This window comes from Hyla sarda, chromosome 8 (genome assembly GCF_029499605.1).
Source record: "Hyla sarda isolate aHylSar1 chromosome 8, aHylSar1.hap1, whole genome shotgun sequence".
NCBI lineage: Eukaryota > Metazoa > Chordata > Amphibia > Anura > Hylidae > Hyla > Hyla sarda.
The window spans coordinates 28669630-28741718 of record NC_079196.1 but is presented as its reverse complement, the minus strand read 5'-3'; the positions used below and the strand labels follow the sequence as shown (position 1 = coordinate 28741718).

Genomic DNA, 72089 nt, shown 5'->3' with positions numbered 1-72089 from the left:
TCCAAAGTTTAACTGTTCTGATGGTTTCAAATGGGAGTTTGGAAGCTGCGCGAGTTACTGCGCCCTTGATGGACGTCGCCGAGATAAAATGTTATTAACATGTATGTATTTGTTTAGTTGTGTATTTGGCATCATTAGGAGCAGATAATGACTTTGCGTTCCTGGGTTCTGTCACATTGAACATACACAAACACATTCCATTACATTGACAGAGGATTACAGATTCAGCATTGTGCATCTGCCAATTAATGTAATATTATTGAGGCGTTTTCTAAATCTGGATTTCTATTAATTTTTTTTTGTCTTTGTCAAGCTGAGCAGTAAAGACTTGAAATGAGCCCTGAAATGAAAAAAGGGTCCTTGACATGGCTGAAAAGCCCCCGCTCCTGAAATAACAGGGCACGATCGTAAGCTGTTTAGATAAATTATAACACAAAAAACACTAAACATGCTCCCTGGGCCCCAGTAATCGAATCTTGTAAGAAGGGTCCTCTGAGGATAACATAAATACAGATTGTTCTGCTACTGAGACCAGAGTGATCAGCAGTGATCTGCTGAAGGAATGGGATGAAAATGTAAAATTCCCCTACAGTGCCTCCGCAGGGAAATGAAGCATTACATGGTTACCACCGAAATCAGTAAGCCAGCTATGTAACGCACTGTGCCCTTTAGGAACTTCTGCATGTATACTGTACATTTAATTGTCCTGCAAAGGCTGCACCAAGGCATACATTGGAGTGATGTCATCCCCTCCCCTACCTTTTTTGTTTAGGTGGGTTGGGGATGCTGCCTCAGTGCAACCTCTTATATATTTTTTATAACATGAATCTTTTTGGAATAATAGAATTCATGACAATTTATTACATTCAGTCAAGTGTCTCAATTTTTGCAATAATTTTTAGTACTTAATTATCCTGTAAATTTTCATCAAAAAAGGACCAAAACACACTGCATCAAGACCTTCAGCACTGGGATCCTGTATTCTGATACAGCCAAGATCTTCATGAAGTATGTATACTGAACGATCACTGCATTAGGAACCCCTGCTCAGTAATGGGATGGCCCACCTTTCTAAATGATCGCGTCTCAAAGATGTCCGGGAACAGATTCCTCAAAGTAAGGAACATCTTCCATACTCAACTTGACCCAAGCCCACTGCAGCAGCTCTGTCAGTAGGTGCTAAGTGTATGGAGTGGGAGCAGATCCCACAGCCCCTCATAGCATATACAAAACATGTTCAATGTGGTTACAGTCCAAGGAGTTTGAAGAAATAATTGCCTTGTTCCTCGGACCACTACCTACTGATCTGACCCCAATGACACAGAGCATTGTCCTGTTCAAAGATGGCATTGGGGTCTAGGAAGACCACCAGAAGATGGGGGTTCAGATTGTCCAATCTTCCTAGGCAATGCCAGAAAAATGCTTTCCAGACCATGGTACTACAACCACAAGCCTGTTGAACCTTAATGGTGCACCACCTTCATTAGGCTTCATGTGTTTTGTGCCAGATGCAGACCAAGCCATCTCCAAGCCATCTATAATGCTAAGCAGGAAATAGGACTTGTCACTCCAGATGACCTTCTGCCGGGTGTCCATAGTCCATTTACACTGCTCAAAAAAATAAAGGGAACACTAAGATAACACATCCTAGAGCTGAATGAATGAACTAATCGTGTGAAATACTTTCGTCTTTACATAGTTAAATGTGCTGACAACAAAATCACACAAAAATTATCAATGGAAATCAAATGTATCAACCCATAAAGGTCTGGATATGGAGTCACACTCAAAATCAAAGTGGAAGTCCACACTACACAACTTTAATATAATGTCCTTAAAACAAGTCACAATGAGGTACAGTAGTGTGTGTGGCCTCCACGTGCCCGTATGACCTTCCTACAATGCCTGGGCATGCTCCTGATGAGGACAGTCTGTGGTGCAACTTGGCATTGGTGGATGGAGTGAGACATGATGTCCCAGATGTGCTCAATCGGATTCAGGTCTGGTGAACTGGCGGGCCAGTCCATAGCATCAATGCCTTCCTCTTACAGGAACTGCTGACACACTCCAACCACATGAGGTCTAACATTGTCTTGCATTAGGAGGAATCCAGGGCCAACCGCACCGGCATATGGTCTCACAAGGGGTCTGAGGATCTCATCTCGGTACCTAATGGCAGTCAGGCTACCTCTGGCAAGCACATGGAGGGCTGTGCGGCCCCCCAAAGAAATGACACCCCACACCATTACTAACCCACCGCCAAACCGGTCATGCTGGAGGATGTTGCAGGCAGCAGAATGTTCTCCATGGCATCTCCAGACATGCTCAGTGTGAACCTGCTTTCATCTGTGAAGAGCACAGGGCACCAGTGGCGAATTTGCCAATTTTGGTTTTCTCTGGCAAATGCCAAACGTCCTGCACGGTGTTGGGCTGTAAGCACAACCCCCATCTGTGGATGTCGGGCCCTCATACCACCCTCATGGAGTCTGTTTCTGACCATTTGAGTGGACACATGCACATTTGTGGCCTGCTGGAGGTCATTTTGCAGGGCTCTGGCAGTGCTACTCCTGCTCCACCTTGCCCAAAGGAGGAGGTAGCAGTCCTGCTGCTGGGTTGTTGCCCTCCTATGGCCTCCTCCACGTCTCCTGATGTACTGGCCTGTTTCCTGGTAGCGCCTCCATGCTCTGGACACTACGCTGACAGACACAGCAAACCTTCTTGCCACAGCTCGCATTGATGTGCCATCCTGGAGGAGCTGCACTACCTGAGCCACTTGTGGGGGTTGTACACTCCGTCTCATGCTACCATTAGAGAAAAAACCTCCAAACTCCACAAGGACTTGAATCGGCGCAGAATGGATGAGGAACAAGAAGATCACTAGGCGATTTATTTGGAACAATATTCAGTTCCAAATAAATCGCCTAGTGATCTTCTTGTTCCTCATCCATTCTGCGCCGATTCAAGTCCTTGTGGAGTTTGGAGGTTTTTGCTACATTTGCTACACCGTTGCGGTGGTTGGACTGGCTGCATTGTGGAATACCTTTTACAGTGTTGTGCCTGACTTTGCACAACCTATTGGGTAAGCGCATCCGATAATATCGGCTTAGTTATATTACCCTTTTAATGCACTATGGAGCGCTTCTTGTCTTTTTACATGCTACCATTAGAGTGAAAGCACTGCCAGCATTCAAAAAGTGACCAAAACATCAGCCAGGAAGCATAGGAACTGAGAAGTGGTCTGTGGTCACCACCTGCAGAACCACTCCTTTATTGGGGTGTCTTGCTAATTGCCTATAATTTCCACCTGTTGTCTGTTCCATTTGCACAACAGCATGTGAAATTGATTGTCAATCAGTGTTGCTTCCTGAGTGGACAGTGTGATTTCACAGAAGTGTCATTGACTTGGAGTTACATTGTGTTGTTTAAGTGTTCCCTTTATTTTTCTGAGCAGTGTACATCTTCCCAAGGCCCATTGTTGTTTGCAATGATGAGGGGTCAGGGACACCTTGTTGGTCATCGGCTATTGAACCCCAATCAGTGCAAAGTACACTGCCTAATTATTGTGGAAATTTGCCTTACTTGCACGCTTTTTTACTGTTGTGTTACTTGGTCCACAGTGGTATGTCAATGCTGAGATACTAAACATGCTACCTATTGCCCCCTCTTGGACCAACCACATCTGGTCAGCTTCTGTGTGGTTATCTGTTGGATGTCTGTCCATGGTTCATCCAACCTTGGTACACTGTGGTTAACGAACAGCCAACAAGTGCAGCTGTTTCAAAAATACTAGCACTAAACCTCAAGGCCCTAAGAACCTGCCCGCTGTCAATGACACTCAAGTTACCACATTTACTTTATATTGTCTCCATTTGTATCATGGGCTCACTTCAGTTTGCCCCACTCCTACAAATCCAATGACTTTCTCATCTGTGAATTTTTTCCTCATTGTTTATGAGAGATATGGAAATAAAATTGTGACCCCCAATAACTTGTTACAGATTTGGCATGTGGAAGCAAGTGGACAGTGTCATGCCTTACAGACTCTTTTCTGACTGAGTCCGAGCCTGGACCTACCATAAAATTCTTTGGTGAGCCAGTCTTGGGCAGGTAGTTGATTCCCTATTTCATAATCAGATAAGCACAGAAGTTGAATCTAATGAATCCCATTCTTCACACATCCCTCATGGGCCTATCGTCTTTACTGCAAGGTATTCCCTAGGATAGAGTGATGGTAACCAGGCTACCACAAACAGCCGACGAAATTAAAGTGACAGTGACACCTCAATGAAAAAGGAGAGAAAGTCAGAAGCATAGTTTATTTTGGGATCGGAAATCGGCAGCCGTAACGGCAGAACCATCGAAACATAGAGAAACAAAGAATTGAGTTGCAAACAACACATATAGAAAGAGGAGGTGAGGGAAGAGCAATGCGCAAGGGAAACTATGTGGAATTCATAGGTAGCTGTTGCACCCATTCCCTAATGCCTAAGATGGTCCAAGAGGATGCCCATAGGTTGTCTCTTTTCTAAATTAGATGGCCAGTACTATAAATGAAACAATACAGCTGGGGGCCCTGTTAGAATTTTTGCATTGGTGTCCAGCATGTTTAAATATACATTGGGAGCCAAAAAAGATTTTATACACTGGTGTGTCAGTATTTTTGTATATTTGTAACAATACCTCTGTGGACCCAGTACAATACACGTAACAATACCTCTGTGGACCCAGCACAATACATGTAACAATACCTCTGTGGACCCAGCACAATACAAGTAACAATACCTCTGTGGACCCAGCACAATAAATGTAACAATACCTCTGTGGACCCAGCACAATACAAGTAACATTACCTCTGTGGACCCAGCACAATCCAAGTAACAATACCTCTGTGGACCCAGCACAATACACGTAACAATACCTCTGTGGACCCAGCACAATACACGTAAGAATACCTCTGTGGACCCAGCACAATAAACGTAACAATAACTCTGTGGACCCAGCACAATACACGTAAGATTACCTCTGTGGACCCAGTACAATACAAGTAACAATACCTCTGTGGACCCAGCACAATAAATGTAACAGTACCTCGGTGGACCCAACACAATACACGTAACGATACTTCTGTGGACCCAGCACAATACACATAACAATACCTCTGTGGGCCAGCACAATACACGTAACAATACCTCTGTGGGCCCAGCACAATACACATAACAATACCTCTGTGGACCCAGCACAATACACGTAACAATACCTCTGTGGACCCAACACAATACAGGTAACAGTACCTCGGTGGACCCAACACAATACACGTAACAATACCTCTGTGGGTCCAGCACAATACACGTAACAATACCTCTGTGGGCCCAACACAATACACATAACAATACCTCTGTGGGCCCAGCACAATACACGTAACAATACCTCTGTGGACCCAGCACAATACACGTAACAATACCTCTGTGGACCCAGCACAATACAAGTAAGAATACCTCTGTGGACCCAACACAATACAAGTAAGAATACCTCTGTGAACCCAGCACAATACACGTAACAATACCTCTGTGGACCCAGCACAATACACATAACAATACCTCTGTGGGCCCAGCACGATACACGTAACAATACCTCTGTGGGCCCAGCCCAATACACGTAACAATACCTCTGTGGGCCCAGCACAATACACGTAACAATACCTCTGTGGACCCAGCACAATACACGTAACAATACCTCTGTGGGCCCAGCACAATACACATAACAATACCTCTGTGGGCCCAGCACAATACACGTAACAATACCTCTGTGGGCCCAGCATAATACACGTAACAATACCTCTGTGGGCCCAGACAATACACTTAACAATACCTCTGTGGGCCCAGCACAATACACGTAACAATACCTCTGTGAACCCAGCACAATACACTTAACAATACCTCTGTGGGCCCAGCACAATACACGTAACAATACCTCTGTGGACCCAGCACAATACACGTAACAATACCTCTGTGGACCCAGCACAATACACGTAACAATACCTCTGTGGGCCCAGCACAATACACATAACAATACCTCTGTGGGCCCAGCACAATACACGTAACAATACCTCTGTGGGCCCAGACAATACACGTAACAATACCTCTGTGGACCCAACACAATACATGTAACAGTACCTCGGTGGACCCAACACAATACACGTAACAATACCTCTGTGGGCCGAGCACAATACACGTAACAATACCTCTGTGGGCCCAGACAATACACGTAACAATACCGCTGTGGGCCCAGACAATACGCTTAACAATACCTCTGTGGACCCAGCACAATACACGTAACAATACCTCTGTGGGCCCAGCACAATACACATAACAATACCTCTGTGGGCCCAGAAAATACACTTAACAATACCTCTGTGGACCCAGCACAATACACTTAACAATACCTCTGTGAACCCAGCACAATACACATAACAATACCTCTGTGGACCCAGCACAATACACGTAACAATACCTCTGTGGACCCAGCACAATACACGTAACAATACCTCTGTGGACCCAGACAATACACGTAACAATACCTCTTTGGGCCCAGCACAATACACGTAACAATACCTCTGTGGACCCAGCACAATACACGTAACAATACCTCTGTGGACCCAGCACAATACACTTAACAATACCTCTGTGGACCCAGCACAATACACGTAACAATACCTCTGTGGACCCAGCACAATACACTTAACAATACCTCTGTGAACCCAGCACAATACACATAACAATACCTCTGTGGACCCAGCACAATACATGTAACAATACCTCTGTGGGCCCAGCACAATACACGTAACAATAGCTCTGTGGACCCAGACAATACACGTAACAATACCTCTGTGGACCCAGCACAATACAAGTAACAATACCTCTGTGGACCCAGCACAATACACGTAACAATACCTCTGTGGACCCAGACAATACAGGTAACAATACCTCTTTGGGCCCAGCACAGTACAAGTAACAATACTTCTGTGGGCCCAGACAATACACGTAACAATACCTCTTTGGGCCCAGCACAATACACGTAACAATACCTCTGTGGACCCAGCACAATACACGTAACAATACCTCTGTGGACTCATCCTTAGTGAACTCATTGGGGGCAGTCAGTATTACAGGCTGGAATCACTCCCTGAGGTTCAGATCCTGGATGAACAGGAGAGTATCTTCATCCTGAGAGGACGGGTGTGTGCGGGCCCTCCTGTGTGGGACTAGTTTTGGAAGTTGTTTTTCTTTCAGTAAACAATAAGGAATTGGCTTTCACAGATAATTAGCTAATTCAAGTACGCGCCTAAATGTTTAATTTTAAGTCAAAATCCTGGTAAACCTCAGAATAATATTTAAAACTACAGAGGCCATAAATCAAGTGTAAATATGGTGCGTCATGTAGACATTGCTCTATGTATCAGCTATAATGGGACATCACTCTTCACCGAGACAAAGCAACTGCAACAAAAGTTACTTTGGGGCCAGTAAAGAATAACAAACTCAACAATCTTTTATAAATGAATTTAGCCGAGCCACTGGAGACCTCCCGTCTTACCAGAAGTGGACAAGCCTGATGGTCAAAACAATTCATCGTTCTACCTCTACGTCCCGATTTAACATAACATTGAGTTCTCTTTGGTTTTATATTACAGAAATGCATTTGCATACTCGCTTCATGTAGCATCAGCAAATATATTCTCACAATGCTCAACGTTGATCCAGGGATTTCTTCTAATGCAACAGAGTTGAGAGAGAATTTTTCCCCTTGGTATTCGGCAATTGGTTTCGGCATCATAGGAGTTTTTTCCTTCTTCTGGATCAACACTGGCTCTGTTCTTGCCTTATGAACTTTATATGAAACAATGTATTGGATTGATTACATTTAAAGGGGTATTCCGGCTTTATACATATTATCTTAGATGTATACATACATCTTAGATATATGATGGCAGGGGTCCCTTCGCTGGGGACCCCGGCGATCTCGGTGCAGCCCCCAGCATTCTGTGCCGGGTGCTGCCTCTGAGACGGGGACATGATGTCACGGACACGCCCCCTAGTGATGTCACGTCATGCCCCCTCCATTCATGTCTATGGGAGTGGGCGTGACGGCCGTCATGCCCCCTCTCATAGACATGAATGGAGGGGGCGTGGCCGTGACATCACATCCCCGTTTCGGAGGCAGCGCCCGGCACAAAATGCCGGGGGCTCCACTGAGATTGCGGGGGTCCCCAGGGGCGGGACCCCTGCAATCATACATCTTAGCCCCTATCCTTTGGATAGGGAATAAGATGTATAAAGCCAGAATACCCCTTTAAGGAATTAAAGAGATTGTTTTATTAAACAGGTAGATCAAAGTTATCCAAATCCACCAATTTCAGAGGGGCTAACTAACCAATGTGTATGAAGATCTCTCCACTCTCCTCCAATAGCAGATGTTGGGGTGGGGGTGGGGGGGGGGCAGCAGAAGAACCGGACCTATTGTATTTCAAATTGCCCGATCCCTAGTTCCCATGGGAGTTAAAGGAGTAGTCCAGTGGTGATTCAGTGGTGAGCAACTTATCCCCTATCCTAAGGATAGGGGATAAGTTGCAGATCGCGGGGGGTCCGACCCCTGGGGCCCCCCTCGATCTCCTGTACGGAGCCCCGACAGCCCGCTGGAAGGGGGCGTGTCGACCTCCGCACGAGGCGGCGGCCGACACGCCCCCTCAATACAACTCTATGGCAGAGCCGAAGCGCTGCCTTCGGCAATCTCCGGCTCTGCCATAGAGATGTATTGAGGGGGCGTGTCGGCCGCCGCCTCGTACGGGGGTCGACACCCGCTATCTCGGCGGAGAGCCGGGGCCCCGTACAGAGAGATCGCAGGGGGCCCCAGCGGTCGGACCCCCCGCGATCTCAAACTTATCCCCTATCCTTAGGATAGGGGATAAGTTTTTCACCACTGGACTACCCCTTTAAGGAGGGTTGTCTGGCAGTAACCTATTCCCCTTTCCACATTGAAATAAACCAGCATGCTCAACCGAGAATTGTCCAAAGTGTTATTGTTAACAACAACTTTGCAATAGGGGTGTGGGAGGGGGAGGGGCTGGGGCGGTTGGACTCTCTCCTATCTATTCCATGGGGTAAAAATATAATATAAGGGACGTCCAAAAAGTTTCTGCACTTTTATTTTGTTAGAAACCGTGAAGGTATGAGGAGTAGTAATTGGTTGTAGAAAAGTCAAGTCATTGTTTTTTATGTCATTTTATTAAAATAAATACAGTTAAAGAAAAAAGTTGGAAAGTTGTTTATGGCCAACTTAAGGGCGCGATTCTTTGTTAATTTGTGCAAAGAGGTTCTATTTGAGATTCCAATTCAGGTTGTAAGTGGTATTACAACTCATGTCCTTTTACTTCAATGAAACTGAGCTGCAATAACACACACAACCTGAGGACAAGAGTGGCGCTCTTTCTGGATGAAGGCAGCTATGTTTTTTCTAATCCTGGGAAACCCTTAAAGGGGTACTCCGCCCCTAGACATCTTATCCCCTATCCAAAGGATAGGGGATAAGATGTCAGATCGCCGCGGTCCCGCTGCTGGCGAGTTCGCTCTGCACGTAATGACGGGCAATACAGGGGCCAGAGCATCGTTACATCACGGCTCCGCCCCTCGTGACATCACGACCCGCCCCTTTCAATACAAGACTATGGGAGGGGCGTGGCGGTCGTCACACCCCCTGCCATAGACTTGCATTAAGGGGACGGGCCGTGATGTCATGAGGGGCGGAGCCATGACGTCACGCTGCTCCGTCCCCTGTATCGCCCGTCATTACGCACAGAGCGAACTTGCTCTGTGCTGTAATGATAGCAGGGTGCTGCATCGGGGATCCCGGGGATCCCCAGCAGCGGGACCGTGGCGATCTGACATCTTATCCCCCTATCCTTTGGATAGGGGATAAGATGTCTAGGGGCGAAGTACCCCTTTAAGGCAATATTCACACAGAAAAATTCAGCTCGGAAATTTTGTTGCAGCAGAGTCCCATTGTTTTTAAAGGAGAAGTCTCGTGGAAAAAATTGTATCACCTATCCGCAGAATAGGGGATAAGTTTTAGATTGCGGGGGGGGTCTGACCGCTGGGGCCCCTGCTATCTCCTGTATGAAGCCCCGGCTCTCCTCCACAGTGGCTCATCACGACTCCCGCCCGAAGCAGGGGCCGCCACGCCTTCTCTATATAGTTCTATGGGAGAGCCAACGATAACCGAATGTCTCTCCCATAGAGCTATGTGGAGGGGGCGCGGCGGCCCTCGCTTTGGGCGGGGGTCGTGACGCGCCGCTGTGGAGGGGCTCCATACAGCAGACTGCAGAGGGCCCCAGCACTCTGAAAGGGGATATGTTTTTTTCAACAAGACTTCTCCTTTAATGGGGTTCTGCTACACCGCGCACGTGGCAGAATTTCTTCGCCGGAACTTAAAATTCCGGCTTCTGCTGAAAGAATTGTCAATTCTTTCTGTGAAATCTGTTTGGAAATGCAATGCTGTCTATGGAGCACAGAGTGGGTGCAGAACATTCCGGCATTCACTGTGTGCAGAATGTCCACCCGGAAGTTTTTCTCCAGGCAGACATTCTGCCATGTTACCTTAGCCTAAGGCAGGTTTTCCGAACCAGGGTGCCTCCAGCTGTTGCAAAACTACAACTCCCAGCATATCGTGCCCTACGGGCTCATTCAAACTATATCAGTCAATGCTAGGACCGCTCAGAAATGCACCGTCTCTATTGACGGCAATGCATTTCCCAGAGGATACCGCTGAAACATGTTAATTTTTTGTGTGGAGTCCGGAATTTGAATTTCCGCAGCAGAATGTTCTGCCGCGGAAACACTGCTGCGCCCGAGCAGAATTTTTTACGTTGGTGACATGTAAAGTAAAATTATACTAAGAATTTATGTATTTGCTGCAATCTCGCGGCCAAAGCTGCTCTATAGCCAAAATCTTATTAGTTTTGTGTTGCCGTTTGCACCAAAGTTTTGGCAAATATTGGAGGAGATTTACCAGAACTTATGCAGAGGAAAAGTTGACCAGTTGCCCATAGCAACCAATCATATTGCATCTTTCATTTTTGAAAAGGCCTCTGAATAATGAAAGAAGCGATCTGATTGGTTGCTATGGGCAACTCAGCAACTTTTCCTCTACACAGGTTTTAAATGGTGTGGGGGACATTTTCTTGTCACACTTTGGGCCCCTTAGTACCAATTGATCCTGGTATAAACACCACAACCTACCTGAGCATTGTTACTGACCATGTCCATCCCTCTATGACCACAGTGGAGCCATCTTCTGATGATACGTCCAGCAGGATAATGCCCCATGTCACATGACATCATCTCATACATGATAATGAGGTCACATGACATCATCTCATATAGGACAATGAGATCACATGACATCATCTCATACAGGACAATGAGGTCACATGACATCATCTCATACATGACAATGAGGTCACATGACATCATCTCATACAGGACAATGGCCTCCACAGTCACAAGATCTCATCCAATAGATCACCGCTGGGATGTGGTGGAACCGGAGATTCTCATCATGGATCCAACATATCTGCAGCAACTGTGTGATGTCATCATGTCCATATGGGGGAACTGTGTGATGTCATCATGTCCATATGGAGGAACTGTGTGATGTCATCATGTCCATATGGAGGAACTGTGTGATGACATCATGTCCATATGGGGGAACTGTGTGATGTCATCATGTCCATATGGAGGAACTGTGTGATGTCATCATGTCCATATGGGGGAACTGTGTGATGTCATCATGTCCATATGGAGGAACTGTGTGATGTCATCATGTCCATATGGAGGAACTGTGTGATGACATCATGTCCATATGGGGGAACTGTGTGATGTCATCATGTCCATATGGAGGAACTGTGTGATGTCATCATGTCCATATGGAGGAACTGTGTGATGTCATCATGTCCATATGGAGGAACTGTGTGATGTCATCATGTCCATATGGAGGAACCGTGTGATGTCATCATGTCCATATGGAGGAACCGTGTGATGTCATCATGTCCATATGTAGGAACTGTGTGATGTCATCATGTCCATATGGAGGAACTGTGTGATGTCATCATGTCCATATGGTGGAACTGTGTGATGTCATCATGTCTGTATGTGGGAACTTTGTGATGTCATCATGTCCATATGGAGGAACTGTGTGATGTCATCATGTCCATATGGAGGATGTGTGTGATGTCATCATGTCCATATGGAGGAACTGTGTGATGTCATCATGTACATATGGAGGAACTGTGTGGTGTCATCATGTCTATATGGGGGAACTGTGTGATGTCATCATGTCCATATGGAGGAACTGTGTGATGTCATCTTGTCTATATGGAGGAACTGTGTGATGTCATGTCTATATGGAGGAACTGTGTGATGTCATCATGTCCATATGGAGGAACTGTGTGATGTCATCATGTCCATATGGAGGAACTGTGGGATGTCATCATGTCCATATGGAGGAAGTGTGTGATGTCATCATGTCCATATAGAGGAACTGTATGATGTCATCATGTCCATATGGAGGAACTGTGTGATGTCATCATGTCTATATGGAGGAACTGTGTGATGTCATCATGTCCATATGGAGGAACTGTGTGATGTCATCATGTCCATATGGAGGAACTGTGTGATGTCATCATGTCCATATGGAGGAACTGTGTGATGTCATCATGTCCATATGGAGGAACTGTGTGATGTCATCATGTCCATATGGAGGAACTGTATGATGTCATCATGTCCATATGGAGGAACTGTGATGTCATCATGTCCATATGTGGGAACTTTGTGATGTCATCATGTCCATATGGAGGAACTGTGATGTCATCATGTCCATATGTGGGAACTTTGTGATGTCATCGTATCCATATGGAGCGAAATCTCTCAGGAATGTGTCCAGCACCTTGTAGAAAGTATGTCACCAAAATTAAGGCAAAAGGGGATCTGACCTGGGACTATTAAGGTGTACCTAATAAAGTGCCTCATTGTGTTCATTTAACAAACCTGGATACTACAATATAAAGCCTCAGATTGGGGAACATTGAATCAGGCTGATATTGTAGGGTGCGTTCCCCTTTAAATCAGCCTATCCCCGCAGCATTCCCACTGTACACAATAATCTTCTTGAGCAGACAGACAGCTCTATCGGTAATAACGTGGACCTTTCTTTGTTGATTTTACAGTTTGTTTTATTTTAATGCGACACATTTGTTTATTTTATCAAATTTAAATAAATGTCAGCATTGTATAATTTCTGTGTTAACAAAGCAGTGAGCAAAATCCTTCCCTGTATGTTTATAAAATATTATTGTTTAATTCACATAGTTTAGAAATTCCAAATGTCGAGAATAGGAGGGAGGCCAAATACCATCTGTTTATAAGTATGATGCATTGGGAAATGTGTGTACTTTTCAGGCTGCTTTGGTCAAACATGCTACTAATTTATTTGCAAGTCGTTTGTAAAAAGCTTAACAATTGGCTCTTTCATTTAGGGCTCTTACCCATAGCTAAGACCAGAGGGGCAAAAGGTAGAGCAATGGGTCCCATAGAACCACTCCCAACAAAGGCCCCCGTCACTGCTACCTCTGCAACTCCCTCCTAAAAGTTATTCAGGATTAAAAAAAACATTGTAGCTTTCTTCCAAAAACAGCGCCACTGCTGTCCTCAGGTTGTGTGTGGTACTACAGCTCAGCACCTTTAAGGCTAGGTTCAGACTACGGAATTTCCGACAGAAATTCCGCTTGCTAAAATGTCTAGTGTAGTGAATGGTTTTCCGTTCACAAATTCACACTTCGGAATTTGTGAAGCGGAAAATCCGCTTAGTAAATCCGCTTAGAAATTTCCGCCTGAAGAATGGGGTTGCTCTTTCTTCAGGCGGAATTCCTCGCGAAACACATTGCAGTCTACGGGCGACTGCAGTGTCCGTGCGGTCCTAGCGCCGACTTATTCAGTTGGCGCAGACGGAACTCAGAATCTCCGGGCGTAAATTTTTTGCCCGGAGATTCCGTAGTCTGAACCTAGCCTAAGGGGTACTCGGGTGCAAAACTATTTTTTATAAAATCAACTGATGACAGCTTTGTAAATGACTTCTATTTAAAAATATTAATCCTTCCAGTACTTATCAGCTGCTGTATGCGCCACAGGAAGTTCTTTTCTTTTTGAATTTCATTTCTGTCTGACCACAGTGCTCTCTGCTGACACCTCTGTCTATGTCAGGAACTGCCCAAATGCTGTCCTTGCATGCTGGAAGTTGTACTTTTGCAACAGCTGGGGGCACCCTGGTCGGAAAACTGTGCCTTATTGACACCCAGCTAACATCTGGCCACCTCACTTTTTTTTTGCCTAAAAGAACCCTCATGCTGTAAATTTGGTGTTTTATTTTTTAAAAGAAAAAAGGAGACCTCCCCTGGAACTTTTTATGCTGCAGAGGAAGTTGTGTAGTTCTTTCCAGTTCGATCACACTGCTCTCTGCTGCCGCCACTCTTCAAATCAGGAATTGGCTAGTGCAGGAGCAAATCCCCATGGCAAACCTCTCCTGCTCTGGACAGTTCCTAAAATGGACAGAGGTGTCAGCAGAGAGCACTGTGGTCAGACTTGAAAGAACTACACAACTTCCCGCGGAGCACACAGCAGCTTATAAGTACTGGAAGGATTAAGATTTTTTTATATAGAAGTAATTTACAAATCTGTTTAACTTTCTGGTACCAGTTGATTTTCCAAAAAAATGTTTTCCACCGGAGTACCCCTCTAAGGAAACTGAACTGCAATACCGCACACAACCAAAAAAGCGCGGAAGAGCTTTTTCTGGAAGAACACAGCTATGTTTTTGAACATGTCAATTCATCCTCCAGAATCTGTTCTGGAATGCATTGCCGTCTACGGAGATGGTGCATTTCTGAGCAGTCCTTGCGCCGGTGTCATTACGTTTACTGCGAGCGTTTACTGTTTCCCAACCAGGGTGCCTCCAGCTGTGGCAAAACTACAACTCCCAGCATGCCCGGACAGCCGTTGGCTGTCCGGGCATGCTGGGAGTTGTAGTTTTGCCACAGCTGGAGGCACCTTGGTTGAGAAACAGCTGTAAGCACTAGTTTTAGGCTAGGTTCAGACTACGGAATCTCCGGGCAGAAAATTTCCGCCCGGAGATTCCGAGTGCGGCGAGCGCTGAGTGAATCAGTCGGCACTAGGACCGAGCAGACACTGCAGTCTCCAATAGACCGCAATGTGTTCCGCGCGGATTTCTGCCTGTAGAAAGAGCAACGCCATTCTTCAGGTGGAAATTTCCAAGCGGATTTTCTGTTCACAAATTCCGCTTCATAAAATTCCGAAGTGTGAATTTGTGAACGGAAAACCATTCACTACACTATACATTTTAGCAAGCGGACTTTCCGCCTGCAATTTTAAAGCGGTATTGCAGGCGGAAATTCCGTAGTCTGAACCTAGCCTAAGACTCCTTTCCTTCGCTGTGTGCGGCAAATCAGGGAGTAGCGGGGGTGCGGCCAATAGGTCCGTAATAAACTGCGCAAGTGCTCGCGGTTTACTATGGACTTGCAGCAAACTTTATGACACCAGCATGTTCTACCAGCGCCCACTGTTTGCGGAATGTCCCCCCCAGATATTTTCCGGACAGACATTCTGCTGTGTGAACATAGCCGAAGGCAGTGTTTCCCAAGCAGTGTGCCTCCAGCTGTTGCAAATCTACAACTCCCAGCATGCCAGGACAGCCACATGCTGTCCGTGCATGTTGGAAGTTGTAATTTTGCAACAGCTGGGGGCACCCTGGTCAGAAAACTGTGCTTTATTGACACCCAGCTAACATCTGGCCACTGCACTTTTTTTTTTTTCTGCCTAAAAGAACCCCCATGCTGTAAATTTGGTGTTTTATTTTTTAAAAGAAAAAGGAGACCTCCCCTGGAACTTTTTATGCTCCAGAGGAAGTTGTGTAGCTCTTTCCAGTTCGATCACAGTGATCTCTGCTGTCACCTCTCTGCAAGTCAGGAATTGGCTAGTGCAGAAGCAAATCCCCATAGCAAACCTCTCCTGCTGCGGACAGTTCCTGACATGGACAGAGGTGTCAGCAGAGAGCACATCCTGTAGTCCAGAGGAGTTCTGTGTGAGAAGCTGTCGGGTGTGTCTCTTTTGAGCTCCAGACATCCAGAGAAGCAGCATTTTACATCAAGGCTTTCCCAGGGGTGTGGCAGGCTCCCTGGGGGAACTTTCCTGCATGGAGCCTCAGGCCTCCATTCCCCGTTCTTCAAGGCTGGCGGGGGGTGGAGAGAAAACTGCTACAGCCATTGTTCCAGCCAGAGGCAGAAGATCCAGCAGAGTCTGCAGCAATGCAAGCTCTGCTCATCAGGCAACAGGTGCCAGCCAGAGATCTGGTGGTGGAAGGAAAACAAGGAGGAAGAGTTTGGAGATGTGGGCTGAAAGAGGCCCCAAAGAATCAAGTGAGACCTACTGCTCCCGCATGGCCGCACGCTTTGCGGAATACGACCGCTGCAGTAAAGAGCTCAGGCTTGCAAGAGAAGATCTGCGTGGGACTCAGAGTCTGGCAAACTCTGGGTCCAGGAGAAGCAAGCCTGAGCTGAAGAAAAGGATCACAGCCCTGAAAGCCCAGATTGCCAAGCTGGAGGAGAGGAAGGCAGAGATCCTGGAGGGCAGCGGTCTCCTAAGAGAGAAGCTGGCAAATGATGAAAGGTTTGCCGCCATGAAATCCCCAGGTAAGGTGGAGGTTGAGGTGGATGATGGGGAGAGTAGTGGCGGTGAAGATAGTGAGGATGGCAGTGAAGGAGTTAAGGAGAAGGTAGAGGAAGGAGCGCATGTGGTGGAGGATGCTGTGTCTGTTCCTATGCCCTGTGACACCCAGGACAGCTACATAGAGCCGGCCCAAGTGGCGCTCCCTGTGACTGACAGTGAGGAGGACGAGGTGGAGAGTGAGGCTGGGGGTTTATTGAGGGCAATTGTCATGCAGGAATCCCCAGTCCACCTCCAGAATTTCACCTTCGGTGAAGATCAGTGCGAGGATGGAAAAGTCAGACGTAAAGCAAAGAAGCAGAAGACCCAACAATCTGTGCAGTACATGTTCGTACCTTTCCAGCAGTCTGGGTCAGCTGCAAAGCTGGTTCAGGCTGCTGAGCCCCCCAAACTGCAAGACGCCGTTCCTGTGGTGGAGCGGGGCCAGCAAGGGGGGTATAGAATGGCGTCTGAAATGGCTATGGACGCAATAGATGTGAAGCCCACCCGTCCTGCCGGTAGGGAAGGGCAGGATGGGCTCATGTTGGGCAACTCTGGCACTGCTGGGACGCCCCAGGGTGGCAGGGGGCATGTCCAAATGCCAGAGAAGAGCTATGCTGCCGTGTGTTTGGGGGGCGGTTCCCCGAGTGCTGTGGGCACTACCGACGCTGCTGGGTACTCTCCTGTGAGGGGGGGGAGTGTCCGGGCGTCGGAAGCAGAGAAAGGTCGGTCGGTGTGCTCGTGGGGCGGTCCCCCGAGTACTGTGGTTTCTGCGGGCGCTGCGGGGCACTCCTCTGTAAGGGGGGAGAGTGTCCGGGCGTCAGTGTCATCAGCAGAGCCTGAACGGTCGGGCAAGCCTAGTGGTGGCATTGTGGGAGGAGCTGGGGTGCGCCCGGTGGGGCAGCCCCAGACTCAGGTGGTAACATCGCCTATGAAGGAGGAGCCATCAGCGTTGACCCCAGCGGCAGCTAAGCCAGCAAGAAAACCTGTATTAAAACCGGCGGTACTACAGGTCCCAGCCAGCCCAGGATATGTTAGGCAGGAAGTGAGTGCAGGTTGTGAGAATGATGGGGGTGGTAGTGTTGTGATTGGGAGGAGTGCCAGTGGAGTGAATGATGGTGGGAGTAGTGGTGGTGTGAATGCAACATCTGGTATGGATGATGGGAGTTGTGGTGTGAATGGTGCTCCTGGGTCTGGGTCTGGGTCTGGTCCGGCTGCCCCCCCGGCAGTGACTGCTCCTAGGAGCTATGCCAGTGTTGCTGCCGGGGATTCGGTGGGGTCCCCATCTCCGTCCGGCCCCGGGGGTTACTTGCAACAGCGCCTCCTGGAGGCTCTGCGTAGGGGCGACAGGTCGATCCAGATAGAGGGAAGGGGTGAGGTCGACCTGTCTTTCTGGATAGAGAGGCACGGTTTGGGGGCTTTCCGAGAGCAGAATGGGGAGGTGGTCTGGTCCCTCCCGACACCCGGGCAGGACAATAACCGTAGGAATGTGGCCCGTCTGATATGGAGGGGCGAGGATGCGTGCCCGCCTCGCGCTAAAGTGGTTGAGCTCCTCCTCCAGATGGAATTCAGGGCGAGTGACATCTTTGCCCTGATCCACCCCTACGGTTCGTCTGAGTTTGACGTCAGTTTCGTTCGGCCGGAGGGTCTCGAACTCTTCTGGTCAAACTACGAAGTGGCGAAGAACGAGCCCGGCTGGCGGGATTTTGCTGTAAAGGCGATTTCCCGTCAGAACTCAGTCAAGAAAGTGACAGTTTTGACCCGTAATGAGTCACTTTCTTGTTATGACATCATGACCTGGCTCGGTCGATATGGGGATGTGACGGACATGCCCAAGAAAAATTTGGATGAGCACGGGATCTGGTCCGGGGCCTGGACGTTTTCCGTCAAACTCAAACGTTCAGGTAGTACAGTTGCCCACATTCCGTCAGCCGCCTTCCTTGGACGTGACAGGATCCAGGTCTTCTACCAGGGGCAGCCTAAGGTCTGTCACAGGTGCGGCAGCCCCACCCATTTTAGCGCAGCCTGTACTGTACAGGTCTGTGCTTTGTGTGGTGGGGTGGGTCATCTGGCCGCATCCTGTAGGCAGATTCGGTGCCACCTGTGTGGTGTCCTCGGGCACCCTTTCAGCCGTTGTCCGAGTGCTTTCGCCCGTGCTGCGACTGCTCCGGCCGGGGAGAGCTGTGAAGTTGCCTCGGCTGGGGAGGGTACGAGCAGGGATGGGGGCACAACAGGGCTAGTGACGAGGATAAAGGGCCCCGCCAAACTAAGGCGGGAGGAAACTCGTAGGAGGAATAGGGAGCTGGAGAGTGCCCAGGTGACTGGGGTAGCTCCGGCCCCTGGTCCTGAAGCTGGCCCTGTAACCACTGAAGCTCTGGGGGAGAATGTGCTGAATGAGGAGATCAGGAGGCTGCGCAGAGAGGAAGGCAATATGGCCGACCCTTCCGATTCCTCCCACTATGAAAGTGTGGATGAGGAGAGTGGGGAGAGGCCAAAAAAGAAAGACACGGGCAAAAGAAAAGGGAGAAAGAAGAGGTCGGAGCCCTCTGTTAAGCCTTGTACTACGGGCCAGGTCCAAAACGGAAGCCTGACTGCCCCCCCTCTGATTGACCTGTCAAACCGGTACCTCGTCCTCGATACCATCTCCTCCCCCTCCTTGGAGGGGGAAGGTGAGGGCGGGGTGCCTAGGGTGAGAGAGCCTCTGGGGGGAACTGGGCCCTGTCCTGCGGAGGCACCTTCCTCGGAGGGCAGGGCTAGACTGGGGCCGGACGGAGACGGGGACCCCATGGACCAATCAGAGTCTAAGAAAAGGTCGAAAAGTGGTCCTGCCCTTTCCTCTTCTTCAGGGGATGAGGGGGCAAAAAAGAAGGGGAAGCAGAAGTAAAGGTGTGGCCGTCTAACTCAATCACCAATGATGGCGGCACTCACCCCATTGACGCTGGCATCTATTAACTGTGCCAGTATAAAGTCGGATACGGCTAGATTCGCAGCCTTCGATTTTCTCGGCCGTGTTGAAGCCGACATTTTCCTTTTACAGGAGACCAGGTTGTCAGATCTAGCCTCTCTGGTGAAAGCCAGAAGAGAGTGGAGGCGCGGGCCCTCCCACTGGTCTCTTGCGGCTGAGCCGTATAGTGGGGTGGCGGTCCTTTTTACCGCTCCGGTTGAATGCAGACGGGTTATTGAGTTAGAAATGGGGAGGTGCCTGATCTTAGATGTCCTCATGAAGGGACAAGAGCTCCGGCTCATAAACATCTATGCCCCACAAACAAAGCTGGGCCGTAAAAATCTCTTTATGAGGATTAAGCCCTTCCTTTTTACTAGCCGGCTGGTGATCTTTGGAGGGGACTTCAATAATGTCACAAGGTCCCAAGATAGGAGAGGCTCCAACGGTCCGCTGGATTGCGATAGTGTGGCCCTTAATAATATAGTTAGGGAAGCTCGCCTAGAGGATGCCCACATCCGGAGCCCCTCAGGCCACGCGGGTTTCACCTATCATCAAGGTAGTCGCAGGTCTAGGATAGACAGGTTTTATTTAAAGGAGGAAGCCGTCTCTTCCGCAGTGTCCGTGGTTGAGGTGGAGTTCTCTGATCACTGTATGATTTTGTTTTCCCTGAATGTTTCAGAGACCCCCCGGATGGGTAAAGGTTATTGGAAGCTGAATTCGTCCCTCCTGGAGGAAGCGGAGATAAGACAGTCCTTTGAGGATTTTCTTCAGAGTCAGGTACCTTTACTGGGCCTTTGTAGTAGTAAGTCAGAGTGGTGGGAGATATTCAAGAAGAGGGTTGCGGGGTTCTTCCGCCAGCTCTCGAGCCTCAGGTCCCTGAACAGGTATCGCCTGTATCAGGGACTGAGGAGGAAACTCGAGCTTCTTGTCTCGACTGGAGGTAGTCGTGATGATATCTCCAGAGTGAAGTCATTGCTGATGAGGTGTCAGTACGATAGACACGCATCTTTGGTTTTTGAGAGGGATTACGGGAAGTACCGCTCGCCCGACCCTTACAAGAACTGCAAGATGTCAGTGAGTAGTAAAGTAGTCTCAGGACTGGTTGATAGTACAGGATCTCTGAATCGGTCCAGATCAGGGATCCTGGAGGTCGTCAGATCCTTCTACTCACACCTCTTGGGGAGGAAGGATCTAGATCGAGACAGGATGTCGGTTTTCCTGGCTGAAGCCATTCCTGAGCCAGGGGTAGACCCCTCTCTTGATGTTTTGGCAGAAGATATCAGGGAAGAGGAAGTGAGACTGGCGATCGAGGGGCTCGCCCCCAAGAAGTCGCCAGGTCCAGATGGCTTAACATCCGAGTGGTATAAGACCTTTAAGGAGTCTTTAGCTCCCCTCTTGACCAAGGTATTCAATGAGTGTCTCTCCTCGGACGCTCTGCCAAAGTCAATGAGGAGGTCAGCCCTGATTCTTCTCTCAAAAGGTAAAGATCCTAGCCGTGTTGAGAATTGGAGGCCCATAGCTCTTCTCAATACGGACAGGAAGCTTCTGGCCAAGATACTGTTTAATCGGCTGGTGAAGTTTGCACCCCGGCTCCTTTCGGGGGCTCAGCACTGCTCTGTTCCAGGTCGAAGCACCTTAAGTGCTGTCCTTAGTGTCAGGGAGGCAGTGGAGCGGAGTAGTGCGGGTCTCTGGAAGGGGTACTTGCTGTCCTTGGATCAGGCCAAAGCATTTGATCGGGTGAACCACGAGTACCTCTGGTCCGTCCTCCTGAGATATGGCTTACCGAGTACTTTTGTGAATTGGCTTAAGATCTTGTATGCCGGGGCAGAGAGTTTCCCACTGGTGAACGGGTGGTCTGGCCGCTCTTTTGAGGTGGGGTCCGGAGTCCGTCAGGGTTGTCCTTTGAGCCCGCTTTTATACGTGTTCTCGATTGATCCCTTCGTCCGGAGAGTAGATCGTGGGCCGTTGGCGGGAGTCGGGATGAGTCTGGTGGAGCTGGATGTCACCCAGAGAGTGGTGGCGTACGCTGATGATGTCACTATTTTCGTCTCCTCGAGGGAGGAGGTCGATGTGGTGATGTCAGAGGTGGAGCGCTACTCGGAGGCATCCGGGTCCAAGATCAACCGGGAAAAGTGTGAAAGTCTCTGGCTGGGAGGGGGGGATCCCACATTTGATCTCCCGGACACCCTCCCAGGGCCCCAAGACTCAGCAAAAATTCTGGGCATCACATTCGGCCAGGATGATTATCCCACCAAAAACTGGGACGGTAAGCTCCATGATGCCACTCAGAGGGTGAACCAGTGGAAGGGTTGGTCTATGACTCTCAGAGAAAGGGTACACCTGATCAAATCATACCTGCTCCCCTTGTTTATCTATCTGGGCAGTGTATGTATCTTGCCAGAGACTTACTACACTAGGGTCTACAGCCTGTTTTTCCAACTGTTATGGGGGAACAGGTTGAACCTAGTCAAGAGGGAGGTTACGTACCGTACGAGGAGACTAGGGGGTTTATCTATGGTAAACCCTGTGGTGTTCTTAACAAACACCTTCTTGAAAGCTAACATCTCGAACCTCTGGAAAGAGAGGGCTTCTCCGTGGGTACTCTCCTGCAGGGAATGGTTTCGGCCTTTCTTCCAGGAATGGGAGAGAGGAGGGCAAGTGAAGGACCTCCGTACACCCCATGGATATCTTCCGGCTTACGCTACCCCGACTCTGAAGGCGTTACGTCGGTGGGGTCTGGGAGTGTGGGAGATCAGGACCCAGTCAAGGCAGTTCCTTGACAAACGGGTTCTGTTGACCCACTTCCAGAAGCCTCTGGCGCTCAGGGACTGCCCAGGTCGGGATCTGAGGGTGGGGTTGTATCTTTTAAACTTGAAAAGGATCCCCCAGAAGTTTTGGGACTTGGCCTGGCGCTGCTTTCAGGGGAAGCTAGGTGTAAGGGACAACCTGAAGTACAGGAACTCTGATGACCGGGGGTGTCCCCGAGAAGAGTGTGTGGACACGCTGGAAAGCATGGACCACTTCCTGCTTCATTGTCCCTTTAACGTAGGGGTCTACAACCGGGTGGGCGCTTCCATTGGCTGGAGTCAGCTTGTCGGCCTTACCTATCCAGAGTGGGCTTATGGGGCATTCAGGACACTCGGTGGCCGAGATCGGGGCACTTTATTTTTAGTTAGCTTAGTGGTTAAGTATCACACGTGGAATGCACGGTGTTTAGTGTCAACCCAGCAGAAAGTCCTCTCCGAGGTGGAGGTCTGTAGGAACATCACCGGTGACCTCGGGAAGATCAGGTCTTTGGAGTATGGCAGTCTTGACACCAGTAGGGCTTCTCTCCTATGGAGAGGGTTTTCTTTTGATGTGCCCTAGGTACTAGACCTTTTTAGTAGAGTACCTTTATTTTGGTTAAGGAAAGGCATACAGGGATAGAGATAGGGTGATAGTAGGGTCAGTTTGATGAAGGGATAGAATTAGGGAGAATAGTAGGGGGAGTTAGGGAAAGAGTTTAAATTTCTTCAGTGTATCAGATCTGCCATCCTTCTCCCTGGTGGTGGGTTGTTGCATGTGCACCATAGCTTTTTGTTTTGTTTTCAGCTGATATGGTATGAAGGGCTTACAGGCACTGAACTTGGGCCTAAATTGGGTTGTGGTCTTGTATGTAAGGTTGTATTTAGTTGGTTGGTTGGAGTGCTAGGTGGGGAGGGGGCATTTGTGGGTGTTGTTTATTTATTTATTTATTTTTTTTTTCTCTTTCTTCCTTAAGGGATCTGACATGGGTCAGTTAAGGACTGGACTTAAGAACTGTACGAACGGTTATGGACTGGCCCATGTACAGGAGGGGTGGTGTGGGAGAGGGCACAGTTTTAGTGTAGGATTTATTTTTGGGTTTTTGTAGGTATTTTTGTGAGGCACATTTATTATATTTGTATGTATACTGTGCTATGTATATTGTTTTATATTATTGTTTTATTTTATTTATTTGTTGGTATATTGTGTCATGTATTTCGTTTTATATTGTTGCATTAGCCATAAGAAAAGGGCAGTCGGACCAGTTGTAGTTAAGTAGTATTATTATTGTATATAGGTGTTTTTTTTGTCTGTGTGTATATATAACTTTTATTTAAAAAGCAGAGGTGTGCTTTTTTTTTTTTTTTTTTTTTTTTTTTATAAGCCAAGTTGTGCTGTTGTTATTTTCATTCTCAATATATGTGTGTGTGTCTTTCTGAGTTTTGGAGATTATGCGTGTGTTATGTTTTCTGTTGCTTTATTTATTTATTTTCCCAAGTATGGATGATTTTGAGTTATAGCCAGGTGGTGCTGAATTTTATGTTGGTTTATTTATTTCATTTAATTAGCCAAGTTGAGCAAATAATATTTATTTATTTATTTATTTTTGTTATGTGTGTGAGTGAGTGTGAATTTCATAGTTTGCTTAGGTGTATAGGTATAGTATAGTTGTAGTTTGGTATATTTTGGAATTTATTAAAGCTGGGCTGGCCGGTTAGGCAGGGTTTTATTTTATTTTACATTTCTGTTGTAGCTAGTTAAGCTTGTTTTGTGTTCTTGTTTTTTGGAATTGTTTTGTATTTTTATAATAAAAAAAGAGCGTCAGCAGAGAGCACTGTGGTCAGACAGAAAAGAACTACACAACTTCCTCTGGAGCATACAGCAGCTGATAAGTACTGGAAGGATTAAGATTTTTATATAGAAGTAATTTGGAAATCTGTTTAACTTTCTCACCCCAGTTGATCTAAAATAATTTCCTTTTCTCCGGAGTACCCCTTTAATGGTTAAGGTAGACAAAAGTAAAACATTGCCCCCAGAGGCCAAATATGGCACTGCTCATTCTTCTGTCATGACTCTGCCGTATCTTTTGAACGCAGCTCTTGTCGGACATTGGAGCGCCTAAAGTTTACTCAATAAACAGGTCTATAAAATCTATTATTTTAGGACCTGTCATTATTCAGAGTAATGGGCCATTAATCTAACATCCTGTTGAAATAAAGAATTATCAGAAGACAGCCTGTTTTCATTATCTGGTTTCCAAGCTTATGTTCATATTCTCTTCTATTTAAACATGCTGCAATATGTTGGATTGGACTTTTTATAAGGAATTTAGACAAACGTTATAACTTTAGCTTGAAAACATAGAAAAACCACGAAAAGTTTCTGTTAAAGGGACAGATCTTCATGAATTGTTTCGGAATTCTTTTTTGTACTAAGTGAATTTCCAGGTTGTTTTAACAGTTTTATTGGTTTATTCAGTTGTTATTATTATCAGTCCTATCATCAATCCTATCTATCCCCTCTGAGGTTAAAGGGAATCGGTCATCACTGTGTACCCTAACAAATCGCCAACACCGCTGGATAGGTGACCAGGACACGGAATGTGCCATATGTTCATAAGAGGCTAAATGTTTGCTGGATGATCCATTACCAGGAAGTGTCCTGACTTTCCATCCATATTACCACCCCAACCGCTCCCCTTTATAGTGACAGGTTTAGGTATCGTACATCTTATGACCGATCACACATCATATGATCTAGCAGAACCACTATTGTGGGGAAAGAAAATAACTCCTGACAGGGGCGTAACAAGACTTCTATGGGCCCTGGGCAAATTGTGCACCTGGCCAAGTCCATTTGTGGCACAGGCCCCATCAGGGCCCGCCCAAGACATTGTGCTGCCTGGGTCCAAGAGTGAAATGCTACATCCTCCTGCGCAGGTCTGCGGAGCAACATCACTTTCACTATGTCCCTCGTCAGACCCGGGCCGGCCGAGCGACAGGCTCACTGTCTTAAAGTGTCCTCTGTACTATGAACCAGCTCGCGCTGAGCCGTCACCATGGCCGCTTTAGGACAGTGAGCAGCAGTGGCGCAGCCGCAGGGCCCTAGGTGGCCACCCCTGAATAGTGCTGCCTAAGACCAATGGTCCCACAGGGACCCATGGTAGGGCTGGCCCTGGGCCCCATGGCGGGGTCTGCCTCTATGGGCACTACACCACAGGTGACCATCAGACCTTCCCTAGGAAGGATCTGCCAGATGTCCTCTTCCTCTATGTCTCTGCCTCCTTGACAACTGTGAAGCTTCATTTGTTGAGTAAGTTCAGGCTTTGATCATAAAGTATTCCCCCCCCCCCCCCCCCCCACAATAAAATTGGAAAACTATATTTGTCTTTTTAAGGGTGAACATGCATGAGATATGGGTTGGTAGGAATGGGCAATTTTGGCCATTTAGTTTTTTACCATCATTCTTAACTTTGTGATGGCCGTCAGCAGACTGAGGTTTACCAAAAAAGTGATGACCCACAGTGGATGTTGTAATGGTCAAGAACTATCTAATAAACAAGTGTACAGCATGTTCAGCCAAATCCAGCTGATCATTTGCCACTTTGGATAAATTCACTGTAAGGGTAGGGTCACACACAACGTATACGCAGCGTATTTCACGCTGTGCAAAATCCACTGAGCAGCTGCATATTCTTGTGTTAGCTGACACACAGAGCTACCCAGCAGCAGCCGTGTTTTCAATGAGGTTTGAAGGTGGGGCTGCGCGTCAGTTACATCGACATGTGGCCCCGCCTCCAAACCTCACTGAATACACAGGGCCGCCGCCGCCGTCATTATGATTGGCTAATGATTTGCCTGTTGTTTTGGAACAGCTGGAGGCTGTTTGGGAAAACACTAATCTATACATTTCACCTCCTTTATCAATAAATCATATCTATCTTTCTTATTTCCATATAAAATTTCTACTATTTTTTTCTTCTAATATTCTTAATTTGGATTTTTGGATGCCGGTTGTGATAAAACAAGGTTTTTATCAATTTATCTTCACTCATTTCAGGGGGCTGGGGGGGAGGGGGGGGGAGGGATGCAAAAAACAGGGCAGGCCATTTAATAATGATTGCGAAAAAGTAGGAAAGCCACAACTACATAAAAATAATAATAATGATAATATATATATATATATATAAAATATATATATATTTTGGTGCATGTTCAACGCTCAACGTTAACAACTAGAGTGATTTCCCTGTAGTTTTTTCACTGTATTTTATAGTATTGAAGGAGAGCCATGGTGTACACTGGTTTTCATGGATATGTTGTTATCCTTGTGATAAATCTAGAACACTTCTATAATAACTGCTCATCTCTATGGAAACGAACATTCATTATTTACAATATAACTTAACACCTTCAATTAAATGTGTGTTAACCACGTGACCGTTCCGAGCGGTAACTATGAAGACGGCTGGACCTCAGGTCTAGATGAGGAATCTGCCAAGGCTATAATGTCTGAAGAGGTAGTAAGCGAAGCTGTTAAATTTGAAGTTGTGACGATGCAAAAAGGGACTGAAAAAGTACTTAGCTTAAAGAGTACCTGTCACCACAAAAACTTTTTATATTTTGTTAATTAGTGTATTAGAAACAACGTTCTAATAACATGTGATAAAAAAAATGCATCTTTATGTTTTTTTAATCTTTTAAAAACCGACCACTAGGTGTCTCCCTACATGTCCACGCTCATAGAGTTCGGACTCATGCCGGCCTGGCAAAAGTCCGAACTCTCAGTGCAGCTGCGACACTGAAGAGCAAAGCGCAGCTCCCTGCCTGTCAATCAGACAGGCGGGAACAATCGCTGTATGCTGCATGCTACCACCCATCCCCCCCATGCTGTGCCTGCTACAATGACGGCTGCTGTGCTAACACAGTACCTGCACCATTGCGATCGCACTGCCAATCCCACCCCCCCTTCATCATCCCCTTGTCATCATCCCACACCCCCCTTCATCATCCCCCTGTCATCATCCCACACCCCCCTTCATCATCCCCTTGTCATCATCCCACCCCCCAATTCATCATCCCGTTGTCATCATCACCACATGTCATCAGCCCCCCCCACCTTCATCATCACCACATGTCATCAGCCCCCCCTTCATCATCACCACATGTCATCAGCCCCCCCCACCTTCATCATCACCACACGTCATCAGCCCCCCTTCATCATCACCACATGTCATCAGCCCCCCCCTTCACCATCACCACATGTCATGAGCCCCCCCCTTCATCATCACCACATGTCATCAGCCCCCCCCCCCGCCATCATCACCGCTTGTCAATGTCTGATACAGTGGTCTTCAACCTGCGAACCTCCAGATGTTTGAAAACTACAACTCCCAGCAAGCCCGTGCAGCCATCGTCTGTCCGTGCTTGCTGGGAGTTGTAGTTTTGAAACCTCTGGAGGTCCGCAGGTTGAAGACCACTGCGGCCTTCGACATCATCCAGCCCCCCCCCCTCTCACCCCCTTTAGTTCTGTACTCACCTCTGCTCGGCGGGACGTTAGGGTGCACTGGTCCGGTGCTGCAGGACTGTCCGGTGGGGAGGTCATCCGGTGGGATAGTGGTTCCGGGCTGCCATCTTCACCGGGGGGCCTCTTCTCCGCGCTTCTGGCCCAGAATAGAGGCGTTGCCTTGACGATGACGCAGAGGAACGTTGGTAATGAACGTCCCTCTGCGTCGTCGTCAAGGCAACGTGACTATTCCGGAGCCGGACCAGAAGCGCGGAGAAGAGGCCCCCCCGGTGAAGATGGCAGCCCGGAACCACTATCCCACCGGACCACCTCCTCTCCGGACAGCCCTGCAGCACCGGACCAGTGCACCCTAACGTCCCACTGAGCAGAGGTGAGTACAGAACTAAAGGGGGTGAGAAGGGGGGGGGGGGGGCTGGATGATGTCTAAGGCCGCAGTGGTCTTTAACCTGTGGACCTCCAGAGGTTTCAAAACTACAACTCCCAGCAAGCCCGGACAGCCGATGGCTGCCCGGGCTTGCTGGGAGTTGTAGTTTTGAAACCTCTGGAGGTCCGCAGGTTGAAGACCACTGAGGGCGGAGAGTTCACTCGAGTATAAGCCGAGGGGGGGTGTTTTCAGCACGAAAAATCGTGCTGAAAAACTCGGCTTATACTCGAGTATATACGGTACACACCTTACCTTGTTCCCATGATGTTATGAGATCTTGTCCTTTTACAGATCTTGTACTGTGCTGTCAATGGCATAAAACGTGGGTGTGATTCACCACATAGTGCCAGCCTACACCAAGGTCCCAGTAATTTGTAGGCGTAGGGTGTTTCGTTTTGTAAGGCAAAAAATAAAATGTAAAATTTTTGCAGACTTTGCTTACGCCCCTAGTCTCAGTGATGTAAGAGATATATATGCCAAATTTAAAGAAGATTGGATAATATTAAGAGGTTGCACACTTTGATCAGTTTTGTAAAAGTAGGCAACAAATACGATTTTTAATTGTTAATTTCTTTTAATGAGAAAACTAGAAATCACAAACTTAAAATAATATTAAAACTAGACACTAAGATCAATTGATTGTTATATTAATCAATTTTGAACGATGCAATCCCTTCTTTTATTTGCTTGGTGACGACTTTTCTGTGATGCTCGACTACCCTCAACAAGAATTGTTTTTGTTGTTCGTCCGTGACCGATTTGTTAAACTTTTCTTTTTTTTATCAGAGCAATTCCTTTTTCTGCGGCATCATTGACCACCTCAAGAACGTTCACATGGCTGTTCTCCATCCCAAGTAGATGTGGGTGCCTAGAGGTTTTAATCTAGGATTTGAAAGTAATTTTTTCGTTGCTGGGGGGAAAAACTCGGCGTCTTCGTCACTAGGTGCTGAAGATGATGGAGATGAGTCTTCCAGTAGAACTGTCTTATTGATTTCAGCGATAGCTTTGCAATGTTTATTCTCTTATGAATAATTTTTGTCTTCTTTTGTACACTTAGGGTGGGATTTATCAAAACCTGTGTAGAGCAAGAGTGGTGCAGTTCCACATAGCAACCAATGAATAATTAAAGTAGCAATCTGATTGGTTGCAATGGGCAACAGCAGAAAGAAAGACACGGACTGCGCTCACCATCCAACGGCGTTTATTCCATGTGACCAGACATGACAGGCTTAGGTGGGGATGGAGGCGTCGGTGACCGGGACAGACTGTTTCACGCCGCTAAGGCGCTTCTTCCAGCCGGTATACATTATTGGATTGTGCACCACCGCACCTAACGCATCCTATGCAACACCTGCCGCCGCGTACCTTAGTTGAGCAGTGCCGGACCATTTCTTTCTTCCTTCTTAACCATTGCTATGGGCAACTGCACCACTCTTCCTCTACACAGTTTTGATAAATCTCCCCCTTAGTTCTTATTTTCGAGGCAAAAACCTTGTCTACTCCACTCATTGACGAACTCATACGATCTTCTCTTTGTGACCTAAGAAATTCTTTATCTTCTTGTGATATGCTAATCATGTCCATCACATTTTGCCAAAAAATGTCAAATAACTCGACGAGATCACCTTTCCAAATCTGCCGTTTCACATTTTGCTTTATCCGTGTTTCTCGATTTCTCTTTACCCAGATTTTTGGTATTCTTTGTACAGCTTCTGTATACCAGCACGGATATTCTCCTCCGTTTTAACAGGGATATTTGCTTTATTCCACACTTCCTGTAGTTTAGTAGTGGTAGATTTAGCAGCATTCAAAAGTGTGTCTTTTATTTGCTTGTGATGGTAAATAAAAACTAAAAGTACTTGTTCCTTTGAAGGGAGCCCAGCTCCGAAAAACTCACCACTAGGCACTTTTTCTAGCAAATTTCTCTTTTGGTTCCCATTGGTTTGGTTGAAAGAAATATATGAGAAGCCCATTAGTACAAAACACTTCAATATTAGAAATTTCACTAGTTTTAGATAGAAGTGATCAATGTGTGCAACCCCTAAATATTATCCAATCTTCTTGAAATTATGGCATATATATATCTTTTACATCACTGAGACTTGGGGCGTAAGCAAAGTCATATAAAAATCACATCTTTGGAAAAATGAAACACCCTAATGGGCCTGAAGCAGCCAGTAGCCTACACAATTGTAGGGCAGGACAGGGTTCTGCCATATTTTTCAGGATTATATAGTCTCAAGAGGCTTCTTTTAAGAGTTCCCAGCTGTGCCCTGGCACAATGACACCCCTGAACAAGAGGTCATTGTTATGATTGGATGGATCCCCTTTATATGATGACACAGACAGATGATATTAGGGGATTTCTCATGTGTATCAAATTGTTGACATATGGAAAAGACCGTTTATTATGACAGGTTGTTACTTCACATGAATCCATCTGTTATATGTTGTTGTTTTTCAGTTTAACATGTTTTTCGTTTTTTTTTATGTATACTTATACCCACCAGAGCTCCTTTGGAACAAAACTAGAGAATGATAAAATTCTGTCTGCCAGCAACTACCACCTGGGGAAGTTTAGAAAAGATTAAACACAACAATAAACCAGCATGGAGTAAGTTTCCTCAGATGGTGGCACTTCACAAAAGCATCATGAAACATCACATAGGCAGGAAAAAGTGCGCCCTAACTTTCCCTATAATCCCTATTGTGTATCTGCCCTATGCGACGGATCTACAACCACGAATACGGTCCATTCACTGCGGTAATGTGCTGGGGCATCAGAGTCAAAATAATAACTGGAAACTGTACAAATTTGGGATACATGTCAAGAACACAAGTGGTTAACACAACAAAAAACAAACAGGAATATCAAGGCAAGATATAGCGTATAGACAATCAGTTTAGAGACCAGATATGAAAAATAGGACAGGACTGAATAACAGAATAAATATAACATGGAGTAAACAGGACCAGGATATGCAGGGGATGAACTGATGTAAGACACCATACAGGTCAGGATACAAGAGAAACTAGAAAACAATTCACACTAGACAGATACAAGACAAACTTCAAAAGCCAAATTCCATAGCATGGAGGAATACGGATCAAGATTCTAAACAGGAATACTAAATACCAAACACTGGACTGAAAACTGGATAAATCTATAAAGACTCCAAGAACCAATCAGGAAACACTAACAAGAACGAAACAGGACAGATAACAGAATACAATTAGAACACGAGTCTAACCAAGGTACACTAAATATATACAAAGCATAACACTAAAACCCAGAGTACAAACATAACAAAATCTAGAGACAGGGATACAGCATAAAAAGCCATGGCACTACATGAACACAGACGAAGGGGCTATGTCAAATATAGTGCGATTAGCAGCAAGCAATACCAGTAGAGCTTAGGATACTCGTAATAGAGTACCAAGTACAGCACTTGGGCATCTTTGTCGCTCTCATAGAAATTAATGGAGCCGGGGCCTCATTCTGGAGATCCTGAGGGGTCTCAGCGGTCGGAGACACACCATTGATTTCAGTGGGAGCACCCAAGATACATAGAATGGAGTGCCAAAGATACCCAAGAGCAGCATTATGCATCTTTGGTGATTCCATAGAAATGAATTGGGTCCCTTTCTGGTGTTCGTGGGGGAAAGGGGGGGGGGGGGGTCCTATTGGCTGGACCCAGGCAATCCGAGACATATCCCCTACCCTGTGAATATGTGAATAGTGGATAAGTTGTCTTTAACCAGACAACCCCTTTAAAGATGCAAATGGTGGTATAAGGTCAACCATTGAGTTTTGGATGAATTTACATCTATGCTATACAATTACAAATATACGTTTGTTACAACTGTTGTTATTTCTCCCGTCTTTATTCTTCTGCATTCCATATTTTTCCCCATTACAACATCTGTGCCCTTATAGCAGGTAACTAAGGCTATTTCTCAGGAGATCACTTACTGTGCTGGAAATAATAGCCTCTTGTGTTATTCTGGAGACAGTTGACTGCATTAACCTTTATGGTTATTTCTTTAAGGTGTTACATTCCTCTTATTATGCAGAATAAATACATATCTACATGTATTCAGCACTTGTGTTAGTACATGACCTATAGAGGACCCCTCCTCTAATTACTGCTGTTTACTACCTGCGCCCAGGCTTCTCCGCTTTGTTAGTCCTCGTCTTGCGTCCGGCGCTGTGCCCTTTCTGCAGAACATTAATGGCGGACCCAGGCACTATGTGTTGACATATGCCTATTTACTATATAAAATGTCTTGCTACATTCATGGTTCTGTTCGCACTCTGTTTGTTTATAAGGCGCCTGTTACCTGCTTATGTTTTTTGCAACCTATTATTTATATACTATGTACAATATATGGTTTGCAATATATATGGCCAAAATAACATCTACTGCCGACTATTATTATGCCGACTAGTTATTATGAAACATTTGTCTTTGAGATGAATAACAAATCTGGTCACCCATAATGGGGTGTTGTGAAGCGATATCCCCCTCAATTATAGAAGACTAGGAAAACATGAATGTTTTATTTCTTTGGTCCATAGGCGACGTGTAACATACTTACGTGGCCATGTTCCAGTGGTGATCCCCTCCTTAAAGGGGTACTCTGTCCCTAGACATGTTATCACCTAACCTTTGGATAGGGAATAACATGTCTGATCGCGTGGGGGGGTTAGTCCGACTGGGGATAACAAGTCTAGGGGCAGAGTACCCCTTTAAGACTGCTGTGGCACCGATATCATCACTCCACAGCTATGGCTACCGACCTCGATAACAGTGGGGCTAGTTAGCCTATCAGAAGGCAGAGACACCCCGCATGCCCACATGCGAATCCCAGTCCATCACTGACCAGGTGCTTCTCCTGCCCCCGACTCTGCCTCTCTGCTCCGGCACATGTGTCCCCGTCCCCTAGGGCGCATGCGCCGGAGCTTTAAGATTTAAAGGGCCAATGCGCCCATTAGTGTAGTGTGGCTCATTGATAAATTCTTCCTCCTCCCAAACTTCCCTGCCGGATCTTTGTTGCCCTGTGCCTGAGAGAAAGCATACCTGAGAGTTGCCTTGCCGTGTATCTGATCATCCAAATGCTCTCTAGCAAACTTCAGACGGGCCCAGACATGTACTGACTTAAGCAGGGGGACAGGTCTGGCACTGCATGACTTGAGTCCCTGGCGCCGTAGTGTGTTACTTATGGTAGCTTTTGTTACTTTGGTCCCAGCTCTCTGCAAGTCATTCTCTAGGCCCCCCCGTGTGGTTCTGAGATTTTTGCTCACCGTTCTTTTGATCATTTTGACACCACGTGGGTGAGATCTTGCATGGAGCACCAGATCGGGGGAGATTATCAGTGGTCTTGTATGTGTTCCATTTTCTAATAATTGCTCCCACAGTTGATTTCTTCACACCAAGGTGCTTGCCCATTGCAGATTCAGTCTTCCCAGCCTGGTGCAGATCTACAATTTTGTTTCCGGTGTCCTTCAACAGAATTTTGGTCTTGGCCATAGTGGAGTTTGGAGTGTGACTGTTTGAGGTTGTGGAAAGGTCTCTTTTATACTGATAACAAGTTCAAACAGGTGCCATCAATACAGGTAAGGAGTGGAGGACAGAGGAGACTCTTAAAGGGGTACTCTGGTGCTTAGACATCTTATCCCCTATCCAAAGGATAGGGGATAAGATGCCTGATCGTGGGGGTCCCGCCCCTGGGGACCCCCATGATCTTGCATGCTGCACCCCGTTAGAATCAGTTCCCGGAGCGTTTTTGCTGATTACTGTCGATCACGGGGACGGAGCATTGTGATGTCATGGCTCTGCCCCCGTGTGACATCATGCTCCGCCCCCTCAATGCAAGCCTATGGGAGCAGTCACGCCCCCCGGAGTACCCCTTTAAAGAAAAAGTTACAGGTCTGTGCGAGCCAGAAATCTTGCTTGTTTGTAGGTGACCAATTACTTATCTTCCACCATAATTTGCAAATAAATTCTTTAAAATCAGACAATGTGACTTTATGTTTTTTTTCCCCCTCATTATGTGTCTCATAGTCTCTATGATGAAAATTACAGGAGTCTCTCATAATTTTATTTGGTTAAACTTGCACAATTGGTGGCTGACTAAATACTTTTTTTGCCCCACTTTATCTCTGTGCTCTGACGGATTACCATAGAGTCCACAGAACTCAATGAACCCCATTCAATTTAGTATTTTTGCAAAATGGCCGCAGCTAATGTCCCACAATCTTACATGGGGTTGTCCAAACCAGTCAACCTCTTTTCCCTCATGTATGTGGTTTAGGGGCAATCTTAGAGTAACGTCCATTACCCCTTTACGGATCTTGCTTACTGGTCATACACTTGTATGCTAATCCTACACAGCTTATTTCCTAGTTAATGTTTCCTCCTTTGGGATTTGCTTTATGATCTGGGTGGGAGGCATTGACCTTTAGGACCACCAATGATCATAAGAGTGATGGGGAGGCAGCACCGGTGTATACTCTATACTGGTCTTCCCCTACATGGCGGCCATCATCACCTGACTATGTGAGAAAGTGCCGTAAAGCCCTATTTAAGTGAATGGAGATGACTGCAGTCCTCTCCACAGCTAGGTGGCCAAGTGTTGCTGTGAAAAACTCAGAAGGGGGCACAGCACTACACCTCCCCTTTATTATTATGATTGGTGGGGGTCCCACAAATCAGCTCCCCCACACATCCTAGTGGTGTGCCATTACATTATAAAATGGGAGTTGTATTGGCCAGCAGGGTAACCATGCATATCCTGTCCCAACCATTAATGCTTGCAACTGGTTACCTGACCCCTTCTAGTCTTGTTGGGGTAACTTGCCCAAACCTGATCCATTTGGGAGGATGGAGTTCTCTTATAAAAGTAATAACCATCAAGCAAATGATAAAACATCTCTAATGTGCGGAATAATATCTCCATCAGCTGTTCTCCTTTTCCTGTCGAGTTCCATCGCTGACTGCGGCTGCACATGTGATGAATCTCAGCTGCGGTTTATTCTAGTATTCATAATAATGCTGCGAGATATAGAGGTGGTCTCCCGTCCTGCACATGGGGTCTTCTATCCCCCGAGGAAGAAAATTAGCAGCCGTTCTCAGGTGGTTGGGGAAGGGACGAGTAGGTTCTTTGTATCTGTCCCCCCGCTCGGTGCATGGTGACTCTCAGCGGGATAATCCAGCTCAGACAAGGTTGGATGCGGAAGGGATTACCTAGCTGTATGCGTTCTGGCTGCGGAGGATGGTGCTGTGCAAACAGTACAGGTGGAATCATTTGTTATACTACTGTGTGCGGTCCTCATGGGAGATACGGGGATACGGCTGATATCATGACTGCTCATTCTAAAGAGGTTTCCCAGGAATATTATTTGATGGCCTATGTGTGATCAGTAGTGACCTATGATGCTAGACCAGTGTTTCCCAGCCAGGGTGCCTCCAGATGTTGCAAAACTACAACTCCCAGCATACTGGGAATTGTAGTTTTGCAACAGCTGGAGGCACCCTGGTTGGACCGGGCTAAAAAACACATAATAAGACTATGTTCACACTGCAGAATTTCCACCAAATAATTCCTCCGGAAATTCCTCCAAAATTTACTGCACATTATTCTAAGATTCTTCTACTGGCAGGGTTCCCTTCCTAGACTCGGTCAGGCCCTTCTTCAGGTGCCAAAACGTCAAGGAAGGTTGGCTGCCCCTAACATGTATGACTATTGTTTTGCTTCTCAACTGGTCTATGCAGGTGCCCGGTGGATTGACCTGGATCTCTCGACTGCAGCTACTGTCCTGGCCGGGGCTCTTATTGGGTCCTACGAAACTCTCACAAATACACTGTAAGAGGTACTCTTCTGCTTCCCCTTATCTTGCTCCCATTAAAACGGTGGCTGTGGTTTGGTCTGTGGCGCTTCTCACAACCTGTTGTTTCTCCTAGAGCACCCCTGTTGGTGAATGTACATTTACCTCACCTTTAGGGGTTACCGGAGGTTTGTTTCTGGAGTACTCATGGAGTCATGCTATTCATCTGTTTGGGGAGGACCAGTCGTTCTTGTCCTTCTCTGACATGCAGGCATGCTACCATGTACTTGGGAATGCCTTTTTTCCGTATCTCCACTTGCGACATGCAGTGCATGCGCAGCTTGGCTCCCTGGAGGTTACTCCTGCCTTTTCTTATGTGGAGTTGTTCCTGGGCACTAAGGATCTCTTTAAGCCCCTCACGCAAACCTATGCCCTTCTCTAGACTTTAGGACTCAGCTCGTTTGCAGTTGTTTTTGGGAATTGGGTAGAGGATATACCTGATTTGTCCAGTGAACAGTGGACGGAGGTGGAGCAGATGTATAACTCCATGTTAGTAAGTGCCAGGGACCTGCTGATTCAGTTTTGCTTCGTTTCACGTCTCTATTACACCCCGGTGAAGTTAATGCGTATTGGTGTGTCCTCCTCTGATGTATGTTTCCGGTGATCGTAGAGGTGGGTATGTTTCGCCATGCAGTTTGGAGCTGTTCTTGTGTTGCCTCATTCTGGATGGAGGACTTGGACTTCCCGTTTCTCGTCCCTGGGGTCTGCTTATTGGGTCTCATCAATGATGTGGAGTCGAGTTCTCATAGATGTCTTCTGATTCATTTCTACCTGTTTTGTTTCTGTAAGGTGGTTGTTATGGCCTAGAAAAACGCCACTTCCTCATCTGTCTCCCATTGGATTAGCTTTGTTAACAAGTATGTCCCGCTGTATCATGCCCTGTATCTTAGTTGTGAGTGCCCTAAGACACGAGTTTGATAAGGTTAGGATGCCTTGGCCTGTCCTAAAGGCCTTGACTGATTCCCCTGGGATGATGTCCAAGTCAGTCTGACTGGACTCTGTGATTGTCCTTTAGTGGCAACAGCTGGAGGCACACTGGTTGGGAAAAACTGCCCTACCACATGCTACACTAACATTCCTGTACACATTATAAAACAAAGTGAAACAATAAAGCATTTGGCTATCCGGGCATGCTGGGAGTTGTAGTTATACAACTGCTGGAGGAACACTGGTTGGGAAACACTGCCCTGAAGACATGCGGGTTTGAAAACACTGATATAGACTATCTAAAAACACGCCCACTGCCTTTGTCATATTTAAGGTATTTTGCTGCATTACAGAAGACATCACATTTGCGCCTCTTTCCCCCAATATGTGCTTTTTGGATTTATTTAGCATTCTAGGAGCTGAATTGCTCTCCCTGGAGGTCTCACCTTTAGTGCTGGGGGGTGTTTTGTGTTGCTAATGGAGTTGTTGTGTTTGTTACTCTCCTAATGGCTGACAACTTTTTGTTTTTCTTTACGACTTTGAATTAGTTAAATCATTTTGGTTTCCTTTCATGGCTTTCTGAACGGATTACAGTTTTAGATCCTCTCTGTGGGGATGTCATAGGCTTCACTCTTGGGATCTTTTTTGTTTAAACTTTTGAAAAAAAACTCCATTACAATTGAGGCTTTAGGGTCCCCTGACTGGCCTTTATCTCACTGCAGCTTTTGATGTCGATCTCTTCTCGAATCTGGGGAAATCCTTACCAATTTTTCAGTTGTCTCGATTATTTGGAGAATTGAATGTGTTCTCTGTCCCCAGCTATCCTACCCATCGTAGCAACCATGGTGCCCCTATGGGGGCTTGGTGTCATATTTGTCATACCTCACATAGCCTTAGGTAGGCTTTCGATTAGTTAATAAATCGAGGAAACAATCTGATACCTTGTTTCCTGCTATGTTTGCTTTAAGCACCATCACAGGGGGTCTGTTTAACATCCTTTTCTACCTAAATACCTTTCGGACATTGAAACTCAATAATGGGCCTTGCTTGGCTTCCCTCGGCCTACTGTGGTGCATAGCAAATTAGATTTTAAAGGTTATTTCTTTTTTCCCCCCTTACAGCTATTTCTATCATATCCCTAAAATTAAACGTATTGCCTAACATTGGAGACAACTAGAAAGCATTTCCTGTAAACAAGTTTTTTCTTTTTCTTTTTTCTTTAAGTAAAGTGTGTAATACGTTACAGATAATTTATTGGTTGAAAGGTCAAATATCCAACAACAAAAAAACAAACAAATGTTAAATAGATAGAGAAATATATATATATATATATATATATATATATATATATATATATATAAATATACATATATGTATTGAAAAAGGTAACTCAGAGAGCACAATTATTCGAATTCATCTGTGTCAACACAAAGGAAAGTCGGCAAGACCAGCAGGGCAGCAGCCGGATTCGTAAATTGTGGTACTACCGACGGGGTGCAAAGCTGAAGGATAGCAACAGAACTGGCATAAATATGGCATAAAGATGAAGCTTGCACTCACCGTTCCTGTAGAGATTCTTCATAAGGTCATTGCGTCCTGGCAGGGAGACCTTGGGGGTGATGCGGGGTGCTCAGAGGCGAACAGTCGTTCTTCCGGCCTCCTTCAAAAATACATACATAGACTCATAAACAAAAATAAATAAATGCATAAATAAATAAATAAATAAATGTTCAATAGATAGATAAATAAATAAATAAATAAACTCATAAACAAAAATAAATAAATAAATGTTTAATAGATAAATAAATAAATAGACTCATTAAGAAAATAAACAACCTCATGTCTAAATAAATATAAAAAACTATAAATACCAGATTTTATAGCTTAGGCTAGAAATGAAAATTCTTTCTCATAAATTTAATTAGCATTTTAGACAACTAATAAACTCGACCCCGTCATTTAAAAAATTTTTTTTTAAATCTCTACAAGGAACCTTTACCTTGTTATACCATCTGAAGGTGTAAACCTGCTGTGTCGGCTTGTAACTTGATTATTCAGACACATTCCTCCTAATTTGCGAAAATATCATAAATTTCTTTATTTTCGTCCGGTGACTGGTTACCTGTTACATTGTGTCCGCTCTGAGATCGTGTGAAGATACATGAAGACAAAAACACCAGATTTTGATTCCTATCCAATTATGACTATATTTTTTTTTGGGCCTTTTAATGGTTACAGAAAAAAAGACAACATTTATTTGTGAGGATTATTTCAGTTGCGGTTTCTAATACACACTTTGGCCACACAATATATTTGGAGGTTCAAAAATAGATTTGACAAGCAAAATAAGCCTCACATTTTTATACATTTTAATTGCTTTTTGGAGTGTTTTTTCCTTTTTTTTTTTAATGAAGTGCCCTTTAGGGTATGATCACACATTGTAAAATGTACCAATATATTTGATTGTACCGTATTTTCCGGCGTATAAGATGACTGGGCGTATAACACAACCCCCAACTTTTACAGTTAAAATATAGAGTTTGGGATATACTTGCCGTATAAGACTACCCCTTTACTGCAATACACGGTGCCTTACCAGTGATTGGATGGTTGTTGTATACAAAACCTGCTTGGATTGGTCAGCTCTCCCCGCCTGCCCAGCCCTCCCTGTCTCCAAGACTATTAGAGCGGTACATGCCTCTTTCACCCGTCTGGCCCACCCTTGTATCCTATTACCGTACCTCCTTCTCTGCCTCTCAGATCTCGCACATGCTCCACCCTTGTATCCCATTACCGTACCTCTTTCTCCGCCTCTCTGATCTCGCAAATGCGCACCAGTGCTGCCTGTCAGATTTCACACATGCGCACCTGCGCAGCTTCTCAGATCTCGCACATTCACGCCTGCGCCACCTCAGATCTCGCACATGCGCCGCTTCACTGCAGTCCTCAGGGGCGAGATCTGAGAGGCAGAGAAAGAGGTATAATAATAGGAAACATACAAGGGCAGGCTGGATGGATGAAAGATATGTGTTTTTCTGGGCACAGCACCGCTCTCTCTCTTCCCATACTCTGGGAACCCCGCTCTATCTCTATCCATACAGGGGCAGATCCAGAGTCTAGCCTCGGGAGGGGCACTATCAGAGTATCGTGCATTGAGGGGTCATGGTGTCATGTCATAAGGGGCGTGGCTGTGATGTCACAACCCCCAAACAAAATTTTCCCGAACGCTGGGGCAGTGGAGTTCCCCCCACACTAGGTAGGCAGCTTAGTTCCCCCACACTAGGTTGTCAGCATAGTTCCCCCCACACTAGGTAGGCAGCATAGTTCCCCCACACTAGGTTGTCAGCATAGTTCCCCCCACACTAGGTAGGCAGCATAGTTCCCCCACACTGGGTTGTCAGCATAGTTCCCCCCACACTAGGTTGTCAGCATAGTTCCCCCCACATTAGGTTGTCAGCATAGTTCCCCCCACATTAGGTTGTCGCATTGTTCCCCCCCACATTAGGTTGTAAGCATAGTTCCCCACATTAGGTTATCAGCATAGTTCCCTCCACATTAGGCTGTCAGCATAGTTCCCCCTACATTAGGTTGTCAGTATAGTTCCCCCACAATAGGTTAGCTGTATTGTTCCCCCCACATTAGGTTGTCAGCATAGTTCCCCCCACATTAGGTTGGCAGTATATTCCCCCACATTAGGTTGTAGTTCTCCCACATAAGGTTGTAGTTCCCCCACATTAGGTTGGCAGCAGTTCCCCCCACATTAGGCTGGTAGTATAGTTCCCCCACATTAGGTTGGCAGTATAGTTCCCCCTTATTAGGTTGTCAGCATAGTTCCCCCCACATTAGGTTGTCAGCATAGTTCCCCCCACATTAGGTTGTCAACATTGTTCCCCCTACTTTAGGTTGTCAGCATAGTTCCCCCCACATTAGGTTGTCAGCATAGTTCCCCCACATTAGGTTGGCTGTATTGTCCCCCCTCCCCCCCACATTAGGGTGTCAGCATAGTTCCCCCACATTAGGTTGTCAGCATAGTTTCCCCCTCATTAGGTAGTCAGCATAGTCCCCCCTACATTAGGTTGTCAGCATAGTTCCCCCACATTAGGTTGTTAGCATAGTTCCCCCTACATTAGGTTGTCAGTATAGTTCCCCCACATTAGGTTAGCTGTATTGTTCCCCCCACATTAGGTTGGCAGCATAGTTCCCCTACATTAGGTTGGCAGTATATTCCCCCACATTAGGTTGTAGTTCCCCCACATAAGGTTGTAGTTCCCCCACATTGGGTTGGCAGTAGTTCCCCACTCATTAGGCTGGCAGTATAGTTCCCCCTTATTAGGTTGTCAGCATAGTTCCCCCCACATTAGGTTGTCAGCATAGTTCCCCCCACATTAGGTTGTCAGCATAGTTCCCCCACATTGGGTTGGCTGTATTGTCCCCCCCCCCCACATTAAGGTGGCGCATAGTTCCCCCACATTAGGTTGTCAGCATAGTTTCCCCCCTGTGGAGGAGTGGTGGTCAGATCACCGAAGATGATGTGCCGCTGGTAACTTACCATGCATGCGTCCTCCTCCTAGCTGGACTGCTCTTCTCTGTTTCTATGGGCACAAGCACATGACATCAGTTACGTCCCTGCGTGCGCTACCTCCCGGTGGCCCCTGCGTTTTTAAAGTTAATGCGGGACCGCAGAAAGGTAACCAGGACATCCTTGTGTCCCGAAAAGATCTTTTGGGACACAGGGATGTCCCGGATGTGACGGGGGAAATTAATCTGGGGGGGGGGGGGATTGCTGCTACTGTATCCATATCATGGGCATCAGGCCGACTGCAGCACCCGCCCTATAAGATGACACCAGGCGTATAAGACAATCCCCAACTTTTAGGAACATTTTCGTGGGTTAATAAGTCGTCTTATATGCCAGAAAATACAGTTGTGTGCTTTTTTGGCTGTGATTGTCAAAAATGTGGGCACAATTTTGGTTGTAAATGCGCATGTGAATTAGATACGTTGGTAAATTTTATACTGTGTGAACACACCCTTGGAGCATTTTATGCAGATCAGGTTTTTGCTTGCAGTTTTTAGGTATTTTGACACATTTACTTGCCAACAGTATATCAGGGGGCAGTACAGAGATCTCTCCCAGGATTGTATCTATAACAGTGGTGTTGCTAGTGACACCGACCAGTGGGGTGACACCGACCAGAGGGATGGCACCACCATGGGTCCCTTCCCACCACAATCGCATGTCCTGCTGAAATGGCCAACATCAGGGTAGTACTTACATCAGGTGCCCTGGTCAAATTAAACATATAAAGTGTCCCATACTCTTCCTTTCCCCTGGGGGAAAGCACAGGGGGGGGAGCACAGTGTCCTCTATGAGGACTTCTCTCATGGATCCCTGCAATCTACTTCTCTAAATATGGACCCTTTGTTTTTTTTTTGCATTGGAATTAATAGTGCTTGTGTGTATAGTTCTCCGTATGTACTGTCGGTATTTGTGTATACACTGTCTGTATGTGTGTGTACTGTGCATATGTGTGGTATATACTGTTTTATGTGTATACTGTCTGCCTGTGTGTATATATACTGTCTGTATGTGTAAGTGTGTATATACTGTGTGTATGTGTGTATATACTGTGTGTATATACTATGCAACATGCATAGGAAAGTCATATAAACCTTCAACATGACCAGGGCTCCCTCAGTGTAATATGTAGACTCCAACCCCAGAAACGCTACTGACATCCTCTATGTCTAGTGGAAAGAAAGTATCTACACCAGCACAGACGGGGGTTCTTTACTGTAAGAGCAGGGAGACTATTCCACTCTCTGCCAGAGGAAGTGGTCATGAGGGAACTCAATAAAAGAGATCAGCAGGGGCCTGGATACATTTCTGGAGTGTTATAACATTACAGGTTATAGATTCTGGAGGTGGCACGGTAATCCAGGGATTTATTCTTATTGCCATTTTAACAGTCAGGAAAGTAAAGAAAAGAAGGAAAATTGGCTTCTACCTAAAGTTTTTTTGTGCCTTCCTCTGGATCAACACTGCAGGTTAATAGGCTGAACCCAATAAAAATATGTCCGTATTCAGCCTTACAAACTATGGTACTGTGTAATATTTGGATGCATTTCTTGCACCATACACTGTATTACATCCAAAATAATGATGTGTTCATGAACTGCAGCTCCCCAGTGCCAGCAACACTCATGTCATGTAGGCCCAGACCATGATACTCTCACCACCATGCCTGACTGTAGGCACGACACACTTGTTTTTATACTCCTCATCTGGTTGTCACCACACACTTGACACCATCTGAACCAGTGCTTTAAGTGGCCCAAAAGAGGTGGCGGTACTCTATTGTTATTACCCTCAGATTAACCCCCTCCCCCCAGTAGGAAGGTAGTACCCCCAGATTAACCCCCTCCCCCCAGTAGGCATGTAGTAACCCCAGATGAACCCCCTCCCCCCCAGTAGGCAGGTAGTACCCCCAGATGAACCCCCTCCTGGGGTACTGCGGGTACTACCTGCCTACTGGTGGGGGGGTAATCTGGTGGTACTCCCTGCCTACTGGGGGGAGGGGGTTAATCTTGGGGGTACTACCTGCCTACTGGGGGTCCCTAGATTAACCCCCCCAGTAAGCAGGTAGTACCCCCAGATTAACCCCCCCTCCCCTCCAGACCCAGTAGGCAGGTAGTTAGTAGTACTAGAACAGTACTAGTACTACTAACTACCTGCCTACTGGGTCTGGAGGGGAGGGGGGTTAATCTGGGGGTACTGCTAGTAGTACCCCTAAGAATACAGGGCAGAACCTTGCTTTAATCACATTCACAGTCACACTCACACTCCCACTTACTGTCAGAGCGAGGTGGCAGCGCTAACGCCACGCGTGATAATGATACCACTGTCAGATCGTGCACTGCGCAGAGCGCATTGTTACGTCACGCTCTAGGGCCGGCATCAGGACGTAACGCCGGCCCTTGAATTCCTTAAACTCTGGGACTCGGAGCGGGACGTCACTGAGCGTGAGGCGGGGTGGGAACAAAAAGGAGCCAGGGGCAGCAGCTTTAGTCTCGGCCTCCCGTCCCACTCCAGGCAGGCTCTCGCACTGCTTGCCCGGCAGGCCGACAGGGTGAGCTGCCAGCCGAACCGGGATAGCGCAGGAGGACAGGACAGGCAAACACCGGCATTGCTCGGGGGCAGCGACCCAGCTCGGGGCCCCAAGCTCCGCCCCTCAATGCAAGCCTACGGGAGGGGGCGTGATAGCTATCACGCCCCCTCCCGTAGGCTTGCATTGCGCGGCGGAGCGTGACGTCACATACCGGCGCAGGCGTGACGTCACATGCCGCCCGCCCTGTAGTCGCCCATAATCAGACCCGGAGCGAACACGCTTCGGGGACTGATTACAAACGGGGTGCCGCGTGCATGATCCCGGGGGTCCACAGCGGCGGGACTCCCGCGATCAGGCATATTATCCCCTATCCTTTGGATAGGGGATAATATGTTTAAGCACCGGAGAACCCCTTTAAAGTAGTCCATGTAACCATCCCAGCTTTTTATATCACATCCGCGCAGCTTCACGAAGGATCCCAAATATGAACTGCGGCATCATTAATTACAGACATTTATGATCCATTCCTCTGGTTGTGGCACAGAAAACATTTATTTCTGCCATTGTAAACGTTAAGAAATAAGGCCGACTCTGTTCCTTTATGTACAGCCATAAATCTTGTCCTCACTAAAAAGCTTCACAGGCGCACTCATTCTCCCGCTTTACAATAGCCCAGAGGGCATTGATAAAGTCGCACAGGAGGTCACCGAGCCTCCAAACGACACTATCTCCCCATTCAATCCATCTTCCACCTCTCAACCCTGATAAACGCCGCATGTAAATAAATACTGTAATATTGGTCTAAAAGGTGCATTTACGGGAAATAATCATTAGCTTTCTGATAGTTACAAATGATTCCAGTTCCAGGAATCTCCTTCAGCTCAATTTATCACAGATAAACAACCGCGGATCAGATTTTTACTTAGAGAAAACATGTCTGGAGAAAGTAATGGTTTTAGTTAATTCTCCGAGACATGAGACATAACTCATCTGCAAGATCATGTTATAGCCGCTCATGGCCAAAGCCTTTCAGGGGGTTGTCTCATTGGGACAACGCCTGTCCATGTGTCGTATTGGGGTCTATGGATGTCATAGAGGAGGGTCCCTCATGTGGGGTCCCTACTATTAGTCATCTTACTTCAGCAGTGTTGGGGTCTTCCCAGTGGTCTGGTTACTTGTTGTTTGCAGTCATTATACATATTTGCCAACATTCCTCTAAACTAGACCTCAATTTGGTTAGGTTCATGGAAATCCCACCTAAGTGTCCCTATTTTGGCACTTTAAATGTTGGTCAACAATACCGCTTTCCTCTTTTTGCTGATGTGGCAGGCATGGGATAGGCTCCATTTTGGTTTACAAATGCACAATGATGTGGGTTTTGTAATGCAGTCTCATAAATCCTCTGGCTAAGGATTAGGTGTTTGATCACTCCAGCTGGTCATCTCATAAGGCTGCTAGAGCTGGTGATCACCCAGGCGAACTCATTAGACTCATAAATGTGAGTTGGGGGTCACTTCACACTGTGCAATTCTGATGTATACTGCTGGTGATGACCTAAATGAGCTATTGTTTAAATCAAGGTTTTTACGTTGAATGTATTTTAAAAAAAATAGATTTTTTTTAATCTAACTTTCCATTTAACTATGTTTTAAAATAATCCTAAAATCTTGTAGTATTCGTTTCAGCCACTGGGCCTTAAACTAAACTGAGACTGTACATATTTCTTCCCAGCAGTGCCCTTCTAATAATCACAGACAAGAGTGAAGTGAAAGCTGGCACGAGTGTATAGATAACAGAGGTACACACTAGCTGTTACTCCCAGATCAGCCTCCCCCTGTAACCTCTGTAAAGGCCAAAGAGCATACCCACACACCTTTTCTACTCATGGCAATGGGACAGCTTCCAGTAAGTGAGGGTGGGACTAGCAGTCCTCTATGCTCACTCCTGTCCTGTCAGACTTCTGTTTGAAAACAGAGGGGAGGGGGGTAACAAAGCTGCCTGCAGTGATTGGGTGAAGAGACCCAGCACAGCACAGCAGACTCAGGGATGAAGCGAATGCATGGTGAGTGAGGGCCGGCTTTGTGCTTGCTTCGGCCACACCCCTTCCTGAGCAGCGGATGTCAGAATGAGAGAGCAGCAGAACAGAGACAGATACAGAAGACACATAGATACAGCTAGACACATAAATAATACATAAAAAGCATCTGCATAACCTAGTGAGTAACACTTATAAGCATCATTTTTTTTCTATGATATAACAAATCCGCTTTAAGGTATTTATAACACAAAAATATATCTAAATGCTTCAATATATGTCACCGGTGTGGGGAAGGGGGCCGGAAACCCATTTCCTACCAAGTTTTAACCGAATAAAGGTGGTTTAGACTCGTGCGGGGGCAGAGATCATATCCGGCAGATATCGTGTTAAGGACCGAGCAGAGTCCAACTCGTCTGTAATCTCATAGAAAGCGATTGTCCTCAATGCCCAAACCCTCCGTAGACAATTATTTTTCTTCTATTTTCCATTTCCAGGGAATGTCAATTTTCCCATTGCCTGTGAGACAACTTGTAATATTCTTCAGGAGAGATCTCTGCTTTCAATCTGTGATAAGGAAAACGTGTAAAAATCCTCTGCAGCCATATGTTCTCCGGCGCATCCCTTCTGTCCTCACATCACAGCTCTGTCATCGAATGTATTAAATATATACATACTGCACAGTGTGTGTATACTAAAAAAAAAAAAATAATATATAATCAAATAATATTAGGATTTAAAAATAAATAAATAACACACATAAAAAAAATTAAAAAAAACCTGCAACGTTGTCGTCAGTGCTGAGTGGTTGGGAAATGAAAGTGTTAACTAGAATTGTATTTGTAGTAAACCTATAAATCACACCGGATGCTGATTACATTTGCCGATCAAATACTTTATTTGGAAAATACAAACAAAGAGTCGCATTTTTGCATTTACGTGGATTAAAGAACATTTAGGGCCATGTCCACACAACGGAATTCCCGAGCTTGGAAAAATTCTGCTTGGAAATTCAGTTGCAGCAGAGTACTGTTGTTTTTAATAGGATTCTGCTGGACACAGTGGATTTTCCATGGCATATGTTTCCGCAGTGGAAATTCCAATTCTGCTCGCTGCTCGAAGAATGAACATGTTAATTCTTTAAAGGGGTACTCCGGTGGAAAACATTTTTTTTTTTTTCATATCAACTGGCTCTAGAAAGTTGAACAGATTTGTAAATTGATGTAATAATAAAGGCACGTACGTGCACTCACCACTCAACGGAGACAGCTCGAAGAGAGAGTCCGGTCCAAGGAAGGCTGGGTCACAGCATCGGTGCAGGTAAGTGGGCGCTCGGAGGCTACGCCGGCTGTTTCACACGTGTATGCGTGCTTCTACCGGCCTCTGCAGGAACCGTCCGGTGGGGAGGGTTAGTCTTTCCGGGCTGTCCATTTTCACCGGGAGGCCCTCTTCTCCACTCCAGGCCGGCCCCGGACTAGTGACGTTGCCTTGACGACAACGCACAGGGACGTTCATGTGCAGGGACGTCTGCTGCGCACAGACATCCCTGTGCGTCGTCGTCAAGGCTTACCCTCCCCACCGGACGGTCCCTGCAGCATAGATGGCCTGGCTCAGCTCACCCTTCCTTCCCACCGAGGGGAGGTGAGTAGAAAACTAAAGGGGGGTCTGGATGATGATGAAGGCCGCAGTAATCTTCAACCTGCGGACCTCCAGATGTTTCAAAACTACAACTCCCAGGATGCCCGGACAGCCGATGGCAACATCTAGAGGTCCGCAGGTTGAAGACCACTGAGATTGACAGGCGTGATGATGAAGGGGGGGATGATGACGAGGGGGATGATGACGCGGGTGACAAAAGAGTGAACATGGTTTTTTTTTTCGGGTCTTGAATCCTACATTTTCTTGTGAAATATTCTGCAGTGTGAACAGGAAACCCATTCACACTAATTTCATATTTATGCAGTGAAATTTCTGAGCAGAATTCTGCCCAGAAATTCCATAGCCTTAAAACTATGTGTGAACTAGCCTTAAAGGGGCTATCCAGGATTAGAAAACCACAGTTGCTTTCTTCCAGAAACAGCGCCACTCTTGTTTTCAGGTTGGATGTGGTATTGCAGCTCATTTCCATTGAAGGGAATAGAGCCGAGTTGTAATACCATACCCAACCTGAGGACAGGTGTGGTGCTGTTTTTTGAAAAAGCAGCCATGTTTTTCTAATCCTGGATAACCCTCAGCCTTTAGCTGTCCGGGCATGCTAGGAGTTGTAGTTCTGCAACAGCTGGAGGCACACTGGTTTGGAAACACTGACCTATGCTGTTACATTGTTACAAATGCTCAGCAGTATTATGTTCAGAATTTTTGTCTGTGGATGTAAACAAGACTGCTTTTGTACACTGACAGCAAGCAGTGGTCCTGAAAGTATATCCGAAATAAATCAAAAACTTCTTAGTATGTGAGAATTAAAGGAGTCCTCCTGTGGAAAACATTTTTTTTTATCAACTGGTACCAGAAAGTTAAACAGATTTGTAAATCACTTCTATTAAAAAATCTTTAGCCTTCCAGTACTTTTATAAGCAGCTGTATTCTACAGAGAAAATGATTTTCTTTTTGAATTTCTCTTTTGTCTTGTCCACAGTGCTCTCTGCTGACACCTGATGCCCGTATCAGGAACTGTCCAGAGCGGGAGAAAATCCCCATAGCAAACCTATGCTGCTCTGGACAGTTGTGTCAGCAGAGAGCACTGTGGACAAGACAAAAAAAAGAAATAAAAAAAAAAAATAGAATTTCCTCTGGAGCATACAGCTGCTAATAAGTACTGAAAGGATTAAAGGGGTTATCCAGGAAAAAAAACTTTTTTTTTTATATATATCAACTGACTCCAGAAAGTTAAACAGATTTGTAAATTACTTCTATTAAAAAATCTTAATCCTTTCAGTACTTATGACCTTCTGAAGTTAAAGTTGTTCCTTTCTGTCTAAGGAAAACGGGAAACGCCCAGTTTAGAAGAGGTTTGCTATGGGGATTTGCTTCTAAACTGGGCGGTTCCCGAGACAGGTGTCATCAGAGGGGACTTAGACAGAAAAGAACAACCTTAACTTCAGAAGCTCCTAAGTACTGAAAGGATTAAGATTTTTTAATAGAAGTAATTTACAAATCTGTTTAACTTTCTGGAGCCAGTTGATATATATATATATATATATATATATATATATATATATATATATATATATATATATATATAAAAAAGTTTTTTCCTGGATAACCCCTTTAATATTTTTAAATAGAAGTCATTTACAAATCTGTTTAACTTTCTGGCACCAGTTCATAAAGAAATAAAAAAATAAAGTTTTCCACCGGAGTACCCCTTTAACCGTTTTACTAGCTGCCATGTTTTATTTCCTTAGTATGCCACCTAAAGGCTAAATAGATTTCACGAAAAGCTCTGGTGTAGCCAGAAATGCCTGGGCCCGAGCTCGTGTAAGATCACATTACATTTGTCACTAAGCTGCCACTGTTGATATATGTTCTTTAGCCGGTTCATGAAAAGTGTATGAGAGTCTTATTCCATCCTCCGAGCGCCTAATTGACTTCAGCAATGTATTTCACAGTTCCGCATTAAAAGAAACGATTTTTGAAATCTCTTAATAATATAAAATATCACATTCTCGCTCCCCCCTCCACCAAAAAACACAAGTGTGACTCAGGCCGCATGACATTTACATGAGTAAGTTGTCCAAACAGAAAATTTGACCAAACACCAAAGTCGTCAATTTAACAGCTGCCACAACAGCCAGCGACGGGCGAAGCCAGGAGCGCGGGCTCGGGGAGCCGCGCCAAGAAGTCAGGTGTCGAGGTTGGAAAAGAATATGCTGAAGATCAGTTGGCATTTCAGGCAATGGGCCCGTGAGTTTTTGGATCCTTTCTGGACCACAGCAAGAGCGGGAACTGAAGTCTGACTAACATTGTCACCGGAGAGCAGGCAAGGTATTTGTCACATTAACTTAACACAAACGTCAAGTAGTTGGCTTCTCTTTGTAACTGGGAATCGTGCGGCCAACGACAAGGAAAGTAAAATAAATAAAAATGTCATTTATGGTCATTAATAAACTTGTTACCTTAAAGTGTACCTGTACTTTACAAAGGAGTTTGCATAGTTTGGTTACATTAACGCTTAAAGGGGCACTCCGCTCCTAGACATCTTATCCTCTATCCAAAGGATAGGGGATAAGATGTCTGATCGTGGGGGGCCCGCCGATGGGGACCCCTGCGATCTCCCTGCAGCACCCGCCGCTCGTTTTGTCACGGCCACGCTCCCCTCAATGCAAGTCCATGGGAGGGGGCGTGACTGGCGTCACGCCCGCCTTCCATAGACTTGCATTGAGGTGGTGTGGCGTGACGTCATGGGCCTCCGCCCTGCATTGCCAGTCATCCGGCACAGAGCGAAGTTTGCTCCATGCACCAGATGTCTGGGGTGCCGCAGCCAAGATCGCGGAGGTCCCCAGCGGCGGGACCCCTGCGATCAGACATCTTATTTCCTATCCTTTGGATAGGGGAAAAGATGTCTAAACCCCTTAGAGCAGTGGTTCTCAACCTTTTTCGCGACTGTACCCCCATAGGGTAAAAGTATGTCCGCAGGTACCCCTCGCGTGTAAATCCGTACGGAACTAATGCGCGATGGGTACACGAGGACAAAATAAGTCATAAAATTACTTTTTTTCATAATGGCGTGTGCTTACCTATATACTAATGTGATACTTAGTCCCCTTGTGCCATTATTCCCTCCTCAATCTGATCCCCTTTTGCCATTATTCCCCCTCCCTCTGATCCCCTTGTGCCATTATTATCCGATATGGCAAAAGGGGATCAGAGGGAGAGGGTGGGGGGGGGGGGGGGGGGGGGGAATAATGGCACAAGGGGAGTAAGATGGAGGGGGGGGGGAGGGATAATCATTACTCGCTCCCCCCCCCCCCTCCATCTTAATCCCCTTGTGCCATTATTATCCAATTTGGCAAACGGGGATCAGAGGGGGGTGCAGAATAATGACACAAGGGGATCACAGGGCGGGGGGACTAATGGCACAAGGGGATTAATATGGAGGGGGGTGAGTAATGATTACCCCCCCCTCCATCTTAATCTCTTGTGCCATTATTCCTCCCTCCCTCTGATCCCCTTGTGCCATTATCACTCTCTCCCCCTTCATCTTAATGCCCTTGTGCCATTATTTCTCCCCATCCCCACCTCATCCCCCCCCATCCGATCCCCCTGGCCTAATATACTGTCTCCCCAGCAACCACGCAGCTCCCGTACAGTAGCCGCGGCCATTCTACGCTGTGCGCTGACAAATACTGGCCAATGCATGGCCGGTATTTGTCAGCGCATTGGCATACCCCCGCACAACCCCGTGGCATACCCCAAGGGGTACACGTACCACCAGTTGAGAACCCCTGCCTTAGAGCTTCTTTTATGGTACAGAGGTACTTCTTATTTATTCCTTTTAAGGGAGTGGGACCAGAGCTGAGCTGTTTGCCAGCAGTACACACACAGTTACCTCCTCCCTTACTCCCTCCCTACTTTCTGTTATGTTATGACATTGTGTTAGAAAAAGTGCACTGCTTAGACTGAAGAGGCTGGCACTGTGCCGGAGATGATTTACAGTAGAGATGGTACATACATTTGTGTGTTAGAGAAGGTTACTGATGCAGTGGGTTTGCAAGGTTCTGTTCAAGCTGAAAAGGACAGAGATTCAGCATCACAGCAACGCAGGGTTTACCTCACAAAAGCAGCCCTGGTCTAAGCAGTAAACTATTTCTGCTGATGACAAGGTACACAAAGCACAGTTGAGCAGAGCTTTATGGATGGTCAGATATAAGAGGGAAAGCCCAGCAAGGACCCTAAGGAGGAGGCCTACTTGCATAGCTTAAATTGACATACTTTTCCACCTGCATAGCACAAGTTAAGCCCCACCCCTAGTTCCTGTGTTCCGCCTTGGTCTCTCTGCCCCTTGAAACCAAATTCTCCAAACAAAAAATGGGCTGTAGGGAAAGAAAGAGGGAGGACCTAAAAGGTGGCCATACACCTGAGAAGTACCATATATTTTGGCTATAGGACACACCCCTGATTTAGATAAGTGAAAAATGGGGAAAAATATAAAAGGGGAACTCCAGTACATAAATTCTTATCCCCTGCCCAGCACCCCGGCTCTCCTCATGCAGTGGCCGACATATGTTTTTAACTCCTAACCACAGGATAGAGGTTTAGTGTCTGGTGGTTGGGTCACCAATCTCCTGCCCAGGATTTTTCATATGCACAGAGCAAATCTGCTCCTTGCACGGACTTCTGTCAACCACCTCACGGAGCAATGGTCAACACGTCCCCTTCATGCATCAGACACTAATTAATCCCCTATGCCGTGAATATGCTGGAGTTACCCTTTAATTCCATCAGCTGGAAATTTTTGAAAGATCAGTCGAAAATGATTTGGCCGACAGCCATGTTATGTGTATGCCCAGCTTTAGTCGACCCATGATATTCCCTATGCACACGATATAAAATATAAAACAGGCAAGAATTAGGGCAGTGTTTGCCAAGCAGGGGAGCATGCTGGGATTTTAGTTTTGCAACAACTGGATGCATTCTTTTTTGGGAAACACTAGATTATAGGGATTGATTTTACGTCATGTCTGATTTACCTAATCTGTTCTTTATTTCCATTTTATGACTCAAATATATCCCTACCGTGTACCTAAAGGACATGTCATCTCAAAACTGTGGTTTATTGACCCCCAATCACCCCCCCTCCTTCCTTCTCCATTATTATTACTATTATTTCAGGTGTTTAGAAAAAACTAAACTTTGATAACCATTTAGAGCATCCGTTTATCCTCCTAGAGCTCAGGACACCTGTACTGTATCTCAAGAAAAAGCCAGACAGTAAAGTAAAGATGTTTTAAATGACAATAACCATTTATCGGTATGTTACTATAGGAATGGATTTCAAAAGTGGAAATGTCTCTGGGGGAGATTAATCAAAACCAGTGCAGAGGAAGACTGGTGCAGTTGCCCATAGCAACCAATCATATTGCTTCTTTCATTTTTCACAGGCCTCTTTAAAAATGAAATAAGTGAATTGATTGGTTGCTATGGGTAACTGCACCAGTCTTCCTCTGCACTGCTTTTGATTAATCTCCCCCTCAGTCTTTCGTTTATGCTTTTCTTCTATTAATGATGCGCTCTTGGCTCCGGCTTCAAAAACGGCATTAAGAACCCTGAATATGAGAACACACCCTGCCAAGCAATGCCTATAAATCAATCGGCATGTGAAATCTATGGGTCACATTCAAGATGGTGTAAAACAGGCCTAAACCACCCATCTTGTGTAACATGGGTCCCACTGTTTTCCATAGGAATATGTAGTATAGTTTACATTGTAAACAGGGGCACAATTTATCTTTTTGCTCCACATTTAAACTCTTCTACACAGGCCGATTACCGACCGGATGATGCTTCTAGAAATGCTCATTTTACAATAACCGGCCATTGTAATGGGGTCTTTTGTGTAGCCATGTAAATCATAGTTATCGTTCGCACTTGATGGAGCCATCAAGCAGATTGGCACTGATTATTGGGGCCTGTCAGCCTTGGTAAACGGACCTAAGGTTGCAAATGACTTAGGGGGACATTTATTATTGTTGCTTTGGTAAGCCAGTTCTGTAGGCATTTTTTTGTTTTGTTTTGGGTTTGCTTATGTGTGACATATTTATCATACTAGGGTTGATAAATTTGGCTCACATAAGCAAAAACCAATAAAATCACTTTGGAATACCATTTTCTTAGCACACATAAGCAAAAAAAAAATGTATGTGTGTTTATTAAAAAAAATGTCCCCACTTTTTTCCCACTAAATGTACTAACCCATTTTTTGTTTTTTCTTTTCATTTCTGATTCATCTATCCTGTGGGCTACTTCAGATTTGGTGGACTAAGATGACCAGCATTTTGTAACGAGGGCTTGTGGGGGAGTGTTTTTTGGAATAAAAGTTTTTTAAATGTGTTTTATTTTATTTTCTATCTGCTTTACAGGCTTAGTAGTGGAAGCTGTCTTATTGACGGAGTCCATTACTAAGCTGGGGCTTAGCGTTAGTCCCAAAAACAGCTAGCGCTAACCCCCGAATATTATCCCAGTACCCACCACCACAGGGGTGTTGGGAAGAGCTGGTACCAACAGGCCCGGAGCATCAAAAATGGCACTCCTGGGCCTGGGCGGTAACAGGCTGGCATTATTTAGGCTGGGGAGGGCCAGTATCAATGGTCCTCGCCCACCTTGGTAACATCAGGCTGTTGCTGTTTGGTTGGTATCCGGCTGAGAATGAAAATACAGAGAACCATTTTTCTTTTATTATTTAACCCCTTAAGGACCGACCCATTTTTTACCTCTATGACCAGGCTCTTCTTTTTTAAATTTGACATGTATCTCTTTACATGGTAATAACTTTAGAATGGTTTTTCTGTGCAGAGCGATTCTGAGATAGTTTTTTTGTGACATATTGTACTTTATATAACTGGTGCATTTTTGTTGACACATGAAGCATTTTTTGGGAAAAACTTCAAAATATTGTGAAAAACTGGAAAATTTCTGGCTTTTATTTTTAATGGTATACACTGTGCGGTAAAAGTGATGTTACATTTATTCTGTGGGTCAATATGATTATGGCGATACCCATTTTATATAGCTTTCTATGTTCTTTTTCCTTTTCTGAGCAAAATTCATTTTCTGCCATTCATTTTCCAACAGCCGTAACTTTTTTATTTTTTGTCCGATGCCATTGAGTAAGGGCTTATTTTTTGCGGGATGAGCTGTACTTTTTATTGGTATCATTTTTGTGCTACGTGCTACCTTTTGATCTTTTTTATTCCGCTATTTGTACCAAAATTGGCGAATTTTTTTTACGGTTCACCGTGCGGGATAATTTACATATAGTTTTATAGTACACGTCATTACGGACGTGGAAATACCTATTATGTATATGATTTGTGTTTTTGATCCTTTTTGGTGATAATACAGGGCTTTTATTTGGAAAGGGGCTTTTTTATTTTTATTTTTACGCTTCATACTTCTATTGAAGAACTTTATATTAAATTGTTTACATTTTTTACTGGTTGTACTATGCTGCATTACATTTGTACTGCAGCACAGTATAACCTGATGAGCTGCAAACACTACAGCCTGTGCGATCCAGCCTCTGGCTGGATCTCACAGGCTTCCGTAGCAGGCATACAGGAGGTCATGATCTGACCTCCTGCTGCCATAGCAACCAACAGCAACCCGCGATTGTATTGCGGCACCTCCGTTGGAGAACAGGGCATAGCGCTCCCCCTGTCAACACCCTAGATGCCGTGATCAGGATTGATCACGGCATCTATGGGGTTAATGCTGCCGGGACCGGCGCAATCGTGGCTCCGGCAGCTGCGGCGGGACTCCGGCTGTAATTGACAGCCGGGTCCCGTCGCCGATCTCCTGCGCTGCCCGCGGCAGTGCCGGAGATCGCAGTGACGTATGCATACGTCCAATTGCGCGAACGTGTCGGATGATTGGACGTATGCAGACATCCTATAGCGGGAAGGGGTTAATTATTTATGAAAAAAAAAAACATAGGGTTCCCCATACTTTCATTCTCAGCCAATATCAAATATCAAGCAGCAACAGCCTGACGTTACCAGGGTGGGCGAAGACCATTGTTACTGGCCTAAACAATGCCAGCCTGTTACCGCCTAGGCCCAGGAGCTCCATATTTGACGCTCTGGGCCTGTTGGTAGCAACTCTTCCCATCACCCCTGTGGTGGTAGGTACTGGGGTAATAACCGAGGGTGAGCGCTAGCTGCTTTTGGTGCTAACGCTAAGCCCCGACTTAGTAATGGATTCTGTCTATGAAACTGTTTCCACTACTAAGCCTGTCAAGTAAATAAAATAATAAAAACATGTTTAAAAAACTTTTATTCCAAAAAAACTCTCTTTCACAAGCCCTCGTTAACCATTTTATTAACATTAAACAACAACAACAAAAAATACTGGTCATCGTAGTAGTCCACACGATACACGGATCTGATATGTGAAGGAAAAAAAACAAGGGAGTACATGGGAGTTTTATTCCCAATACCTTGCAGTAGGTAGATGTGAGTGGGTGCCGGGGAGCGGAGCTGTACAAAAAGTCGCTCAAAAAGTCTCACGAGTGTACTTTTTGTGTGACTTTTTGAAAATGCTGTCATAGGCACGTTTGTAAGCCAGGTCTGACCTTGCTTACACTTGAGACTTTTTGACGGGGGGTTGAGACTTTTATTTGCTTATGTGCAACTTTTGCAATGAGAAATTCTGGACCACTGCAAAGTAAAAACTGAAAATTTCTTAGGTAGGGCAGATTGGTATTTTTTGCTTACCTACAAAAGTCACACAAAAAAATTCCTTAGGCGCACGTGCGACTTTTTAGGCGACTTTGATAAGCAAAAAAAGCTGCTTAAATCCCTTGATAAATCTCCCTTTTAGTCCTTATGGAAAACTTGTCAGGTACCAGAACATATATTAGTCTCATTGAAAAAGGCTAATTATTGTCTTAAAAATAGAAAGTAAAATGTACTGTAGAAGTCCTCAAGTTTTGTGTATTTCCCTTAAAGAGGTACTCCACCAGCCAGCATTCAGAACTAAATGTTACGAATGCTGTTTTCACGCTGCGGGGGATGGCCACACCCCTCGTGACATCATGCCCACGCCTCCTCAATGCAAGTCTATGGGGGGGGGGGGCGTGACTCCCTCCCATAGACTTGTATTGAGGGGGCACGGCTCACTAGGGGATATGGCTCACCCCCGCAGTGCGAAAACAGCATTCTGAACATTTTGTTCTGAATGCTGGCCAGTGGAGTACCCCTAAGGCTTGTTTCACTTGACTGTTATACAGGCACATTATTTCTTGTAAAACAGCCAATGATCAAAAATAGCATCATAGGTCCCCAACCTAATAATATCAAGTCCCCAACCTAATCCTCAAGGCCAACCCACAATCCAATATTTGATTTTTCCCCTGTTCTATTCCAACGGAGTAACTAAAAAAAAAATGGCATGTTGTTGGGCCTTAAGGACTGGGTTGGGGACCACTGCTGTAAACCTATAGTCAGGCTGGGATCTGTGGTTGTATTGAATCTTGTATTATTCTTATGGGAAATTGGCCTAAAAGTGGCGATACACCTGAGAAGTACTTTATTTTTGGGACTATAGGAAACCCCCTGTTTAGACAAGTGAAAAATGGGAAAAAATATTTAAAAGGGAACTCGGTACAAAAGATTTAATCTTCTGACAGCACCCCGGCTCTCCTCATGGAGTGGCGGACATACATTTTTACCTCCTATCCACAGGATAGGGGATAAGTGTCTGATGGCTGGGTCACCCCCCCCCTCCCCTCCCCACCCCACGCAATCTCCTGCCCAGGACCCAGGCTTTCCATATGCACGGAGCGAATCTGCCCCTTACACGGATTTCTGTCAACCACCCCACGGAGCAGTGGTCAACACATCCCCTTCATGTATCAGACACTTGGATGTGCTGGAGTTACCCTTCAATTCCATCATTTGGAAAAAAAATTAAAGATCAGAGGAAAATTATTTGGCCGACAGCCATGTTATGTGTATGCCCAGCTTTAGTCGACCCATGATATACTGGCACCTTAACCTATGCACACGATACAAAATATAAAAACAGCCAAGAACTAGTACAGTGTTTGCCAAGCGGGGGAGCATGCTGGGATTTTTAGATTTGCAACAACTGGATGCATTCTGGTTGGGAAACACTAGATTATAGGGATTGATTTTACATCATGTCTGATTTATCTAATCTGTTCTTTATTTCCATTTTATGACTCAAATATATCCCTACCGTGTACCTAAAGGACATCTCATCTCAAAGCTGTGGTTTATTGACCCCCAATCGCCCCTCCCCCCCCCCTCCTTCCTTCTCCATTATTATTATTTCAGGTGTTTAGAAAAAAGAAAACTATAATAACCATTTAGAGGATCCGTTTATCCTCCTAGAGCTCAGGACACCTGTACTGTATTTACTGGGCCCATTGTGCGGCTCTATACAAAGACGACTCTTTTACAAGGCAACAAATTAGCATAATTAAATTTACATCAGTACAAAACCCCCTTCACATGTAGATAGCGGCATTTGTCTAAGGTGACTCGTAAGAAAAAAAGACTTTCTATGGAGTGGAAGATTTAGGTGAAAGCCTAAATAGGATTTTTGTGTATTGTCCCAGGGTTCACCTTTAAAAAACTCACAAGAGTGATTAGTGGCGCAGTAATACTGAAGAGGTAAAACTGTGTTTAACATTTCAATAGGCGGACTCAGTGGGGGGCTTGTGGGATGTGCATTTTACAATATACTCCTGTTTCAGTGCCTCCTTTTATTGCGATGTGCCCCCCAACCCAGTCTTTTTTTTTTTTTTCGGTTTTGATTTTTTTTTTGTTTGTACAGGGGAAACCCTATGACACCGTCGGGGGTGAGTAACACCAGAGCGCTCGCAGACAAGACAAGGAGAATTCCTTCAGATTAAAACTGACATTGAGGATCAGGGGGGTTAATTTCTGGAACAGAAACATTTGCATACAAATGAAAAATGATGGAGTTTTTTTTATCCCTCTTCTAAATTTTCAATGTCATCAGCATCAAACAGCGGCCCCGCACTCCCTTGCTGTTTGAAGAATATTCATTACTTGTGAGGGAAGGGGGCACCTTGTTTTGTATTAATCACAATTGCAGGTCAATGACTTAATTTAAGGGACTCTGTCTGAAGTGCCACTCACTCCCGAGCTCCACGCCTCTGGCTTTTGTGCTGCCAACAGGTCCGGGATAAAAGAGGCGCAGGGTGAACAGGACTGATGGGAAAAAAAGTTGCCCATTTTACATGGCTGGGGGATGGGGGGGTCTGAATGGTGTCTCACGAAAAGGCTGAAGGTGCATAACGCAGACACATTATTGACTGGTTGTCAACATAGATGTGGACAAAACTGTTGTTACCTTCCATTAAAGACAGACATAGCCACAATGATCTCTGAAATAACTTGAAACTGACAAAAATAATTATAAATATTTATTAATAAAAATCATACATCACAATTGGGGTTCAACAAAAAACAAAAATGAAACTGTCCTGAAAATAGGACTTCAGTATTTTTTTTCTCCACTCAGCTGTCATCGTTTTGACTGATCGACAGAGCTCCATTTACCTGTCTCCAGGTATACTGGCCCACTCCTCATAAGATCCTGCTCCAGCTGTCTCAGGTGTGAAGGTGTCTTCTCCAGACTGCAGGTGTCTCGGCCCACTCCTCATAAGATCCTGCTCCAGCTGTCTCAGGTGTGAAGGTGTCTTCTCCAGACTGCAGGTGTCTTGGCCCACTCCTCATAAGATCCTGCTCCAGATGTCTCAGGTGTGAAGGTGTCTTCTCCAGACTGCAGGTATCTTGGGCCACTCCTCATAAGATCCTGCTCCAGCTGTCTCAGGTGTGAAGGTGTCTTCTCCAGACTGCAGGTGTCTTGGCCCACTCCTCATAAGATCCTGCTCCAGCTGTCTCAGGTGTGAAGGTGTCTTCTCCAGACTGCAGGTATCTTGGCCCACTCTTCTTAAAATACTGCTTCATGCCTGTCTGCAGGTTGTGTTTGCTATTACAACTCTGCTCCATTCACTTTAAGGAAACTAAGCTGCAGATGTTACAGTACCCCCCCCCTTTGGTCTCCCCCTCTTCTTTGGAACTCAGAAAGTTCCCCACATGAGACCAAGGGGTTTCTGGAATGGGCAAAGGCTTCAAGGGACTTGCAGGTTTCTGTCTTGGAGTTTTCCGTCTTCTAAGGTGACCAATTGGCAAAGAAAAATGCCCCAATTCAAGACTTTACTTCCGAGTTTAACTGACACAGAAGATATCACAGGAGGAACATTATGCCTTGGTGTGGAGTCCAATTCTGCGACATTGGAGGATCTGGAAAGAGAGGGGTTCAATGCAGAATTGCACCTTACAGTTCAGATTTTGTCCATTAACAGAAGAAATGAAGAAGGGCTTGGCAAGACGCTTCACTGGAAGACGGTGTTTATGGACCTGGGAGGCACCAATGAAGTTGCCAGCGGAACTGGAGTCCAAAAATGCAGAAGTGATGAAAGAAGTCTTGGCAGAGGAAAAAACTTGAACCGGGGTGGTCAAGCAAGGAGAGGTAATATTCACATCTAGGGATGCCACTCCTATTTGTCCAACATGAGAGCGTTCTCCCAGACATGGATGACATATAGAACAGTCTTTGAGAAAGTGCTCCAGAAGGGCACAATATAGGCACAAATTCTCTTTGCCTCAACGGGACCTTTCCTGCTGAGTTAAACGAAAACGGTCCACTTCGATAGCCTCTTCGGCAGGAGGCAAAGTAGACAGTAGAGGTGGATGTTGGAACACGGGTGCCAGACGATGTAATCGCCGTGTTCGGGCAAATTCTTTTTCAAAGGAAGTTCTTCCTGCCTCTCGGCAAAACTCACATCAATTCGAGTGGCTAAATGGATACGTTCGCTCAGGTTAGTCGAAGAATCTCGTGCAGCGAGAGCATCCTTGATTCTAGAGGAAAGTCCTTTTTAGAGGTAGAACACAAGGCCTCGTCGTTTCAAGCAAGTTCAGAGGCAAGTGTGCGGAACTGAACCATGTAGTCGTCAACGAAGTAGTTCTCTTGGCAGAGGTTCAGAAGAGCTGTCTCGGCAGAGGAGGCTCGCACGGGTTTTTCAAATGCATTGCGGAATTCTGCACTAAAGGCAGACAGATTCAAGGAGACCAGATCTCTACGATCCCAGAGAGGAGTAGTCCAGGCTAAAGCTTTTCCAGACAGTAGACTGACCACAAACGCCACTTTAGCACCCTCCGGCGGGAACAGATCTGCCATGAGTTCTAGATGGATAGAACACTATGTCACAAAGCCTCTACACATTTTAGGATCTCTGTCATACTTAGAAAGCAAGGACAAAGGAAGCTTGGTCCCAGGAGAAGCTGCAGACACATGAGGAGGCTCAGGAATAGGTAGCTGTTGCTGTTGTTGCTGCTGAGCAGCAAGAAACTGTTGCACCATGGCTGAGAGCTTATTCAGTTGCTGCGCCTGATGGGCTAACTGCTGCGACTGTTGAGTCATGATGGTGGAAAGATCCGAGACATCTGGCAAAGGCACCCCAGCGGGATCCATGGCTGTTACTGTAATGGGTCACGGCAGGTGGTGGATCCTCTGTGCCTGTGTGAATGATGACGTGAGCTGTGCCAGGGAGCGGAGTCTAAGGTGCCGCTGGTTTTCATCAGAGCCCGCCGCAAAGCGGGATGGTCTTGCTGAGGCAGGCAAGACGTGGTCAAGGTAGGTCAGGGCAGGCAGCACAGGTGCAGGGTCAGGTAACGGAACAAGGATAAGGAACAAGGATTTCAGGAACACAGGACACAGGGACACAGTAAGCTCTCACTAGGGCACAAGGCAACAAAGATCCGGCAGGGAACAAAGGGAGGAGCTAATACTTAAAGACAGGGTGCAGGTGTGAACACTTAATTAAATGAGTACTGGCCCTTTTAAATGTAAGTGCTCCGGCACGTGTGTGCCCTAGGAGGTGGGGGCACGTGTGCTGGGGCTGCGAGGATAGGAATACCAGGGATATGAGTGACGGTCTGGGATTCGCATGCGGGCGCGGGACACGATGCGAATCCCAGCCCGGCTGGCAGCGGGACAAGACAAGAGAACGCTCATGGTCAGCGTGTCTGGCCTGAGTGCAGATGTTGCAACAGGTCTGTGAGAGACAGAAATCTTGTTTGTTTGTAGGTGACAAATACTTATTTTCCACCATAATTTGCAAATAAATTGTTTAAAAATCAGACAAAGTGAGTTTATGGATTTTTTTTCTCTCGTTATGCCTCTCATAGTTGAGGCATATGCACAGGTTGATGCTACTTCTTTAGTACACAAACAGCATTATGACCATGGTAGAAAACACCTATATACAGTGGTCCCTCAGGTTACAATAATAATTGGTTCCAGGACGATCAATGTATGTTGAAACCATTGTATGTTGAGACCATAACTCTATGGAAACCTGGTAATTGGTTCTGAAGCCCCCAAAATGTCATGCAAAAATAGGAAAAAGTGAGGATTAAAAGAAAAATAAGTAGAAAACTAATACAGATAAAGCAATTCCTTACATATAAAAGTAATAAAGATCTGCTGGGAGCTGTAATCACTGTCTATGTAGAGGACAGGAGCTTTTTCTGGATCGTGTACAGTACACACAGTGTCCTAAAAAAGTAACATGGAGCCGCCCCCACCTGGTGTCCAAAGGAGCAGCTAACGCGGGCACAGGTAAAGATTACAGAACATGTAATACCTCCCTGTACTGTAGGAGGCGCTACCAGACACCAGTCAGTGCATGCACTTCAGTAATACAGGTAAAGAGTACAGAACATGTAATACCTCCCTGTACTGTAGGAGGCGCTACCAGACACCAGTCAGTGCATGCACTTCAGTAATACAGGTAAAGAGTACAGAACATGTAATACCTCCCTGTACTGTAGGAGGCGCTACCAGACACCAGTCAGTGCATGCACTTCAGTAATACAGGTAAAGAGTACAGAACATGTAATACCTCCCTGTACTGTAGGAGGCGCTACCAGACACCAGTCAGTGCATGCACTTCAGTAATACAGGTAAAGAGTACAGAACATGTAATACCTCCCTGTACTGTAGGAGGCGCTACCAGACACCAGTCAGTGCATGCAGTTCAGTAATACAGGGGTTTTACCAGTGAAATGTCTATTCTGATTGGTCGGTTCTTCCAGCCATTGACATGTTTCACAGATCTGGACTGTCCATAGCATTGTATGTTGAGTATGTTGAAACTATTGTATGTTGAGGCCATTGTAAGTTGAGGCATCACTGTAGTATAACAAGTCATTATGGACCATGTCCTATGCATGTTTGCCGGTCCCTCATAGCAGTGTCCGCACAGCCCCCTCTGGAGCATCTCTGATGTGTTTTGGCCTTAATAATGTCTGTTTATCATCTATCTGGAGGAATCATCAGAGTAGACTTTGGCTAACATATGACACGGCGCCCATATAATGAGCCCCCGCTGAGCCGAGAAAAAAAAATGTAAATCATCCTACTAGGATTTAGTGCGAATATCATTTCTTAGTGTTTATACAGTAGTCAGTTTCAATGTTAATAGGTTATGGAAGACTGTACTGCGGAGAAGTGAGGGGAAAAAAAAAAGATTAAAATCATGTCTAACAAAATCTGGTGGATAGGGCACAGTCCTAATTAGCGATATCACGCAATATTTCTTCCCGTCCAGGTCCCTGAGTGACAGCGGCGTACGACTACAGAGTCGACTGGAACTTGATTTCATTCCAGTGTGTAGACAAAATTCGAACTTCAAAGAAAATGTTCTATCTCCCAACTCCAGCTCCTGAGTGCTCTGGAAGTATAATATAGATGGGCTTAGCAATCCCTGCTGAGAAAAGGGCAATTTGACACTGAATCTGCTATTAAGGCACCATAAAAATACTGACTTTAGATAACTGCTCAATATCACAGGAAATATTCCCCATGAAATTCATAAAGTATGTTTGGTGACTTTTATTTCTCATGAAATGTTCCCTTTTTTTTTTTTTTATGTGATTTTTTTTTTCTCTTTAGAATTTTTACATAACACGTCTGGCTTTAGTCTCACACTTAAAATAAGGCTGGGTTTGTTTCATGGTCCACTAACCTGAGTCTTTATTTATTTTTTTATGAAGTAAAATGTATTGTTATTCTTATAAAACAATGAAGTAAAATTTATTGTTATTCTTATATACAATAAATTTTACTTCATTGTTTTATACTTTTATTATATGCTTTTACCAATTAATAGTGTATTTTTAATTCTTTCTCCTTAGCATTCTTTCATATCAGAGTACAGTGATCCCTCAACTTACAATGGCATCAACATACAATTATCTTTTCTGAACCATTGTAACTTGAAACCAGACTCAACATACAATACTACAGACAGTCAAGATCTACGAAACGTGTCAATGGCTGAAAGTACTGACCAATCAGAATGGGCATTTTACTGGTAAAACCCCTGTATTACTGAAGTGCATGCACTGACTGGTGTCTAGTAGCGCCCCCTACAGTACAGGGTGGTATTACATGTTCTGTACTCTTTACCTGTATTACTGAAGTGTATGCACTGACTGGCTGTCTGGTAGCGCCTCCTACAGTACAGGGAGGTATTACATGTTCTGTACTCTTTACCTGTATTACTGAAGTGCATACACTGACTGGTGTCTGGTAGCACCCCCTACAGTACAGGGTGGTATTACTACATGTTCTGTACTCTTTACCTGTACCAGGGTTAGCTGCTCCTTTGGACACCAGGTAAGGGCGCCTCTATTTTACTTTTTTAGAACACTGTGTACTGTACAGCAGTGGTCTTCAACCTGCGGACCTCCAGATGTTGCAAAACTACAACTCCCAGCATGCCCGGACAGCCGGTGGCTGTCCGGGCATGCTGGGAGTTGTAGTTTTGCAACATCTGGAGGTCCGCAGGTTGGAGACCACTGCTGTACATGACCCTGAAGAAGCTCCTGTCCTCTACATAGACAGTGATTACAGCTCCCAGCAGATCTTTATTACTTTTATATGTAAGGATTTGCTTTATCTGTATTAGTTATCTACTTATTTTTCTTTAATCCTCACTTTTTCCTATTTTTGGATGAAATTTTGGTGGCTTCAGAACCAATTACCAGGTTCCCATAGAGTTCTGGTCTAAACATACAATGTTTTCAACATACAATGGTCGTCCTGGAACCAATTAATATTGTAACTTGAGGGATCACTGTATAGAATTTCTCTAGAGCTGCCGCTCTTCTCTGGAATTATATTTCCCATTCTCTAAGATTTGGCCAAATTTTAAAGGGTGTTTCCGGTATTTTGCAGAAAATTAATATCCTGCTGGGGCCGGGATAAAAATAGAAAATATTCTATACTTACCTACCTCCAGTCCACCACTGGGCCCCGATCTTGTCTTCTTCTTGTTCTGAGATGAGCGCTCAGAGCAGGACCTGTCAGTTCAGCCCATTACTGGTCACGATGGGACACAACTACAAACAGTGATTGGCTGAGATGGCAGGTCCTGCTCTAAGCGTTTTTCTCTGAATCAAGAAGGAGACAGAAGATCAGGGGACCAGGTGGAGCCGAGTGGGAGCTACGGGGAATGGGGCTGGGTAAGTATTTTTTCCCCAGCAGGATATGATTAAATCAGTGTTGTATATAGAAGAGAAGGGGCAATTTACAAAACATGATGCCAGGTTTTATCACCCAGAAGAGAAGGGCAAATTGCTTTCCCCCCCCTCTTTGCATTATTTTTGGGTTGTTGCTTCTTAACTCTATTGAAGGACATCTGCAGCAAAAGACAACTTATCCCCTATCCACAGGATAAGGGATAAGTGTCTGATCACGGGGGGTCAGACCGCTGGGACCCCCGCGATCTCCCAAACGTGGCCCCCACGGCTAATGAATGAACGGCTAATGCGCGTAGCATCGACCTCACAGAGGGAGACGGTACGTCCCCTCCCCATACAGTTCTATGGGAGTGCCGGCTGCAAAGTTACGCTGTGGCTGCCATGCCTCCTGCACAGGAGAGACACAGCAGAGTTCATATTCATCAGAGAAAATACCTTTACCTCCATTCCTCTGGTGTCCAATCACTTCCTGCAGAATATCAGTCTGTCCTTGATGTTTTTCTTCTGTGCTGCCCCTTTTTGACACCAGGCTCCTCAAAAAGCCTTTACTTCACTGTGCGTGCTGATGCCCTGAACCTGCCTGCTGTCATTCCTCACTAAGCTTTACACTGGTGCTTTACCAATCTTGTGGCTAAATCCTCTTTAGAAGATGGTCCTGGCACTTGCTGGACTTTCTAAGGTACCCTGAAGGCTTTATTACTGCAACTGAATGTTCTTCCTTAAAGTTCTTGATGATCTGATAAATAATTCATTTATGGACAAATTTACAAGCAGCAATGCCTTTGCCGGTAAAGCTCTTTTGATGCAAAGCAGTGATGACTCCATGTGCTTCCTTGTAGGTATCCATCAGAGCTGCACTCACTATTCTGCTGGTGGAGTAACTATGTACTTACACATGTATCTTGTACTGATCCTGAACACTACACAGCTGTACTCATTATTATACTCAGTATTGTAGCATGTTTAACAGTGTTTCCATAGACTGTTGTGGTGTCCCGGTACAGGACATGTCCTGTCCCTTTTGTCTGGAGTCCCCTCAGCCAGATTCCCTCCATGCTAATGGGCTCTCCTGAAGTGCTAACCAATAGTCGCCTCTCAATATGTTAATATTCAATGTATATATTTAAGTAATTTAGGATACCTCTGTATAGGACCTTAGAGGTCATGTGCCTTTGATTTATGTTATGCTATGGTTTAAGGACCTTTGGGTCATGTGATATACCCTGAGTTCCAGAGGTCAGGACAGGTTCTGCTGACCAATGAGCTTTGTTCTGCCCTCTTAATATATAACAGGCTGCTGCCACTAGATTTACTCTCTTACTCCCTTCTCTTTTAGTTCCGGACTATCAAGCAGCACTAATCTCATATCTCATCATCAATTCCAGCTAGGCTTGAAGCCTTATCTTCTGCAGCCACTAAACCGTGAGTTATCCAGCTCAAAACTACTAAAATCCTATGTGACTACTGCAACTCAATTATATTCAAACCAGTAGCACAGTGGCTAGCAAACCAAAGCTCATTGTACTTAGAAGTCCCAGCAAACCTGTGAGGATCCTGAACTACGGTCCTCTATATAAAGACTGTTTTGTTACCTGCAGGTGCACAAAATATGCAGTAAAGTTTATTCCTGTTTTATCAATATCTGCTGTGGACATTCCATTATTTATCCCTACCGTTTGTGGGACGGTTGGCGGTAGGACCATTACCTTAAGGAAACCGCACCCTGGCGTCATGACAGTTAAGGGTTATATACCAACATACCCTACACCATTACCTGCACCACCCAGCCACCACACTGTTATAATTTCCTTCACACTATGAACCTTTTACCCTTAGGATGCACCTTGATCCTTACATTGCGCTTGTTCTCAGTATTGAGAAACCACATGTTTTTGTATTCTGCCAATTACAGCTTATTAGCTGGACTTCCATTAAAGAGGAGATATGCCAAGTTTCCACTTTGTGACAGCCTCCCCTGTGCCCTCTAATGTAAGTGTCATTTTATGAGCCCTACTAATATGTCCAAGTCAACATAATGTGAAAATCTATATTTACATTTTTTTTATTGGATGCCCATCTGAAAAAGCACCTTGTAAAAGTTATGATGTCAAGTATTCTACATTCCTTTAACATTGGCCACTTACTGTGCCAAGTTTAATATAGGTGTAAATCACCCAGGCCTCTGGCTAGGGTTGACATTACCAATATTAAAGGGGCACTTTAATTACGAGCAAAGAGGCAGTCATCATGTGGGCAGAAGCCACACAGAGATGAATGTTTTTTGTAACACAATACTTTTGTTTTAACATAGTAACATCGTTCATAAGGTCCATCAAGTTCAACCTATAACCCTAATGAGTCCCTACTGAGTTGATATAGATCTCACTGCTCTTACAGTAAAGAACCCCCGTCTGTGCTGGTGTAGAATCCTTCTTTCCTCTAGACGTAGAGGATGCCCCCTTATTATAGATACAGTCCTGGGTGTAAAGTCTGGAGCTCACCTCCTCATACAAGCTGATCAGGTTAGTCTGACGGGACCGATCCCTCATAAATCCATGCTGATATGGGGTCATACCTTTATTTTTATCAAGATACTCCAAAATAGCATCTCTTAGAAAACCCTCAAACAATTTACAGACAACGGAGGTTAAATTAACTGGTCTATAATTCCCGGGGTCACCTTTTGACTCCTTTTAAATATTGGCACCACATTGGCCATGCTCCAGTCCTGGGGAACAGTCCCTGTCACTATAGAGTCCCTGAATATAAAAAATAGAGGTCTGTCTATTACATAACTTAATTCCATTAGAACACGGGGTGAATGCCAACTGGATCTGGTGATTTCTCTATTTAGATTTTTTGTATGCGGCACTGTACTTCTTCCTTGGTTAGACAGGTGACCTGTACTGAGGGGTTTACCTTATCTCGCTGTATTTCACCTGGCATTTCATTTTCCACGGTGAATACAGTGGAGAAGAATTTGTTTAATATATTTGCTTTTTCCTGATCCCCGTTTATTATTTCTTCCTCATCATTTTTTAAAGGGCCAACACTTTCATTTTTAACCTTTTTGCTATTTATATAGTTATGGTCTATTCACACATACAGTATTCTGTGCAGATTTGACGCACAGATTTGATGCGCAGGATTTTCTGCTGCAGATTTCAATGTAAACTGAATACAGCTTGAAATTCTGCGCATCAAATCTGCGCAGAATACTGTACTTGTGAATAGACCCTTAAAGAACATTTTGGGGTTAGCTTTACTCTCTTTGGCAATGAGTCTTTCTGTCTCTATTTTTTTGTGGCTTTTATTGTTTTGTTTTTTTTTACATTTTTCTCTATAGCTTTTTAATGCTTCTTCACTGCCGTCCTGTTTTAGTAGTTTAAATGCTTTTTTTTTGTCATTTATTGCCCCCTTAACATTTTTATTCATCCATATTGGTTTTCTTTTATTTCTGACCCTTTTATTCCCATAAATAAAATACATACATCTTACAGTGAGAATTTAAGATATTTTTTAAAAGTTTCCCATTTAGTGTCAGTATTCTTGTTTTTGAGGACATTATCCCATTTTATATTGTTAAGGGCTTCTCTGAATTGATCAAACTTTGCCTTCCTGAAGTTCATTGTTTTTGTGGCCCCTCGAGAGATTCCCTTTTTGAAGAACAAGTTATAATGTATTATATTACGGTCACTATTTCCTAGGAATCCTTCTACTTGTACATACTTGCATGTTTTGGTGGCACTAAGAATGGTTTACAAAATGTTTTATCATTTATTGATACGAAATGCAGAATCTAGTTTCCAAAAAGTGTCTTTTTGATGTTTTTTTCCTGCAGTGTATCAACCTACAGGGTGTAGCTCTGGAGGAATAATATGTTGCTATGGAAGAATATGTTTCTGTCTCATTTTAAAGTATATATCTAAGTGGGGATATTGACTGCTGAGGCTGGTAAGAGGTGGTGACATCACTGGGGGGTGGGGGGGGGGGGGGGGGATCAGAGCTCCAAGAAAAGATCCAGCCTCCTGAGACAGCAGAAAATGATGAGTTGTCTCGAAAGGAAGCAGCTGGGGATCTGCTGAAACAACAGCACACTGTCAATGAGAGGACTACACAACTTCCTGTCATGAGAAAGGAAGGAGCCAGGAGCTGCTGAAACACCACACTGACAATAAGAGGCTACGTAACTTCCAGTCAGGAGAGAGGGAGGAGCTGGGGAGCTGCTGAGACAATACCACACTAACAATGAGAGGACTACACAACTTTCTGTCAGGAGAGAGGGAGGAGTCAGGGAGCTGAAGAGAAAACCCATACTGACAATAAGAGAAATGCACAACTTCCTGTCAGATGAGAGGTAGCAGTCGGGGATCTGCTGCAACAACAGTACACTGACAATGAGAGGACTACACAACTTCCTGTCATGAGAAAGGAAGGAGCTAGGAGCTGTTGGGACAACACCACACTGATGATAAGAGGCTACACAACTTCCAGTCAGGAGAGAGGGAGGAGCTGGCGAGCTGCTGGGACAATACCACACTGACATAGAGAGGACTACACAACTTCCTGTCAGAGATAACTCATGCAAAAACATGCTGAAGTACAATTAAGACTAAATTAGTTATACATTTTGGGGTAAAAGTCTTATTTAAATACAATTTTGTGATACCGTTTTTACAAAATGATTTAGACAAAATGTAGACTTACAAAGTGTAGTCATATGACTGTATGGATCCCATGAGATGGGAGGGATATGGAGCATATGGAATTGTCTCTGGTTCTCTTCTTGCAGCTGGTGCTTATTTAGGATGTAAGATTTTACTCGCCATAGCGCAGATTGGGCAGGAAAGGATTTACCTATGTGTGCAAAAAATTATGGATATCATTAAAAAATACGAGATTGTCAGAGAGACACATTATGATATGCAACATTACAAATATAGACTCCAAAAATGGAACTGGGCAGAGGGCGGCATCAGCACCCGGGCACCTTATACTGTACCTGGAGCTCAGAACCATGAATTGAAATCAACATTCTACAGAAACTATAGGCAAAATGTTTTAAAGGGGAAATTTGTTTGATGGTATCCATGAGGAACAATTAAGCACAAGTAAAACTTATGGTGGGGGAGGGGGACAGTCCACTATGTCTAGGCCCCGCTGAGGCCACCCCAAAACAATTAAATAAGTAAAAGACCCTGTGTGTTCTACCACCATCTACAGGATGTGTTTTATACTGCACAGTGAGGGGCCTGGTATGACGCCTACTAGAGACCACCATAAAATCTGTTCACAAAGTTATAACATCAAAGTGTCATCCTGCCATACACTTCAGTGTATATGATTCGGTTTTTCTTATTTTTTATTGTCTTTTACTTTTTCCAATATTACAACAGATAAAAAGAATAACACATACAGCAGCAACAATTACAACCCCCCCTAACTCACCCACCTACCCAAAGATGGAAAAAAAATACAGTAGATGGAAAGATATCTATCTATCTCATATTTATTTATCTAATATCTATTTATCTGTCTATCTATCTGATATATACTGTATTATCTATCTCATATCTATCTATGTATCTATCTCATGTTTATCTATCTCATATCTATCTCATGTTTATCTATCTCATATCTATTATCTATCTATTTATCTCATATCTATCTATTTATTATCTATCTATTTATCTCATATCTATCTATATATCTATCTCATATCTATTTATCTCATATCTATCTATATATCTATCTCATATCTATCTATCTATCTCATATCTATCTATCTCATATCTATCTATTTATCTCACAGATAGCTAGGCCAATAGATAATAGATAGATTTGAGACAAATCACTGTTTTCCAAACAGTGAGCCTACAGCATGCTAGGAGTTGTAGTTTTGCAACAGCTGAAGGCACACTGGTTGGGCAACACTGAGATCGAAATATAGATATGAGATAGATAGATAGATAGATAGAAAGAAAAAGCAGGTGAAGCAGCACTCATAGAAAGATATGATGTAACGAGTGCAAGCTGGGATGGGCTCTGGTCCTCGAGCCCCAATTAGATACAGCAACCAAGCAAATGCAGCAGCACTCCAATGAAACTGCAACGTTTCAACCATCTCTCATGGTCGTCCTCAAGCCACGAGAGATGGTTGAAACGTCGTAATTTCATTTTGGTGATAAATAAAAGTAACTATTCTTCACTACGCTGGAGTGCTGCTGCATTTGCTTGGTTGCTAGATAGATAGATATGAGATAGATAGATAGATATGAGATAGATAGATAGATAGATAGATAGA

At 45.2% G+C, this 72089-nt stretch overlaps 2 long non-coding RNA genes across 2 annotated transcripts in view; one reads left to right on the top strand and one right to left on the bottom strand.

The window, feature by feature from the left end:
* LOC130284567 (uncharacterized) overlaps window positions 1–11378 on the bottom strand; it is a 41504-nt gene extending 30126 nt beyond the window's left edge. The window contains exon 1 of the long non-coding RNA XR_008847081.1: window positions 11292–11378. This is a non-coding gene — a long non-coding RNA (uncharacterized LOC130284567). The remainder of the gene's footprint in view (window positions 1–11291) is intronic.
* Window positions 11379–31008: 19630 nt separating this feature from the next.
* LOC130284568 (uncharacterized) lies at window positions 31009–47079 on the top strand. The gene is made up of 3 exons (XR_008847082.1): window positions 31009–31115; window positions 46160–46226; window positions 46961–47079. It is a non-coding gene; the product is annotated as an uncharacterized LOC130284568 (long non-coding RNA).
* Window positions 47080–72089: the final 25010 nt, after the last annotated feature.